The sequence below is a fragment of the Rattus norvegicus genome, chromosome 4 (assembly GCF_021556685.1).
Source record: "Rattus norvegicus strain SHRSP/BbbUtx chromosome 4, alternate assembly SHRSP_T2T, whole genome shotgun sequence".
Taxonomy (NCBI): Eukaryota; Metazoa; Chordata; class Mammalia; order Rodentia; family Muridae; genus Rattus; species Rattus norvegicus.
In genome coordinates, this window is record NC_141537.1 from 85,062,048 (window position 1) to 85,133,360 (window position 71,313).

At 47.1% G+C, this 71,313-nt stretch overlaps 2 protein-coding genes and 1 non-coding gene across 6 annotated transcripts; 1 reads left to right on the top strand and 2 right to left on the bottom strand.

Moving 5' to 3' along the window:
• Positions 1-887: 887 nt before the first annotated feature.
• Nod1 (nucleotide-binding oligomerization domain containing 1) lies at positions 888-50,555 on the bottom strand. Of its 2 annotated transcripts, none has more exon segments than NM_001109236.1 (12): positions 888-1,980; positions 4,484-4,567; positions 6,316-6,399; positions 9,156-9,239; positions 9,998-10,081; positions 11,465-11,548; positions 12,214-12,297; positions 13,554-13,637; positions 17,065-18,889; positions 21,849-22,023; positions 23,385-23,704; positions 50,183-50,291. In NM_001109236.1, coding segments are annotated over 11 exon segments (2,862 nt in total). In that variant the 5' UTR covers positions 23,586-23,704; positions 50,183-50,291; the 3' UTR covers positions 888-1,907.
• A 2,564-nt stretch (positions 50,556-53,119) lies between these two features.
• On the top strand, positions 53,120-53,246 carry LOC120102675 (small nucleolar RNA SNORA17). The gene has a single exon (XR_015687369.1). It is a non-coding gene; the product is annotated as a small nucleolar RNA SNORA17 (small nucleolar RNA).
• An 8,796-nt stretch (positions 53,247-62,042) lies between these two features.
• Ggct (gamma-glutamyl cyclotransferase) lies at positions 62,043-68,224 on the bottom strand. 3 transcript variants are annotated; one of them, NM_001108629.2, is made up of 4 exons: positions 68,011-68,224; positions 64,793-64,938; positions 63,276-63,411; positions 62,043-62,384 (listed from the first exon to the last, which is right to left on the bottom strand). In NM_001108629.2, the coding sequence occupies exons 1-4, from the start codon at positions 68,149-68,151 to the stop codon at positions 62,241-62,243; spliced, it is 567 nt and encodes a 188-aa protein (NP_001102099.1). In that variant the 5' UTR covers positions 68,152-68,224; the 3' UTR covers positions 62,043-62,240. The 3 variants fall into 3 exon arrangements, 2 of the variants coding, with proteins under 2 accessions (NP_001102099.1, XP_087514236.1); XR_015685644.1 differs by having other exon boundaries at positions 62,049-62,384; positions 64,881-64,938; positions 68,011-68,181; XM_087658110.1 differs by lacking the exon at positions 63,276-63,411 and having other exon boundaries at positions 62,049-62,384; positions 68,011-68,181.
• Between the last annotated feature and the right edge of the window lie 3,089 nt (positions 68,225-71,313).

Here is a 71,313-nt window from a genome sequence, read left to right on the forward strand (position 1 = left end):
CGATGGAATTATAATAGGATTGAAATTCAACCCTGTACAAATACCCGACTTCTCCAGGTCACATGCCCGACCTCCTAAGGTCACAGCTCTCATAGCCGGAAGGGCAATAATGAGTACATTTTTCCCTCAAGGGTTTCACTTTGGCTGTTAATAAATCTATGCTTTGCCCCAGAGAAGTTCATGTATGATGTGGTGAGGGTGCAGCCACTGCTCACCAGCCTCCGCATGCCACTGCTTGCTGTGTTTCTGGTAGATTCCTCCCAATCCAGCTAGAGAGACAATTGCCATCCCCACAGGTGATTATTAGATGAGTGCTGGGGCCTGGAGTGTGCAAGGTGGGGATCCCCACAGTAGTGCTTTTAAGGGAACTGCATTGTGGGGTTGTCAGCTCCTATGCATTTCCTCCTAACATCCTCAGCTGCCCCTTCCCCTGCAAGCTGCCACACAAAACTACACATGACCTCCGGGACCAAAAGATGCAGTTGGAGGGTTCCCTGGACTGTCTCTTGCTGTCCCTGTTGGCTCTGTGCCTCTTGCCATGGGCTTCCACCCAGGAACAAGCCTGGCCTGCAGACCCTCCTGTGCATTAGCAGCAGTGTGAAATGGGGTTTTCTGTGCCCTATACAGCCATGTGTCCTGACTTAGGAGCAGCCCATTTGGACTCAGAGACCAGGTAGAATGGCATTGGACGCCACCTCTACCTTTCTTGTCCCTTGGTGGGACCCGTGAAGGATCAAGTTGGTGACAGCTCTAGCTTCTGTTTATCTGCTCTCTGTATAGCATAACACCCCGGAATCCCCATTGCAGTGAGCCTGGCTGAGGCTTAAAGCATGCTTTCCAGGCAGAGTCCCTTCAGAAAACCCCAGACTCAGTCATTAGAAACAGTGAGCATTTTTAATATTTTATTAACAAATGAAGTGGCAAAAGAACATGTTATCTGGCAACATCCCAACCGTCCCACCCCACCGGCATCCCCAAATGCCCACCATGGGACGGAGGTGGATGTCTGGCATGCTTTGCTGGTTCTCTAGGTCTTAGCTGTGGTCAGTCACCCTCCTGCTGCTGTGGATGTGAAGGTACTTCCTGCTCACAGGCAGGGGAACGAGTTATGCTAGGATCTCAGGTCCATCGAGGCAAGCCATGCCTGCTGCTGTGAAGGGTGGGAACTGATTCTCCCTGAGAGATTTCACCCAGCAGAGATTGGTAAAAATTCTGGGTGGGACCTCAGTCCTCTCACAGCATGGAGATCCTCCGAGACTGACTTTGAGGATGTCCTCTGACTCTTGTTTGCCGCCAGTGAGAATCCAGAACCAACCAAACCAGAGTCTGTGACGAGCCTTTGACAACCTGTGGGTCCTCAGATGAGCCTCCCCATGGTGGACCTACTTCAGCAGCTACAGCTGTGGGGAGGAAACAGATCTGTACAGTGAGAGGTACTAAGCAGAGGAAGGAGGTTTCAGGATAGTCACGTGGTCACCGGGTGCCTTCTTTCCCCCAAGAAGTTGCCATTGGCTCTGCTCAAGTTCCCAGCTCTTTCCCGAAGGTGACATCATCGGTCCCATGGAGTCCCCAGGCATCTGTGGGAACTGACTTTGGCCTCCTCTGCTGTTTCGTTCCTTCAGCTTCAGACTAATCAGTATGAGGGGAGATCTTAGTACAGAAAATGCCTTGCTGTTTTGAGTGGTGACGATGGCTCATAAGACACTCTGTTTCCGCAGTCTCAGCCATGCTCCAGTGCTACCAGTCCAAGCATCTGCAGGGGAGGTCGGCTTGCACTGTGGAGGTGTGAGCTCCTGGCAGGCACCTTGCTGCAGGCCCTGCACAGCATCCCGCTTCCCTGCTGGCTGCACAGTGCTGGCTGCGACTGAGGAACAACCCAGGACAAAGATCTAGCCCAGGAATGCCCATCAGAAACAGATGATCCGCTTCTCATTTTCAAAGACTTTGGCCTCCTCAGGCTTAATTAAGTTTCCATTGAGGCTATCGAAAAGGAGAAGAAGCAAATTTTATACAAAATGTCGTGGGATATTATCTATCCACACCCTGTGCAAGTCATGCAACCCTGAAATCAAGAAGCACACACTATCCAAAGTATGCTTTGATATTAACGCCAGTCTTACCAGTTAATACCAGCTGCCCTTGCTCTATTTACTGGGTCTCACTGGGCTCACTAGCAGCCTCTAGAGGCTCCTTTGGAGCCTTCATAGGCCTTAGGCTGTCTTGACCTCTTCCCCCCATGAAGCATCGTGTCCATCTCTGATGGGCATCACAGGCTCTAGTTTTTCTCCTGTCTCTGGGCACTTGTTCTTAGCTTCCTCATGCCCTCATCCTCAGTACTGGCCTGAGGCTGGAATCTGACCGGGCCCTATGCTTCCGGCCTCTTTTCTTGCCACAGACACATCAGTTAGGCAAGCTTCCTACTGGGGGTCTTTCTCTGGATGTCTCCATATAATTCTGCCCAGGCCTCCAGCTCAGTGAACGGTCCCTCTCGTATCCAGCAGTGTCAGGTAGCATACTGGAGTCCCTGAGGCCTGCTTCCATTCTGCTAGTCCATCTGTCACGGAGCTCTGCTGTACTTCCTAAGTAGCCCTGGCTTGACACTGTGACCCTTTGCAGTCCCAGTCCCAGCATCCTTCTCTGGTGTTACTGACTGCTCCTTTAGACGCACTCTGGCCTGACCACATCCCCTTTCTGCTTCACAGCCTTCATTACCCTTCCCCTGCTTTTAGTATAAAGATTAAAATACATTGATCTGACTTCACATCCAGGCGCTGCCTCCCTCCTCAGACCCTCTTCCACAGCACCTGAGTCTATGGGCATCAACTTACTGTGGATGTCTTTGAAACAGGGTGTATTACTTTTCTTGCTGCTATGACAAAGGCAACTTAGAAAGGAAGGGTTTATTTTAACACATAGCTTGAGGGTAAAGTGTCAGGAAAGGCATGGTGACAGGGGCATGGGGTAGTTTGTCACATTGCATCTGCAGTCAGGAAGCAGTAAGATGAATACTGGTGCTTGCTTCCCCCCCACACACCTCCCCCACTCTCCCACCCTGAGTACCCTACACACTTTAGTTTTCAGTCTGAGGTCCCAGCACATGGGATACTACCGCCCGTGTTTAGGGTGGGTCTTTTACACATCAGTTAACTCGATCGAAACTTCCTTAGACACGCCCAGAGATTTCACTCATAAGTGATTCTATAACCTCTCAAATTGACAGTCAATATCAACCATTACACAAAGCCTCTTTATGGCCATGCTGCTTCTGCCTGTAAGTCAGGCTAGCCTCAAACTCCCAAGGAACTGAGTGCTAGGATTAAACACATATGCAGCCATGCCTGGCTGCTAGTCTTCTTGTTGGACATGCTCTCTCATACTGAGCCTTTGTATGTGTCCTTCTTCAACACTCGAGACCACTCCAGCCTTCTAACTCCTGATCTTCCTCGGTGGCTCAGTCTAAAGTTTCTTCCTTAGGAGGTCTGCCGTAAGCCCAGCTCCTCCCTGGCCTTGCCTGGTTCTGCAGCCTTCGTGATTGCACTTGACTATCTCCCCTAATGCGCTCCTCCCTCATCTCAGGGTGAGGCCATGAGGGTAGTTCACGTGTGTTCCCCACTAGATTCTCAGTAGTAGCCCAAGGCTGGCATTCGAGACCATGTGATTTAGTGACAGGTAGCGATACAGTGCTAGTTCCTAGGATACCAAGAGATAGGCTCCATCAGCTCACGGTCAGGACCTCCTCACAGAAAACCTGGCCTTTGGGTACCAGACAGTGGTGTTTCGTTGGAGCGGGGCTCTATTCTCTGTTAACAGCCTTTTTCATAAATGTTTTGCTGTGGCCAAAAGAGCAACAGATTCTACATCATCGTTAATTAGTCGTCAACTTGGAAGGATCTAGAAATATGTCCTAGAACCAGCATCTAAACACTCGTCCGCATGGCCACCTTAGGCAAGGTGGGTGAGACAGTTCGTACTCTACTGGGATTCTGTCCTTCCTCTTTCACTTCAAAACAATGCTGGCTGCAGCACCTGGACTAGTGTGTGACCAGTGACATTTCCAAAGCAAAACCACTAACAGCTTTCAGAAGTCAAGACCGGGGAGGACTCATCTGAGTCTCGGGTGCTGCAACTCTTCTCCCCACTTATACAAGAGACAATGGCTAGTGGTGTCCACCCTCTGAACCGCAGACTGGGTTCCTGCTGAGGCTGCTCCATAAGCCTCGCCTAGAGTTGGCTTTGTCCCTGCCAGCTTCCATGCACCACACTGAGAGGGACAGCCCAGACCCAGGTTCCAGGACACATTTCCAGAGCACTCGTGAGTATTCAGGGACACTGGGCTCCCTCTTGTCCTGCGACTTCTGCTCCTCACCACAGGGTCCTCACAGGCAAAAGGAGGTGGAATGGGATTCCATGATGGCGTAAGTGGGTTAGTGGCACCTTGTCAGGAACTATGGAGCTGGTTGGTGTGACAAGAGCATGGCCTTACCAAATCTCTGTGATGGTGGTATTCTTCTGCAGTGCCCTGGCCAGCTGGGCTGTCCCCTGGGCTGTGATATGATTCTGGATTAGCCTGAAAGAAGAGTGCACCTATGTCAACACAGAAGGCTGGGTCCAACCTGGGATCCTCAGGGTCAGGGCTGGGTGGTAACAGGATCCAGAATTATTCCTCGCTTGACTGAGAATGGTTCAGACACAGGAGAGCAATGAACAGCCCAGAAAATCCTCACTGCTCTCTCTCTCTCTCTCTCTCTCTCTCTCTCTCTCTCTCTCTCTCTCTCTCTCTCTCTCTGTGTGTGTGTGTGTGTGTGTGTGTGTGTGTGTGTGTGTGTGTGTATCCCTCATTGCAGGGAGACCATCAATCTAAGCAGTAAGAGAAGGCTGTCCGCCATTCCTTCCAAGTAGTTAGGCAAAGGCACGGCCAAATGTAAGGTTTTCAGAACTTGAATTCAGAACTTAACGTAGCTACCAACTATTCTTGTAAGATGGCGCCAGGTCCTCCTAACATAGACGAGCAGGCGAGCAGGCAAGGAAGGGTTCTGCTGTTGCTGTCACTCAGATACTGTGGTGCAGCATGGATAAACAGGGCTTCACAGTGCTGCAGACAAGACATGAGCCCAGCTAGGCATAATACAGGCAAGGCTGGGAAGGCAGACACTGCAGCCTGGAGCCCTGGCCTGCAGCCTGGAGCCCTGGCCTATACCCTGAAACCCTAACTTGCAGTCTGGAGCCCGTGCCTGCAGCCTGTAGTCTGTTCTGCAGCCTGGAACCTAGCTCTGTAGCAATGCTTTTGCCAACCACAATGTAAATTCAGACAGACGATGATAAGTCTGCATGGTATCATGGACTCTCCTCTTCACTGGGCTGCGGGTACACGAGTCTGCTGCCATCCTCAGTGATACAGCCATTGGTACCCAACTTAAATAAGAAACCCTCTGTTTATGCTCTTGTCATTGACTATGACTGATTACTACAGGACACACATGCATGCATATATACACATGCACACGCACACACACACACACACACACACACAAGTGCACATATAAAACAGGGAAGTAGGACAACTTGGGAAGAAGAGATTTGCTGGGAGGGAGAAGGAACAAGAGAAGGTAATTGGGAAGAACATTTGCTCAAAGAACATTTTTCGTATGAGTGAAGTTAAAAATAAATTACGTTTCAGAAAAGAAAACAAACCGATAAATGATCCATTTCAAAAAGGGAAAACCAGCTTTTGGTGAGAATGGGGCAAATTGGCTTTCACTATAGAAAGCTGTGTGAAATTTCCCCAGAAAGTTAAACAGGCTCTCTGTGTTACCAGCAACTCTGTGCTTAAGTATATACACAAAGAAGTGGAAAATATGCTTATGCAAAAACATGTGCATGAATGCTCATGGAGTCACCAGGAAGAGGAAACGGCCCAATATCTACCAACTGATAAAGAACAAAATGTCATATAGCTATGTCCTGAAGTCCACGTGGCTTTAAAAGACAAGGTAGGATCAATGCATTCCTGCGGTGCATGGGTAACCTTGGGAACTGTGCTGATGAACATAGATAAAAGGCCAGGTTGATGGCTCCATTTATACGAAATACCCACCACAGAGGCAGAAGTCAGAGTTGTGTCACTAGGGCAGAGATGGCCAGACAGGGCTTGGGGGAAGGGCAGTAAACTTGGTCTAGACCTAGACGGTCACAGCTGTACAGCTTTGTGACACTAATACCCTCTAACCTTTCAATGGCTGGATGCTGTGATGTGTAGATTTTATCGCAAAGACTATGTACAGAGAGCAGAGTCTGGGCCCTGGGCCCATGAGTTACCATAAATGCTTCAGCGTCTGGTTCACCCTCAGCATCTCGGCGAAGCACTCTGCGGCCTCATCATTAAGTTCATTTTTGGTCAGCCTAGAAGAAAGGAAATGTTGAGTCAGGAGTGCTGATGGACAGATGTTGTTTGTGAGTTCACAGAGGCCGTTTAGAGCCTTCCCTCCAGCCAGGCATCACATGCTGAGGGCCAGGCTCCCAGTCTACACTGAGACCCAGCAGACAAACGCGTACAAGGGCTCTAACCTCCAGGCAGTCCTTCCCAGAACTCTTGTTTCCTGCCCTCCCTCCACAGCGGAGTTCCCCACCTGGACAGAGCCCTTGGATTTAGCCGTTGATATAAGGGGCTGGTGCTTGCTGATCAGCCTCCAGATCAGCTTCCGGCCCTAGATCTCTGAGTGCCATCAGCAGTGCACTATCCAGGTCAGGATGGAGGATGGAGACCTGGGAAAGCCTGCATGCTGAACCATGCTCAGCTGTGCTCTGAGGTCACCGTGAAGGACAAGAACTCATGACAAAGCTCAGGGAGCCTCTCAGACGCCCTAAACACAGCAGCTGATGGGACAAATGCACAGAAACTCCCGATGTCAACAGGGGAGGATCCTCTTGCTCCACTGGGTGAAGGAGTAAGAAGACTGCAGGAATCAGCCCTGTTTAGAAGATGATTCTCTTCAGGGTAGTTGGGTCACATCTTTCCCAATCTTAAATGTATTTTACTGAGACAAAAATCATCAGACTAGAAATTCACCCTGATGTGTATAAGATGTGTGTCAAAGCTAAGAAAAGTGGTGTCTGTAATCTCAGCTCCTCAGAGGTGGAGGTAGAGGATGGTGGGTTTGAGGCCAGCCTCAGTATATTTCAAATTTTAAAAAAGAAGTTAAGGGCTGGGAGAGAGAACAGTGCCAGAGTCGTTACCCAGCGTGCCCAAAGCCCTGAGCTTGAACCTCAGTGCTGAAAAGGAAGAAGATGTGTGACAAAGGTTCAGACTTTGCAACACACACTGGGGTTTTGTGCTCAGGATGCAAAAGATGAACAGTTTTAGGTACCTGTCAACAGAAAGACAGGTGAAATAGCAGGCGTCCATTCAAAGCCGCGTTGTGCCTTAGGGATGGTAAGATGGCCTAAGGAGGAGGCAGTGTTAGAGTGCTCTGGACACCAGCTTCCTGGCCTTGCATCGCTGACGGGAAGTGGATGAATGTGTCTGGTCGCAGCATCTCATGGGCAGGTGAAGAGCAACAGTGCTACAGACAGAAAGCGTGGGAGGAGTCTGCCCGTGTGACAGCACAGAAGGACCCATGGCCTGCGTTAAGCCATTGGCATTCTAGTTCATTCAGAGCAGCGGGCCCCAAACCAGTGTAGTTTCACTGTCCCTGGACACTTGTCTGAGGGGGACCTTTTTGACCACCACAAGGTGAGGTGCTCCTTGCACCTTACAGGTAGATGCCATGGAGGCGTCTACACCCTCCAGTACTGGCCAGACCCAGGCAACAGCAAAACATCAGCACTGTGGAGGTGGGACTTCCTGACAGGAATGGACTCGTCAAATACGCAACGCAGAGTGGACTGCTGTGCTAGCACATAGCCAGCAGCCAAGTGCACCTCCGTTTTGCGTACGTTTATATACACAGAAAGACTCGAGGAAAGCAATATTATCTGGAAACCATGAGAAGCACTTTCTAGTTCTACTTTTCAGACTTTCATCTGCATGCCTTTTTCTTACAAAGCCTATGTTATTTAAAAATACTAACTTTTTGGAAGGGAAATAATTTTTAAAAAGTGTGACAGATCCGATCAGAGCTGTCAAACAAAAACCCTATTCCAAGTTGTTTTTGTTTGAGTAAGGCTTATGCTATGAAGGGCAGGATGGTGTTAAACTTGCAATCCCCCAGCCTCAGCCTTCTGAATGTTGGGGCCACAGATGTTCTCCACTCCACTGGGCAGAACATGGATTTTCAGTAACTACGTGTAATGGTTTATACTGATGGACAACTTGCCCGGATCTATACTCCCCTGGGAGACAAACCTCTGGGCATGATCTGGGGAGTTTCTAGATCAAGGCCCGTGCTGGATGTGGATGGCCCCATCCCATGGGCCGGAGCACCATACTAACTCAAAAGGAGAGCGCGGGCTGAGGATCAGTGTTCGTCTCTCTGCTTCCTGACGGTATGAACAGCTCTCACACTTCTGCTTCATGCCTTCCTTATCGGCATGGACGGTAGTTTCAAACCGTGAGCCATGATCAATACTTTTCTCCTTAAGTTATTTTTCTCAGGTATTTTGCCTCAGCCACAAGATAAGTAACTAACACTGTGTTGGCAAGATCTAACGAGGGGAAGAGTACTGGAAGGCAAGAGGATAACACAGCAGAGGATAACAATGTAACCTGCTCACAAATAAAGATAATGGAAAATGAAAGGCAAAATGGCCTACCAGAAAGATGGGGTTGCCCAAAAGCCCCATCAGTAACATCCACTTTCTAAGTGTGAGGATTCCAGGTTTCTAGAGATAGGCCATCTGGGGCATGGACGCCAAATCCTGATGTGTATGCATGGTTAGGGGCAGCTGCAGGAAGGGTAGTGCCAGGGGGTGGGTGGTGCTTTGAGCCAGGTGGATAGAAGAAGCTGGGCCTGAGAGAGATTGTTTGGAGGGGACTTCCAGCTCCTTTAACTAAATTGAGATTGAGTAACAAGCCTGCTTCACCCTTGTAGTCCTGGGCTTGTGGAGATAACTGGGGAAATTTAACTTACTTCTTAAATGAGGAAGTTTAGAGTTCATATCCTGTGGAACCTCCAGAATAATGACCAGACCCAACCCTCAGAAATGATTCAAAAAGTTACCAGATTATTGTCAGAGTGGTGTTCTGCTTCAGGGCCTGTGCAAGGCTCTTCCCTCCCTCCGGGGAGATGCCATTGAATGCAAGACTAGAAAGCAAGACACGGGGGATGGATTACTACACACATGTCCACTGTGGGCCTTGCCGTCAACGCTCAGTCACCTGGGAAGTTTCTATCTAGACACAGCCCCAGGCAGGAAGTGGGAGAGTGTGAGGGCAGGCTTGTGGCTATTCCTGAAAAGACCAGGTAGAAACAAAGGCAGAACTCAGCGGTTTGCATTTGAGCTGAAGGCCAAGGAATCCTGGTGCTCCAAAAGTGGACTGTGCTGGTCTTGAATGCCTGAGGGATTCACAGGACTGCTCAGATCATCTAAGAGTTTCAGAAACCCATGGCAAGACCCGGGAAAGTCTCTTTGACTGGAATCTTGGACTCCTTTTCATGGTAGAGCCTACAAAACTCCAAGACTCCAAGGTTCTGGTGTCAGGCCAGGACGCTAATGGAAGGGTGTTCACAGGAAGGGAGGGTCCCCTCTGTCCTAGAGTCGTTTGAAAAAGAGGAAGGAACAGGAACCTGCTGGCAGTATCCCTTCCATTTTATCTGGGTTTGAACACCGCTCCTGGCCTCTGCCCCTACAAAGGGTGCACATGGAGAAAACTGAGCGGCTGCAAGTGTCCCGTGTCATCCTGTTGGTCACTGGGTACTTGAGAGTAATGGACTTGACCACAAGCCTCACCCCCACTGAGGAAAACTTTAGCAAGAGAAGCCAATCCAGTAGAAAAGCCAGGCACCCCCTCCCACAGCTTCTCTCTGGGCCCCTGGAGCCCACATCTCAGAAGGTATGTTACCTAAGAGTGGTCAGGCTGGGGTGGTCCCTCAGCGCCTCTGCGAAGGCTTTTGCTCCCTCGTCTCCAATCTGATTGCCCCACATCCTGAAAGCAGAGGTAACAAAAAGACTGTTAACTGGCCACACCTCCAATTGGTGACAGCTGCCCTCTTGGTTCATTCGCAACAGGCAACTCCCAGAGCAGTTACCTCAGCCCAGCCTGCAGCTGCATAAAAAGCCTGCCCCGGGCTACCAGTAACAGAGCTGTGAATGCAGCAACAGCCTCAAGCCCAGAGAGGCAGGTCAGCAGGTTGCGCAGCTTGAGACCAGCCTCTCTGAACTTCGCCAGAAGGCTCCGGTCTGAGACACTCAGCCAGCAACTGCCATAGAAAGAAAAACACGGGCCACTCTAAAAGGCTATGCACAGGAGTTAGAGTCCTACCCTGGGTCAACAGAGGCAGCAAAGGGATGTAAATGATTTTGGCCTCCCAGGAAGCCAAGGCCTAGAGCTGTGGCTGAAACCACACCAGTAATCTACCTTATATGTGGCAAGGATGGTGCCAACCAGGCCCTGCATGCCACTTCAGTCTTGGTGGAGAGTTAGAACACCAAAGCTGACCCCCCCAACACACACACACACACACACACACACACACACACACACACACACACACACACTCACGCGCACACAAGGCCAGCCTTGAACCTGATATAGAGCTGAGGCTGGCACTGAATTGTAACACTCTTGCCTTCACACTCCAGAGTCTGAGACTGACTAACTAACTAACTAACTAACTAACTAACTAACTAACTAACTGTGATGAACTTCAGATTTGGATGTCTAGAAATGGATAGCATGCTAGCTTCAGAGCCAAGAAGCACTTTAGAGAGGATGGTCTTCTGGCTGTCTTACATGTATGAATTAATACCACAGAACTGCACAATTAAACATGGTGAAAGTGGTTGACTTTATATCATGCACATTTTACCATCCTTTTTAATATAAAAAACTACCCAGAGGATAATAAATTTTTTTTTAGATTTATTCATTTATTATATATAAGTACACTCGCTGTCTTCAGACACACCAGAAGAAGGCATCGGATCCCATTACAGATGTTGTGAGCCACCATGTGGTTGCTGGGAATTGAACTGAGGACCTCTGGAAGAGCAGTCGGGTGCTCTTAGCCGCTGAGCCATCTCTCCAGCCCATAATAAATTCTTAAAACCAAGACCAACGACTGGCAGCTAGGATGCCTCTTTCCAATTCCAGTCACAAAGACGCTGACTTCTAAATGAGTAACTAAAAGTTTGTGAAGCTCTGAGTGTCACTGTCTCTGGGACTTCCCACCCATTTTTCATGCAGAAGTCACCACCAGGGCGTCTGTGCTGCATCCTTCTGGCTCACTGATGTCCGAAGGCACAGCCAGTGCCCACACAGCTGTCAGGCTATGTGCACCCGTGTGTGTGGGAGGTCCCTTTTACTCACCCAACATCAACAATGGAGGTGCTGTTCTTCACAGCCTGGGCCACACACTTGCCGCCCTCACTTGTTATTCTGTTTTTCCCCAGTCTGTCGAGAGAAGCAGGCACAGTTAGTCTCCATATAGGCACTCCACCCGAGCCATCCTTCTTCCCAGCACCGAGCCCAGCAGGCTGTCTTGCCAGTGTGATCTTGCCCCCAGTACACATATATCTAAGTCTGGGACCAGCCGCCCAAGGAGATCGCTCCTGATCTCTGCTGGTGGTCAACGCCTGGGGCCTTTCCTGGGGTTCTGTAAGTGACCCCAGGACCATCACTCACTTCAGTAGGCTGGAGAATGCTCACACTTACTGACAATGGCCAAGGGGCATGTCAGGAGGACTGGATGGTCAGCAGCCTGAAAGGGTTTATCTGTGACAGTGCCAAGGATCAAGCTCCTTGGGAGAGGAGGATCTTTTCTGGCATTCCAGAGAGGGCAATAGATACAACCCTTCTTCCTAGCCAATAGTTAGGGAGATTAAAGTGCTAACTCCCCACCTACAGGTGGCCCTTTTGCAATCCAGGCCCCACACTGGGTTCCTCCACAGGATGAACACACTTGGCCAATTGGACCACTATGGCCATGGGGCTGGCAAAGGCTTTAGGGTGAAACCTCTTTATGACAACACTGGTTCATGTAGTAAGGAAAAGGTGAGCCTGGTATTCGTAGAGAAAAACAATGTCTAAGGAGTCCCCGCCCCTCCCCACTTACTTACTTAAGGTGCGTGAGGCCTCTGCATTCATCCAGGATTTGGGCCACATACCTGGCTCCGATATCAGTGATCTGGTTGTTGTATAAACTTGGAGAGAGAGCACAGCCAGGGGCCTTTGTAAGTCTCACTGTCACTTGAGCACCCCTTCCCACCTTGAGTACATGCTGCCTACTGATTCCCAGAGTTTGGGCTCTGCATCAGCCTGCTCTAAAGTCAGACTTCCTTCTTATACCTCTCCACCCCACGGTCAAAGGGAGAATATGCCATCGTGCACCCTGGCACACAACGCAGTAAACGCTGGTGATGGAGATTTAGGTTGTCTGAAGAGTAAAGTCCTGTGTCTGCTCATACAGAACAGAGAGGAGTATGGGGCTTTTAGACTATATGTTCTTACACTCCAGGGCCACTGAGGTCCAGGGATTCTCAGTGACAGAAACAGCAGCAGCCATGGGGCCACATGCCCTCACCTCAACTCCAAAACTCAAAATTCTTTGTAACTGATTGTGATGGTTTACATATGCTTGGCCCAGGGAGTGGCCCTATTAGAAGGTATGGCCTTGTTGGAGGAAGTGTGTCACTGTGAGGTGGGCTTGGAGACCCTCCTCCTAGCTGCCTGGGGGTGCTCAGTCTTCTCCTGGCTTCCTTCAGATGAAGTGTAGAACTCTCAGCTCCTCCTGCCCCATGCCTGCCTGGATGCTGCCATGCTCCTGCCTTAATGATAATGGACTGACCTCTGAACCTGTAAGCCAGCCCCAATTAAATGTCATCCTTTATAAAACTTACACTGACCATGGTGTCTGTTCACAGCAATAAAGCCCTAAGACACTGACTTAGCAACTGACGTGGATTCATGTGTGGTCTTTAGCCCTACTTGGTTTTGGGTACTCAGTCCCTTTTCTGAGGTATTTGAAGACGATACTAGGTAGGACCCCTCTGCTGTGTTACTGATTTTCAGCATATATGCCCCTTGCTTTTGACCAGGGAACAGACCCAAAGTAATCAAGTCTAATGTATAAGCAGGTATTTTAACATCTACGAAACTTATTTGGACATACTTTATATCCTCAAAGTAGTTTTCCCAGATTGGGTCTCAGTTTTTTAAGGAAGGAAGCTGGGCTCCACACGATTAGCTCAAATCCTATCTAGATACTGGTTAAGCCTAGAACAGACCAAAGAGCACATGTGGTGGTACATGCCTGTAAGCCCAGCATGTGGGAGGCTGAGGCTGGAGGATGCCAGCACTGGCCATGATTCCTGTCTCCAGTGGACCACATGGCTGTTAACTTTCTGCTGCTTAGAACTATGACAAGGTAGCAGGCCCAGGATCCTCAAGCAAGACTCACCCCAGGAATGTCACGATTTTGTATTTGGTCAGTTCCTCACACAGCACCTTCACCCCGGTGTCGGTGATCTGGTTGACGCTGAGTCTAAAACACGACAGTGAAGACAGCTGCGGGTCAGGGCAGTGGAGCATCCAAGGCCTTACACAGTCCAAGAATGGCTATAGACAGGGCCAGCAACAAGGCTGTAGCACGGCCCTGAAACAAAAGGGCCGCAAGAGACAAGAAGGGCATGTGCGGACAGCTACCTCCAACATCCTGCATTTTGGGTGTGGTTTCTCCATCCTCTCTTCATGAAGTCTGAAATGTGAGGGGCTTCCTTTAGAGATCACTGCCACTGAGGAGTGGGGTCAGGACACGAGATAACTTGCAAAACAGAGGACAGGACAATCCCCACTAGAACTGACCCAGCTCCAAGGCCCTGCCCAGGGAAATTGCTCATTTTGAAGCAGCCCTCGATGGGAAATCTCAAGGGAAACCAATAGCTTTCTGGGAAAGGGCGTATCTTGGCAGCAATCCTCCAGCTAACCTCTAAGGCATACGTTGCCTGTGCCGGCCAGACTGGGCACTAGCCACAGGACAAACAGGAAAACAGGGCCTCAGGGGCTGCTTCCCTGTAGGTCAAGAGCCAGCCACAGGCTGCAATTTCTCTAGAACCAACAGAATAGCTTCTCATGACAAAACTGTACATGTATTTATTGGTAGTCCAGGGGTAGAACCCAGAGCTTGCAGCAAGCTAGGCAAGTATGCCCCTGAGCTATCAATAGTCTTCCCTTTCGTCCCCTTTCCCTTTTCTTTCTCTTCCCACCCCACCCCCACCCACCAAGCAATCTCTATAACAAGCTACCCTGACCTTAAAGAAGGAAAACAGCTGAGAGACAAGGTGAGAGCAGGACCCCCCACCCCAACCCCTCATGAGGGACAGGATGGGGGCAGCAGGCTTTCTACACTAAAACTGCTGAAGGCTTTGCTGGTCCAACCAGAACTGCTGAACCCTACTGGGTGGAACAACCAGAGAAGCAAACAAAGGGCGTGGCTATGCTCCAATAAAACTTTACTTACTAGCACAGGCTGTGGCTGAGCTGGACCACAAACTTATCCACAACAAATAAAAAGTGATCAGGAAAAGCTTTATTATCAAGCCACATCAAAAGATAAGGTCAGCCTCTCAGTGCCTGTCCCCCACAGTATTGGTCTCAGCACAAGCACAGGGTACTCACAGCACAGTCATCCTCTTAGGTCTTAAACCAGAGACAAAGGGCTGAGAAGCCTATTAATATATCAGAGCAGACCCTGGCCACCAGGCTCTCCCAGCATCCCTCAGTCCACACCTGCTCCTTGCCAGCATTTCCTGCCCTCTACCCTGAACTGTCTGGCCCAGGGATTGGGCTGTCCTTCCCCAGCAGCTCTACCCTACATAATCCAGACATGACAATGTTGGTTCTTTTTCACTCTTTCTGCCCTTTTAGACTCTTGGTCTCCTGTCTCTCCCCTCCCCCCACTTCCCCATATGGCCCAGCTCAGTCTGGTCCTGTTTGCCCCAGATTCTCTCAGATGTCTCTGCCTCTGGCTGTGCTCTCTTCATATCTACCATAAACCTTCTCCTCCTCCACACCTGTAGAAACAGCATCAGCTCGGGACCCCAAGACCAAGTCCTAAGCATAAAGGAGATGTATTTGTCCCAGAGGGACAGAGGGCAGGGAGTAAGAGACAGACAGGAGATGGAGGGTGAGGGAGAAAGGTAAGGGAACAAGAGAGTGCTTGTCCCTGTGGGGACAAATGACTGCCTCTGGATAGAGAGAAGACTGATGTAGTACAAAGGAAAATGGCAGTTTGTAAAGGTAGAAGCCCTGCATTAGGATGAGGTGTTTAGTTTTAATTGGGCATGTTAATTGGGTGAGCCAAGATGGCGGGACTTCAACACTTTGAGAGCTGGACTTTGGTGGTCAGCCTCCCCAGAGAGAAGTAAGATATATGTAAGCCACTAAGATGATGTTTTCTCAAATTCTTTATGGTAATTAATCCTACCTGATGTCCTCAAGTGTTTCTGTAAGGTTGCCCATAAGCCCTGCTGTCCTATAAGCTGCTCTTTCCTGTGTTGGTGTGGAGAACAACCAGACAGGACAGGGTCCCACTCTGCTACTGAGCTCCTCCTTACAGAAGAGGCACTAGGTGGTTAAGTGCCTACTGAGTGGAGGTTGCCCAGGCTAGTGGCTGACTCATGCACCCAGGACTGGTGCTGGCTTTTGGTTCTAGGCTGCTCTCTGTCTTCAGCTTCATATACCCCGAGTCCCCACATAGTTTTCACCTAGTTCCCGGGCCTAAGAATGAACTCCAAATCCCCTCTGTTCTACAGAATGGCATGAGCCAAGCTGTGGCAGACTGAAGTCCTTGTAGAGACTAACAAGGTTTGCTTCATACAGGAAATGCTAACAGGAGAGGCAGAGTGGCCTCTCACATCTACTCTCAAGTAGAGAAAACACCCCAAGGCAGCACATGTATGCAACTGTGAGGCAAGAAGCAAGAGAAGCAAGGCCGGATTAGTTCATAGTCTGCCTTCCCTGGAGCCACACCAGAGACCGGGAGCCAAAGGCAAGAATCTCTGCTCTTTCTGAGCCTCAAGCTAATCTTCAAGGGCAGCTCTTCCCCTTCTAGCACCACCACAACTCAGCTGTGGGGCCTGGAGCAATTCTTTAACTTCTCTGTCTCTGCTTCCTATTCCCCTGAACGGGCGCTATTGTTCCAAGGCCATAGCAGCCTCTGCCTCTACAGGGAATGTTGGTGGTCTTTGCTACTTTGTGGGTTCTTCTTCTTCCCATCCTTTATCCCCAACCTGTTCCACCCCCTATCACTAGAAAGGAAAGAAAGGAGAGGGGATCTGATTCTAATTTCTTTTTCTTCTTTAAGCATGACAGACCACAACCAACCCCACCTGAATGACCAGAAACCACCAGTCCTTTTGGGGCTTTAGCATTTATGTACCCTCTGAAAAGTTCCTAGAGTTTCAAATGTCATACAATCGCAGAAACTATCTGCAGCTGGCAAAGCCATGCCTCTGATGGAGCACGAGGCAAATCATAGTCAGCTGCTATAGACAGTCTAACACAGCCCCACATCCCTACACCTGAGGTTAAAATGAAAGCACAATCATATTTCTGTGGGATGTTTTTTAAAGAACCCAAATTCTAGACGATTCCAGAATTGTCACTACAGGGGAAAGAACATTAAGCTGGTTATAACCCAAATGCATTTCACCCACTTTCCGTGTACACTGGCCGTTGGGCTGGCCATATTAAGACAATAGCAACTCTCTCCCTTGAGATTAGTTAGTTACAGGATGCTCATCTGGAGCTGAACTGGTCACCTGACTCCTCCTTGCCTCCCCCACCCATTCCCAGAGAGAAGGGCTGAGGCCCTGTGTAATGGACAGACCAAAAGAATCCTGAACCAGGTTACTAGTCATGTGGCCTCAAGCCTGTCTGTCTCTCCAGTTTCAGGTGCCCTTCAGCCTCACCTGATAACGGTGAGACGGCTAAAGCAAGGCTGCAACTCCTGCACTCCATAGTCATTGAGGTTGTTGTTGTCCAGGTCTAGGGCCAGCTGTCTGTGGAAGTGATGCAGGACGAAGGACAACGCACTACAGTCGGCAGAACAAGCATTGCAGAAGGCTAGCTTGAGGTAGTCCGCACTGATGCCCCTGGCGGCTAGGCGCCCCACCTTCTGACTCTGTGTCTCATAGATGCAGCGCAGCATCCACAGGAATGTGGGCATGGCATGTACCTGGTTAAAGCCTCCAGACTGGACCCGGGGTAGGCTCTTCAAGTAGGAGCGCAGGCTGGCAAACAGGTGAGCCCACAGGGCCTTGCGCTTCTTCCTTAGGATAGTCTTGGGCACCAGCTGCTGAAGGAGTTTCTGTCGGGCTTTGGCCAGCAGCCCGCACAAAAAGAGGTTGGTGAACTGGAAGTGGTCTTTGTTCTTGAAAGGATCAGGGCCCAACCGGCTACCGCTACCCAGACACTGGAAGGAGAAGAAGGAAGGATAGCAGGACCTGCTCGTTGCTTCCCCGGGAGACGTCCATTCTCGAAAGAACCTCAGCAACTCCCGGGTGCTCACTTTGTCATCTGCTACCAGGAAGAAGGCAGTGAAGAAAGCCTGGAGCGTAAGGTGGAAAAATTCATAAGACTGCTGGCCTTGCTCAGGGCCCACATCGGGCAAAGCCCGCAGGAAACCCAGCTGCAGATCCCCTTCCTGCAGTTTCGACGCCTGCACCTCCTCCTGGCCAAACACAAAGAGACTCCTGTCCGTGCCTCGGTGAGCCACCTCTCCCAGCGCCTGCAGTGTGCGCCAGCCTGCACGTAGGGTTTCCGCCGGGCTGCGCGTGTTTCGCTGCATCAGGCTGATGGGCTGCGTCCTGTTCAGATGCACCTCGGTGACCAGCAGAAAGACATCGGTCAGGGTCACAGCGCAGTCCGGCAGCTGCGAGGAGCCCTCGAAGGCCGTGTGGAAATGCTGGAAACAGCGGAAGATGATCCAGCAGAAGAGCGGCACCCCGCACAGGCTGCAGAGGTTGGGGTTGGCATCCAGTTGCTGCAGCAGATGTTCCTGCGCGGTGCGCTCGGGGAACATCCGGCGGGCATAGGCTCGCAGGTGGCTGGGGGAAAAACCCCGGAGCAGCACCTTTTTGCGCAGGAGCTGGCGGGGGACCTCCACGCCTGTGCGAGCAGTGAGCAGTTTGCCCGCACCCTTGAGCAACCTACCGCTTAGGAGGTTAGCTAGCAGGACCAGAGGGTGCGCCGGCTCCCAGGGGCAGCAGCTGTCCGGCACGCGGCTCATGTCGAAGTCTGAGTGCAGCTCATCCAGGCCGTCGAAAGTGAAGAGCGCTGTGTGGGGAAAGCGCAGCAAGAAGGAGAACACCTCCTCGGGGTCCTGCTCCGGGTAGCAGAAATGCTTGAAGAGCAGGTCCTGCAGAGTCAATGTGTCGCTCTCCTTGAAGCAGCTGAACATACGGCAGCGAAAGTGGAAGAAGAATTTGGCTTTTGAGGCCAGCCTGCCAGACGCCCAGAGGCTCTGCAACCTCTGTAGCAACATGGACTTGCCAACTCCCGCGTCCCCGAACACGAAGACAGTCTCGCCATGCTCGTTGAGGACACCTGTGCTGTGGTCCAGCAGGCAATCCAGGCCTCCTAGGCTGCCCAGGTTTTCATTGTTGAAGCCTACCAGCTCCATGAGTGTGTCCATATAGGTCTCCTCCAGCAGCAGGTCCTCCTTCTGAGCGTAGCACAGCATGAACTTGGAATCGCGGCCCAGTTGGTGTCGCAGCTGCTGGGTATACCTGCTTACTGGAGCGGGGAGGAGTGTTTCCCGGCAACCAGGTGAGGGGATAGGGAGGGAGTAGATGCATTAACAGAGCGGCTAGAAACGGGCAAGCACGCAAGCAAACGAACAGCCCAGGTTCTGAGCCAAATCATTTACTCCTTTAACAGGAGTCCCCAGGACCTCAAAGAGCCAGTGTCCTTGAGGGTCAGGCCTTCCCTCCCTCTGCTTGACTTTAGGTTTAGCCAACTGGAGGGCTGCAAGGCCATCCAGTCAAGTATCTGAGACAGGCCTCCCTTGTCTCTCTACACAATGTTGTCATTGAACTAGAGACAGAAGCCACTCACACTTGAGGGCCAGGCTCTGCTGCCCCGTCCCAGTCCACAGTCCTGTTTGAACAGTGAGTCTGCACTGAGAGTCTTGTATGGGGAGAAATTACCCCAGCCTTTCTTTGCTTTGCAATACCGTTCTTGAATAGGGTCTGACAAAACTGGATGTCAAAACGTTTGGCTCTAACATACAAGGCTGGGCGTTCATCTGATTTACAAAGTTGCTGTGCCTAGCCTCAAACGTCACATCAAATATGCTGGGCTAACACAGTGCAACCGCTGGCTCCCAGGGTGAGCACCTTGGGGCACAGATGCTCCGTGTAAGCCCTAAGGGTGAACCCCAATCTGCCACAAGGAGCAGAGACACCATAATGTGCTGCATGATTTCCATGTTCCCATCACACACGAATGACAAAAAATGTTTTGTTATGCCAAACAAAAGAGTGTTCTACACACTCCTTTAAAATGACTCTTGAATTTAAATTATTCAATTAGCAAAAATCAGACACCCATATTAGTCCCACTGATTGATCAAAATTTATAAAGAGGGATGGTATGGTGACACACATTTGGAATCTCTGTACTTGGGAGCCTGAGACAGGAAGATCAAGAGTTCAAGGCCAACCTGGGCTCATATTGGTATTCTGCCCCCAAACACAAATCCTCACTGAAATGAGGAACCTTAAAGCTAATTTAGGTCATTTATAGCTTACTTGGGCCTAACTCATAATAATTTACATTGCAGAAATTTTACTAATCACATTATATCCTAGTCATGTAAGTTTTGGTAAATTTCTGGAGTTCAGTAAGTACGACTATAGTTCATTCTAGAAATCTCTATTACCCTCCTAAAGCTTTTGGAGCTGATTTGTAGCCAGCCTCTGTTCTGTCCCAACTCCAGACACTGACGCCTGCCGGTGGGCTTCCTCTCTTTATAAATGTGCCTTTTCTGGACATTCATAGATATAAGATCTTGCCATATGATTCCATTGTGGAGAACGAATTACTGTCTACATCTGGTCATGGCTGAAGGAAGCAAAAGAGAAGTCCTTTGAGGGAACTACTCAGCATGGGAATAAATGTCAGCACACATACTCACGCGCGCAAACACACACACACACACACACACACACACACACACACACACACGCATGCGCGCCAGCATGCACGCACACATGGGAAGGGAATCAGGCGGGCAGGCAGGAAGGAAAAGAACAGCATGAGTAAGAGGCTACCTAAAGGCAGCTGGCACCTTAGGGTCTAGGAGCAAACTCAGCCTTGGCACTGCTGCTTGGCCTTGTTCTCTGTAAACATTCACTCTCTGGGAAGGTGACTTTTGTTTCCAAGTGTAACATCTTAAATCTGATATGTCCCATGAAGGCCGATAACACGGCCAGTCATCCGGCTTAGGGTAGCTGATGGACCTTTCAGACTCTGATGAATCCACTGACAGTTTCGTAATCTGATGGAAATTTTGGGAAGCAGCAGAAACTAGGAGGTGGGGCCTAGTGGGAGGAGGCGGGTATCTTGTCCCTGGCTTCTTGCTGTCTGTCACTTTGGTGGGGAACAGCAGTTCTCTGCCATGTCCTTCTACCATAATGCTTCAGCCCCACTTAGGCACATGGCAACCATGGGCTGGGGCACTAAAACAAAGCTTTGCTTCTTTAAGTTGCTTTTCTAGACATTCTGACATGGGGTTGTAAAGTGACTAGAATCCCTGGCCAAACTGGAGTCTGAAATTGGAGTGTGGGGCCCTTGTTCCTGGTAGCTGTCAATAGCTGTCACAATGCAGAGTTAGAACAGATCACCCTCTCCCAGAGCAGACTCTGCCCTGATCGGTTACACCTTACGCTGCTGCCGCTGCCCTGGTCACCTTGCCATAGACTCTGAACTCCTGGAAGACAGCACTGTATGCCAGGGCATCACTTCAGCCTCAGTATCCAGCACAGTGCCTCAGCGTGTGTTGGGTGTCACAAAAACTACAGAGCTAAGTGGTCAATGAATGAAATCTGCAGCACTTTACAAACATGGACTGGCTCCTGAGTGAGCAAAGAACTTTACCTAGAATCAAACCTGGCAATTTTGTTGTTTTCTGGAAAGGTATTTTTCTTTATTATTATTTGTGTATTGGAGTTTGAGCTCAGAGCTATGCATGCTCGGAAACTACATTACCACTGAGTGGCATCTTAGCCCTCCTAGAACAAACTTAAAAAACAAACAAAACCCACCGTGTCAAAACTGCAGTTATGAGCAAGCAGTCAGAACAAAGGCCATTCCCATAATTCATGGGGGCCCAAAGTAAGCCACACAGGAGGGCTGTGGATGTAAATCAATGGTAAGGCACCGGCCTAGCATGCCTAAAGCCCAGCTTCCTGAGGGTGCATCCCTAGAACCAAGGTAAGCAAAAGGAAACCGACAAGCTCCATACGTTTGGTTCAGTTGCAATCCCCTAGTCTGCACTCTGATGCCAGGGAATCTCTTCTTTCCAAAATGGAAGGAACACTGGGGGTTGCTCAGTGTGGTAGAGCCTAAAGCCACCAGACTGCCTATGCTGGCTACACTTTTATACCCATGTGGGCCACAGTATTACACCATTTCCAGCCCCCAGTGCCTTGCTCCATACTCCAGCTTGTAGTCCCACTGTGCTGACTCCTACCTGGGTCAGTATTGACGATAGTTTTGGTCCGGATGAGCTGGGAAGGGGAGAAGCCAATCTCTGATAGCCACAGCCTGAGGTCCACGTAAGCATCCTCCAGCTGCTGTAGCACGTAGAGGAAGAACTCAGACACCTCCTCACCTTTGCTCTGCACCAGGTCAAGGATCTTTCGGACCTACAGACAGCGCACACGTTAAGAATATGAGCTGTTGTGTGAAGGGCATCTTCCCGTCAAAAGATCTGGTGCACCCAGGTGCTAGTACAGCAGCACTAGTCTGGCCACCTCCATACCCAGTATGAGTCAACATGGAATCTGCAAAATGGGCCTCTTTAGCAAGACCTCATCCCCATGGCAATAAGAAGCCTGGGAGGATCTGTGAACCTAAATACAGATTAGACAAGGCAGAGCCCTCCGGCTTTGGTCTTTTTCTCCGCCTTTCCCTGCTAATCCTGTGTCACTGGCATCCAGGTACAAGCGTGCTAAGGAGGTAGTCACTTCCAAGACATAAGGAAGTAGCATCGCTGGCCTACCTTTCAGGAGGGTAATACAACTCCCATCAAATCACATGCTCAAAATAGCCTTTTTACTTAAAATACAGGCAAAACAACCAGGAGCTATACATAGTGGCACACAGCTATAATCCTGTCACTTGGGGGAATGAGACAGGAGGATCCTAGTCTTAAGTCAACCTAGACTACAGACGGGACCCTGTCTCAAAAAGCAAAAAGGAGGGGGAATCAAAAGGGAAGCCCACAGCATACTGGCAGTTTCCTTTCTGCCTCTTTTCAGATAAACTCTTCATTTCTCTATCCAGGGACTTCCAGGCCTCTGTTACATTTTTCAGAAGATCCCCGAGCTTGGGGAACTAAGAGTTGCTCTGCTTCCTACTTCATGGCGTGGGAAAGTCTTCAATGGGGCCCCGCCTTGGGAGGCAGTCACTTCTAAATCTGGTTTTGTGGGTAACTAGCCTGAGTCTTTGCCTCTGTGCCCTTGGGGTGTCGAGGCACTGAGTATGGTGCTCTGTATTTCCTACTCACTTAGGGCACATTTAGAAAGTTACCTAGGGGTCAAGACCCACAGCAGGGAGAGCTGAAACAGAAGGGCTTCCTCCAGCCTCCTACAGAAGTTAACTGTTTGATCCAGAAGCTAAGTCTTTGGGCATTTATGATTCTACCGAGACCCCAGTGTGAATGGACATATGTCACCAGTCTCTTCTGTCATGCGTAAGAATGCTCAAGAATGAAAATAACCCAAAGACCACAGTGTGAGTCCACATATGTCATCAATGCTCCCTGTGTTACAGAGCTGCATGGGACTAACAGCAAGAACAACAAGAACAAGAACAGCAAGAACAACAAGAACAACAACAACAAGAATAAGAACAAGAACAAGAACAACAACAACAACAAAAGAGCCCAGTGTGGAATTTGACCCAATATACCAAATTCCCCCAACACGTTTGCAGGGGTCAGCAAGGGGAGCCACTGCTAGAAACGCAGGTCAGTGACTGGCGGCACCAGTGTCCCCCACTGCACCTTGTCAGGCTGGGTAGGACAAGCACACACGATCTCTGCATCCTCGGCTGAGAAGTAACCGTTCTCCAGCAAGTTGTCCACCAGGCACTGAGTGTTCCGAATGTTGGTGACCAGGTGTTCCCTGTTGATCCTCAACAGTTTAATGTGGGAGTGACAACCGGCTGGGACGCCTTCCATCTCATGTTGGCCGCGCTTCTCCATTGTTCGAGTAGCCAGCCGCTACTTTCCTCAAATTCATCTTTGACCACATGGGTCTCGCTGGCAGACAGGCGGTCAGGATTCAGGGCCACCACCCAGGATCCCGCCTTTCATTGCTGACCCTGCAGAGGTAAAGGACGATGTTAGCAAACCAGACCTCACTGGTGGATTCTCCCTCTCCCATCTCCCGTCTTTCCTTGCATCTTTCTACCTCTGACAGGAGGGAGTCCTGCCTAAGAATTTTATCAGGGAGGCTGAACAGCAATGACAACCATAATTCTCTTGTAATATATATTTAATCTCAGTCGGGGGGTTGATCATTCAGTTCCCAGATAGAAGACACAGCATTTTTATATTTATAATAATCTTTAATCATCATTAGGGCTGGGCAGATATCGACCCTCTATGCCATTATAGCTTCTCTGCCAACAACCCCAAGATACGAATTGCCGTATTCTGTCTAGCTTGCTCTTACTCAGGCTGGCCAGCCCTCAGGGCCAGTTCTCCCTATCTTCAGCCCATGGTGTCTTCTCTTCCCTCCACTTTCTCTCTTCCTCTTGGTCTTCCTTGGACCCCAAGCCTGGGAACCAAAACCCCACCTACCTCTCCTCTGCCCAGCTATAGGCTGTCGGCATCTTTATTCAACCAATAGTTTTAAATTAAGGAGCAGGGTTATTCTTGGTGTGCTTGAAGATTTCCTCCCCCCTGAGGTAACCAGACCTTGGGGGCCAGTATTTAACATTACAACACATAGCAACAGCCACACCTCAACATAATTCATTGCTGTCCGTGGTGTTCTGCCCCACTAAAGGTGTCCGTCAGTGTTACTGTCGCTTTGGCAAAAGACCAATGTCAGGGAAGAAAGATTTATTCTGCCTCCCTGTTTTCGTCCTTCTGATGGGAAAGGCATGGCAGGGCAGAACAGCTGTCTCCACATGGAGACTGAGGAGAAGAGAGAGGGAGAGAGGGAGGAAATGCGGTCACTAGGACCCACATCAGAACCCATGGCTTCTTCAGTAAGTGACGCCCAAAGGTCATCAAGCTGACAACATTGAATTCAAGTGGTTGGTCACACTGAGTCTCTGGCATCATCCTTTGAAGGAAGACAAAATATTCTAACATGGTCTTCACTATCTTTCTGGAATCTGCAAAGCCAACAAGGATGTAGAGGGAAAAAGCATTTGTGTACACAGGCATGGGAGAAGCCAGACAAGTTAAACTCACAGATATCCTTCAAAGGAAAGAGATGTTTAACCCATCCCCCCGGAATGCTGGGAGAGGATGCAGTTTACAACCTGGTGATTGTCTGCTGTCTGGTAAGCCAGCTCTGCCCATATCTCCCAGAATTGGATTTCCTTCTCCCAGGCCCTTTCCCTCTAGACCCTTGAGCATGACTTTAGGCCACAAAACCCATCCTTGTGAGAGATGCTATTTCTACTTTACAACAGCCTAAATCCCGTCTATGCCTTGGGCTATGCACTATGTTGTTGTCAGTCATTTTCCCTGGACAGTTATCTTGAGCATTGTTTCTAAGTCAACAAGAACCCATCTTACAAATGGAGCCATGTGTCCTCTGCAAGGAGCTTCAGTGTGAGCATGTCTGGGCTTTGCTATACTCGCAGGACTGAGTTCATTGTTGCCACAAAACCTTTCCTCAGAATTTTGTTGTGCTTAAATATGGCCAAAGTCAACGATCCGGGGTCAGACTCAAGAAGTCCTGGCCCAGCACCTGTGCCAAAACCTGACTGAACCACGTTTGAGTCTTGTCTTTTGGGGATCATTTCCCTGCCAGCTATAAAGCCTGCAGGGACCCCAGGAGGGGTTCTTTTTAAACTTAAACGTTATGGGGTTGGGGATTTAGCTCAGTGGTAGAGCGCTTGCCTAGGAAGCGCAAGGCCCTGGGTTCGGTCCCCAGCTCCGAAAAAAAGAAGCAAAAAAAAAAAAAAAAAAAAAAAAAAAAAACTTAAACGTTATTATAAGAAGTTGCAAAACAAAAGTCACACACTGAAATCACCCAGATCCAAAGACTATCCGCCTTCATGAGCTTCTAAGCAATTAAAATGGCCATTTGGAAAGGAAGCGGCAGAGCTTCACATTGAGTTTTGTTCTAGAATCAAATACTTATCTCCTACCCCAAACAAAAATTCTAAGAGAGAATTAAAATTAGAAAAACAGGGGGATAGAGAGATGGCTCAGCGGTTAAGAACACTGACTGCTCTTCCAGAGGTCCTGAATTTAATTCCCAGCAACCACACTATGGCTCACAACCATCTGTAATGCGATCTGATGCCCTCTTCTGGTGTGTCTGAAGACAGCTACAGTGTACTCATATACATAAAATAAATAAAATGAATACTTTTTGAAAAGTAGAAAACCAACTAGCTTTATATCCCTTTCATAACTCATGTCCGTAGCTTGCATTCAGTTCTTGTCGTACATTGCTCTGACTGCCAGGATTAAAGGTGCCCAGCCTGGTTTGGGTTTTTGGATGGTATTTGGGCAGCTCAGATGGTAAAATGATTGCTGTACAAGCATGAAGGCTCTCTCAGGACCCAGTGCCAGCGACAAAGGATGGAGGCGCATGCCTGGAACGAAGGAGGCAACCAATAATCTTTCCCAGCTGAGATGTCCAAGACCCCATCAATGACCATCGTGGCACAGTAAACCTGAGGGTGCAGTAGTGGCACACACACCTTGGTGGTGACCAACAGCCCTCTAGTTGGACTTAAGACCTGCTCAGAATTGGGAACAATGCCTGGTACTGGAAGCCTAGATAATTACTCGGTGCTAGTGAAATCATGGTTATTGGGAGAGAATCTACAGCTACTGATGTATTAAACCATCTCAACCAACAATGTATACACATCTGTCCTTATACCCCCAGATCAGGGTAAATCTCACCCTTCATCAGGGAAACTTTGCAACAGATGGAGACTACTGTAGAAAATCACAACGAATCAAAACACCAAGCGATGGAGCCCAGTCCCAGTGGGTGCATCTATAAAGCAGTCCCATATCTAAGGCTCGGGAAGCATTTTGGAAGAAAGGGCAGAAAGACTGGAAGGGCCAGAAGATTGGGAAGCTTTCTATGTGGTTGTGTCTCCTAGTGATATCAGAAGCTACGTCCATAAAGTCTCACCAACATGGCGGCCCAAATAAGGATGACACCAATGAAGATGCCAAACTGGACAGAGAAAAGACCATGAGGCCCCAACCCTACACAAGGAATTATAGACAACTGATGAAAGCTGGGATCAGGAAAGGGGAGCCCTGAAAGCATACATTCAAGTGAAGGTTATGGCCTGAAAACGTTGTATGTAGGAATATATATGTATACACACACACACACACACACACACACACACACACACACACACGCATGCAATTTATTTAGTGGAAAAAAAAGTCATGACTTTGAAGGAGAGTGGGAAAGGAGTATATGAAAAGGGTTGGAAGAGGAAAAAAAAGGAATGGAGAATACTGTAATTAAATTATAATCTCAAAAACATTTTCTAATGCTTTAAAAATATATGTTGTGACATCAAAAAATAAATAAAATAAAACATTTATAACCGTGGCTGACTAGCTCAATAAATAAATCATATTCAGAGAAACGGAGGGCAAGAGCTGTAGCAGCACTATGTCAGTTCCAAGCGTATGAGGCAGGTCTCTGGGAGTCTGTGAGAGAAGCTGAAGCCCAGGGTGGAAACTTTCTCCTGAAAACGATCACAAGTCTGAGAGAACAGGGAAAGGCCGTGTTTCTCCCTGGGTGAGTCAGCATGTTTTAGAAGGCTGGGGAAAAAGGAGGTTGAGCAACTTCCTTCGTTCCTCTTGACCCAACTCTTATCACCAGGGAGTGGTCTGCTAACTGGCTTCTCTTTCCTGTGCCTGCAATTTCCACAAATTCTCCCTCTGCTTCCCAGGCTGTTACTATAATATCCACCACAGGCATGTCACAGCTTACCCACAAAAGGGGACGCTTTCCCCTGATTTGTGACCACCTGGACAAAGCCATGGGTCACATGACCCCTCGCTGGCAAAGAGGCTGCTTTTTGTGTAGTTTTCAGAGGGCAGTTAGCTCTCTTTGGCAGGAAGTTAAGGAGGGATGGGCATCAAAGAGGAAACAAAGAAACACAGTGCTTAATAAACAGAAGCCAGAGACAGAGCAAACTGTCCTGAGACACCTCAGAGAGTGACCAATCGTGAGCAGGTGCCACCAGAAACAGAGAGATGAAGGTCCTTGAGATCTTACCTGCCAAAGGGCGGGCCCTGTGGTGCAAGTGGAAGCAAGGGGGCTGGGAGAGATAGTAGTAGGGACAGAGAGGGGAAGAGGAGGTGGAGAAGAGGAAGGAGGAATCGCAAGGGTTGGATAGCACTGGGTTTACAGAGCTAGGCCATTCCGCAGGGGGAGGTTTCCCCAGCTCTGGATATGGAGTCTCGAGGATGGTTGTTGAAGGGAGATCCTGTCAAGACAGTCCAAGAAAAAACAACTCAAGGCCGTGGGTGTGGTCTGAAAACAAGTCCTCGGGCTGCAGAATGCAAGGCAGAAAAACGCCACATAGAAAAATTAGGATAAAATATGCAGGTCGTAAGCAAGAGGCAGGTAGAGTATGTTGGTGGGAGGAAACCCCTGAGTGTGTGTGTGTGTGTGTGTGTGTGTGTGTGTGTGTGTGTGGTATGTTTCTGGCTTTTTTTATTTTTTTAAGATGGATATCTTGCTGTGTTACTTCGATTGTCCTGGGACTCCTACATACTCCAGGCTGACAATCCTCCTGACTCAGCCTCCAGAGTCCTGGGACTTATAGGCCGGTGCCATCATGCATGGCTCTTTCTGGCTGTCTCCAGGTCAGAATCCCCAGGTGTGAGCTGCCACATGGATCCTGGGAATTGGACCTAGGTCCTCTGGAAGAGAGCCAGTGCTCTTTAACCACTGCGCCTCTCTCCAGTCCCTATTTTTTTTTATGACATTTTACATTTATTCATTCAGCATGTGTACAAGCACCAAGGTGCATGTGTGGTAGGCAGAAGACAGTGTTCCAGAATCAGTTATCATATGGGGCTCGGTACTAAAATCCAGTCATGAGGCATGCACATTTATCCCTTGAGCCATCTCACCAATCCTGGTAGTTTATTTTTTTTAGTAGTCACATTAATGAAAGTAAAAATAAGCAGGTGACTTAATGAGATATTTCAATTAATCAAATATGTGCAACACAATGATCTAATATGTCCTCAGTAAAGCATGCTGTTTCCTCTAAGATTAAAACCTTCCATTTTGGAGGGAAGCTTTTTAAGACACAGGCTGTTAGAATGAGGTAAACAAGAAGATAGTCTAAGGGGAGGTGAAATGGTCCATTATGCAAGGAAGCTCAATAGGTAAACAATTCAAGCTTCAGGAAGTCCCTGAAACTGACAAGATACACGAGACCCAAGCCGAGTGGAGTGATACTATCAGACAAGCTGAGCTGCCCAGAAGAGGCTGGAACTAATCAGCCCCCTGCAAGAAGTAGAGACCAGCCAAGATGCTTGGAAAGGATGCTCTCCAACCTGTTGAGCTTCCTGCAGGTGGTGCAGTATGCTCCGGGTTTCCGGCTTTGGCAATCTCCACCCACACTGGAGTGGGCTTTGGTGATAAAGGTCTCTGAGTCATTTCTGCTCCTATAAATAATCCTTTACCCATATTCCCCTAAGTAACCCCAGTAAAACTACTCATTTGTTCACCAAGTTGGACTTTGATGTATTTATACTTTGGTCCATCACTGGTTCTTTATCTGGAGTAAGTAAACATTTGCCTGTGTCTCCCCAGAATAGTGTCACACAGCACACGTTTATGAAGGAATGTCTGTGTACTTATTTCTCATACGGAGTCTTTGAAGTCTGGTGTGTCTCACACTTACAGATCATCTAGATTCTGACCTGAACACTGCAAGTGTTCAAGGGCCACACGACAGATGCGATTTTGCAACTCTGTACTCTTGAAATAGAAACCTACTACCCTTTGTCAGGACATAGCCTAATCACAGCTCTGTTTCCTGTCAGCTCCTTCTGCCCATGAGCTACTGTTTTAATAACGGAACCTTTCTGGCCTTGTATATAGCACAGGACTTGATCCAATGTCTACAGTGCTAGTACCATAACATCCTACCATTGGGTGTCACTGTCAACATGATGGATTTCCCCATCACAGTCCTAAGTTCTTGCCAGAGATGTCTGAGAGTTCCTGTAAGGTGTACTAGAGAGAGAGTGTTCCCAGTTTTCTAGACTTTGCACTCCAAGTTAAGAGTCAATAGTGCAAAGCAATTAGGCAACAGTACTCTCAGAATTCACACATGAGAGGTGTTACCCACAGTCAAGGGAAGCCGGTAATGGTTTCCTGCTGTGTGACCTCCAGTGTTGGTAGGCTTTAAGTCAATTGAGAGCCGGTGCTATGGTGTTGCCCCCACATAATTGTGGGGGCTTTCCAAGGACATTTTATAGGCCCAGGTTTTAGCTTAGTAACAGCTAGTTTTGAGGGGCTTGGGATATATCAGAAGACATTTGTGTGGCCATATTGAACTGCACTAGTTTTAGCTGATGGGGTAGAAGGATGCTGTCGGGCACTCTGGACTTGTGGCCTGATCTGATGTCTTAACAAAGCTGTTGAGAATCCACCGACAAAAGTGGGCCCAGGATTTGTTTGCTTTTCTCCTCCCCTTCCTTGTGGTGAGCTGTAACTATCTCAACACTAGGCATGAACAGCCTTGAGAAATGTCTTTAGCAACTTCCCTTTCTAATAAATCTGCCCTGTGATGAGAATCAGAAGCTCTGACGGGGTTTTGGTTTTGTTTCATTCCAACAAGGCCCCTGCTGTTGACTGTGAGAAAGGAGTTGGTGGTTCCCAGAGGAATTGAGTGACTGAGTCAGCACAGCGACTACAGCCACATAACACAGCCCCAGGCAGGGACACATGTGAGTGTAATAAAATAGACCATGGGTGTCACAGATACAAGGCTGAGGCAAGTCAGGCTCAATAAAAGAGAATAATAATAATAAATAATAAAATAGAAGCCAGGAGATGGTAGCTAGGGAGACACAGACTGCAAAGCAAGAGCCATGCAAACTCCTGGGGACATAGAATCACGCTGTATCTTGAGTGAGTGTTTGTGTGTGTATGTGTGTGTGTGTGTGTGTGTGTGTGTGTGTGTGTGAGAGAGAGAGAGAGAGTGTGTGTGTGTGTGTGTACACATTTGTGAATTCCACATTCTTAGATTCAAACAACCATGGATCAAGAATAGTCAGAAAAATATCACACCTCACTAAACATGGAAAAATCTGTAGATGTTTTCATTGTTGTTTCTTAAATTGAATGCTATGACAACATTTATAGGACTTACAATGCGTTAGGCATCATAATAATGTAAAGATGATTGGAATGTTCAGGAGGGTGTGTAGGAATATAAAGATAATCACTCTGTCCTGTATCAGGGATTTGAGCACTGGTGGATTTTGTTTTCCTGGGAGTATCCTGACACTGACTGATCTCTGCAGACACTGAGAGAAGAGTGTATACATAAACACACACACACACACACACACACACACACACACACACACACGATTTGCCAAGTGTCAGCCTACATTTTTAAAATCTGAAATGTTATGTGAGCATTGTGTTTGTTTTAGCTTCATTTTGAGAGTCTTACTGTGTACTCCAACGGGGCCTCGAGCTCTCGAGATTCTTCTGCCTCGGCCTCCCACACGTCAGGGTTAAAAGGACCACCATGCCTCCCTGAAAGCACTGCTTTGTATTATATAGCAATAATTTATAGATTTCCATTTAAAAGTAGCAAAAGAACACAAGACAGTTGAAAGGGTAAATGGACGGTAAACATGCTTATTTAAAACAATAAGGCAGAGAAACAGGGAAATATGCAAGGGGTAAGGCATGGGCTGTAGAGACCGCTGACCTTTATAGGCATACACTCAGGTATACATGTCCCCCCCCCCCACAGAGATAACCAAAAACAAAAATGAATCTTTAAGCCTTGTTGTGGTGGCATATGCTTTTGATCCCAGCACTTGGAAGGCAGAGGCAGGGAAATCTCTGAGTTCCAGGGCAGCCGGGACTACACTGAGAAACCCTGTCTCAAAAACAATGATGACGATGACGACGACGACGATGATGATGATGATGATGATTTTAAAAAGAGGTAAAGAAACAAAATTAATTAATATATCCCAAATACAAGTATTAAATCAAGTATAAATAATCTAAATACACTGATTATAAGACATAATCTGGCAGATGTGATAGAAAAAACTATGTGCTACTTAAAGTGGTCTATCTTAAATAAAACGGCAGAGTTTAGTCAATCGAGGAGAAAGGATGCACTGTGACTGATACAGCTATATTAGAATTAAATTAGAATTAAGAATGGGATGGTAGAAGACTTTTCACTTGTATGCATCTAGGAATATATTTTGAAAATACATTAAAGGAAAAATTTACAAATGGCGACACATCCAAAAGCATGATCACAGGCAGGGCTATCCGATATTTCATATAATATCTGAAAGAACAGACAGGCCATTAAACCAGTAAGAGTCATGGGAGAGCTAAATAAGTAATACGTTTATCTTACTGTGTGTGTATCACACAGTACCTAACAGCAGCACAGGACCTGTGCATGTGGAGTGTTTCAAGGTTGGCCGCATTCTGACCCCATTGTAAACCCCTAACATGTGACAAAGGATTGGAATCACTCGTTCTACATTTGTGACTACAGTAGAATTCAGTTGGAAGTCAACAAAGACATCTAGAAAATCTCCAAATCCACAGGTCAAAGGAAAAATAATAGAAATTAGAAAGATTTTGAACTATGCGACTATAAATTGATAGTCTTATCAAGTTTGTAGAAATCAAAGGATACCCAGTCTCACACTCGTGTGTTAGATAAGAGAAAACAAGAATAAAACCCTTCTGCCTTGAACAGTTCCAATTCACTGTCGATTTACCCTTGTTGTTGGTTGACTGGCTGGTTTTCTGAGACAGGGTTGACTGTAGCTGAGGCTGGCCTCTATATGTTGACCTTCAACTCCTGATCTTCTTTCCTGTACCTGGGATTACAGGTGTGTGTCTCCACAAACAGCTTAAAAAGTCTTTTAGGGACATTTCCTCCTGTGGATGGCACTGATGTGTGTGAACATTGTTATAAGAATTCAGTAAGAAAACATGAAAAAGAAGTCCTCTTTCGCCGTGATTACTTTTGAGTGAGGAATTATGAATGATTTGTATTTCAAATTGTTTAAAGGAAAATTTTTTTGAAGGAGATCAGCCCTGGGATGGAGGGAGATCTGGGCTAGGCAAGGAGTTCTTGGGGTTTCATGGAACTCTGCTGATGACCCACAGTCATAAGACTATCTAGAATCTAAGACCAGTGAGTGGTTCTCAACCCATGGGTTGCAATACCTATGAGGTGGGGGTGATGGCATTTCTGATATCTTGTATATCAAATACTTTTAATTCATAACAGTATCAAAATTACAGCCATGAGGTAGCAATGGAATAATTTTATGGCTGGGAGTTACCACAACATGGGGAATCGTATTATGCATCACAGCACTAGGAAGTTTGGGAACCACTGTCCTAGATAGTCAGAGAGATATAATACTAATTTGGAAAGCAAGCTATGGGAGAGGACTGACATCCTGCTTTCTCCAGAGGAAAACTTGCAGAAGGTGTTTCTCTCCTGTCACGTGGGTCCTAGAGATTGAACTCAGATGATCAGGCTTGGCAGCAAGGCCTTTGCTCACTTGACTATCTCGTGGGCCCATCCTTTCTATGGCTTTACAACTTATCCACTAAGCATAAACATAATACCTGGTCACTGGAAAGGAAGAAAGAAAAAAGAAAGAAAGAAAGAAAGAAAGAAAGAAAGAAAGAAAGAGAAACAAAAAACAAAGAAAAGGATGGGAAAGGAAGGAAGAAAGAAGGAAGGAAGAAACAAAGAAAGAAACAAAGAAAGAAACAACGAAAGAGGACAGGAAAGGAAGGAAGGAAGGAAGGAAGAGAGAGGGGGAAGGAGGGAGGGAGAAAAGAAAGAAAGAAGGAAGGAAGGAAAGAAAGAAGAAGAGAAAGCAAGCCAACAGGCTTGTGAACAGAGATGAACAACAACAAAAGACCTAACGGGGAATAAAAACAAGCCCTTTGTCCGCTCCTAAGACGACATATTGGAGTATTCCCTCCATCCTCCACCTTCAGCATCTGTAGGACTGCCTGACTGGAACCACACTGTCTCCTTTGCCCTCACAGTTACCTCATACTTCTTTGTGACTGCCAGGACCCTCTTTTGAGCTGCAGAAACCACTTTGTAAACAGTCTGGCTTTCCAGCAGCAGCGGAGGGTTTTGCCTGGCATGGCTTTCCCTTTACGAAGAGCAGAAGAACTGGAGGGCCAGGACGGCAGCTCCAGAGCTCTGTGCCCGAGCAATCTCCACAAGTCTCCAAGACTGTGCCAAGTGGAGCATCTTTCTCTGCCTGACCCTGTTACCCAAACAGCTGCTAGAAGAGTAGATCTCAGTGTCATCCCTGACAGGGCTTTGCGCTCACCGTGAGCAGCAATGGCTGCCAGGGGTGGCCAGTGTGGAGGGAGGCAGGAGAGTCTACTGGTGTTACTACCTTGCTCACTGCCTGCCTCCTTAGATATGCTGTATGGAGGCCCAGCTGGGCACTGATGATAAGAGCTCACACAGTCAACCCTTTCCTGGGACCCCAGTTTCACCAACTACTTTACAGTGCTGTGAGAGACAGGACAACCTGGGGTCAAATGCACGACTTCCACAGGCCCTACCCCCTCCCTCAGTCTCAGCCTGCCCACCCATGTTCACACCTCTGCAAACAGATCAGCTGAATGGGCTGCTGGCCAGAGTTCTTCAGGCTGAAGGGGACAAGGCACACAGAGGTGACAGCTGTTCCTAAGCCGTTGTAGAAGGATCCCTCACTGTGAGAACAACTGGTTTTGGGCAAGTTAGTTGTTTGGGGCCTTGATTTCCCCAAAGTTATATTTCCTGTCTTAGGGTGTTGCTGGAAAATGTGAGCTAATTGCTGGAAGTGCCTAAACAAGGCTGTCACGGAGCAGGTCCCCTCCAGGATGACACAGAGCAGGTCCCCTCCAGGATGACAGGTCCCCAGTAATTACCTATTCAGTTCACCTTTCTTATTATCCTCATCCTTATGCCAACTTCAAGTGACAGTCACTGTTAGGAACTGTGTCACTGTTAGGGGCACAGTGAAGCTAAGCGGATCTCTATTCTCAGTATTTGTAACCTGACCGTTCAGACAGATTCAAAATGAGGTGTTACAAGTGCAGTAAGTGTGAATAGAAATGCATTTGCCAAGAAAATGCATAGAAATGCATTACTACCTGCATTTGGAAGTTACTACATTAAGTGAAATAAGCCAGACTCAGAGAGACAAATACTCTATTTTCTTCTCTCTCTCTCTCTCTCTCTCTCTCTCTCTCTCTCTCTCTCTCTCTCTCTCTCTCTCTCTCTCTCCCTCTGCATTGAGAGGAAGAAGATTATTAGGTAGGGAACAGAGAGGGGAAAGGGGACACAGGGAGGTTTAATGACCCACATGTATGAAACACTGTGATGTCACCCATTACTTTTCTTAAGGGGGGAGGTTCCAGCAAGTCTGCCACTTTCCTAAGAGCATCCTTGGACTTGTCACTGTGGTGGCTTGAATATGCTTGACCCAGGGAGTGGCACTATTAAGAGGTGTGGCCTTGTTGGAGGAAGTATGTCATGGTGGGGGTAGGCTTTGGAGATCTCCTCCTATGCTGAGACTCCACCAGTGTGGGAGAAATTCTCTTTCTAACTGTTTACAGAGAGAGTTCCTTCCTAGCTGCCCTCAGATCAAGATGTAGAATTCTTAGCTCCTCCAGCACCATGTCTGCCTGCATGCTGCCATGCTTCCTGCCATGATGATAATGGACTTAATCTCTGAAACTGTAAGCCAGCCCAAATCAATTTGCCTTTGTAAGAGTTGCCTTGGTCATGGTGTCTCTTCACAGCAATAAAACCCAAACTAAGAGAATCACAATGGTGCAGGACCCATGAGTGCCTCTGTATTGGGAGGTTACAGGAAGATGAATGTAAACCGCCACTCTCTCTGAGGGAATCTGAACTTGAGAGACCCAGGGGAACATGGAGCACATGAGTAACTGCCAAACGTTCCACATACACACCCTGACCTGTCACCATTGTCTTAAGTGTCCATGACCAGAGGCCATCCACTCAGTCCCCTGCAGCAGGAAGATACTAGCAAAGCAAACCCCCCATCTCCAGGTGGCAGAAGCTTTGATCTGTACAAAACTACTTGGTGGTATCACCCCACAGAGGCTACTCTATCTAGAAAGTGACCATAAGTGTAGACTTCTTGAAAGGACAGCTAAAATTCAGATCCCATCCCCACGATGGGGATTGAATCAAGAAGAGAACGCTCAAAAAAGCATTTCCCATCAGCCACTTTGGCCTTATGATCCTGCCCTTTCCTCACATGCCCTGTTGTTGGGAGCCTTCATTCATTCTTTTGAAAAAAAAAAAGCATATATATATCTCCAAATAAACAACCCAGCTTTCTCCAAGTTGCTGTTGCAATACCAGCAGAGAAGATTCCAGATTGATATGAGCCTTTCCCAGAAAACTATTCTGCAACAACAGAGCAGATGCTAATTAGAGTTACACCCCAAGCTGTTGTTCAGTGGCCAGGCCATCTTGCAAGTATTTCTGTATAGAAGTTGGCCATAAACACTAACGTAAGCAAAAGCAAGTCTAGTGTTAAGAGTCTGGCCGCCCACTCTACTTCTTCCCCAGTCCTGGTTCCTCCTCCTCAAGCTCCTTTCCTGGAATGAGAGCTCACAAGAAGCCTGTGGCTGTCCCAGAAAAGGGACAATACTTTTGTAGACACAGAAAGGCCTGGTTTGAGAAGCAATGACTTTACTGTTCATGCAGCAGTTTATACAGCCCTGCCCTCTCCTTCCCTGAAGACCGGCACAGGTAGAAGTCTGCAGCTCTCAGTCCACTCAGCAGCTCTGCTGTCCCCACTGGGGCCTGGTTCACTCTCTCAGCCCCTTGTTGTGACCTAGGAACTAAGAGTAGAAGTGTTTTGTTGGCTTACAGTGGTAAAGGTGGTTACATGGCTGTCACTATTCCAGCCTTTCATTTCTAGAACAATGACTAGCCTCCCTGCAAACAGGTGACTGTTCCCTCCACACATCAGCTACCCCCCATTCTAGGCTCACAAATCCCTATAGTGAGTGGAATGTGTGTGTGTGTGTGTGTGTGTGTGTGTGTGTACAATGTGTGTGTGTGTATGTATGTATGTATGTATGTATGTATGTATGTATGTATGTATGTATGTATGCAGTGTTTGTTGTTGTTGAAACAGAGTTTCTCTGTTTAGCCCTGGGTACCATGGAAGTTGCTGTAGACCAGGCTGGCCTTGAACGCACAGAGATGCCTCCCTTGCGCTAGAATTAAAGGCGTGCACCACCGCTGCCCAACTTAAAACTTGTTTTTCATTTATTTTTTATGTGTATGTGTGAGTCCCTTTATTTTATGTTTGTGCATGCACCATGCATATGCCTAATGCTAGAGGAGGCCAGGAGAGCATCAGATCCTCTGGAATAGGGGGTTGTGAGCGTCCCTGTGTGGGCTGGAAGGCAGCAAATGCTGAGCCATCTCTCCAGCCTGAGTAGAGCACCTTGCCAACTTGCTAAGGACCTTGGCATGCTATCAAGAAAAGAGCTTCGACTATTTGATTTGACTTGTTCAATTTCCTAATTACCCACTAATGTGGCAAACCCTTCCTAATCACTTAATGGATATAATAATTGTAGACAAGAAAAGCAGTGGTCCCGTGAGGAAGCTGGATTCAGACAGGTTGTCAAAGCAGCATGCAGGTATCTAATATACCTGCTGGGGAAGCTCGTACCCACACAAGACCACGATTTCTACGGGAAGGAAGCCAATTTAAGAATGCACTCAGGAGCCTTGATGTCATCTTAGCCGTTCTGTCTCCTAGAAAGAGCCACATAAGGAATAGTGTCCTCCTAGGGAAACAGCGTCTGCCTAAGGAAACAGCGTCTGTTCAAGGAAGCACAGTCCATTAAAGCCTCCGACTCTGGTGGCATGTACACCTGTGCTCCTGGGAATAGTGAGAGCTCTGTCTGGATTGGGGACATATGTCAGTAAACAGGGTAGATATGTTTCTGGGTGGGACAGATTTACTTTATCTTCAGTTGAGCAGGGGCTAAACTGAACCTAAAAGGAGGGAAGAGCTCCCCATAGAAATAGCTTTCTTGGCAAAAGCTCTTACTTCCTTCTTGTGTGTGGGGCTGGGGGTTGGGCGTGTTTGTATGGATAAGCACGCACCACAGGGATCAAGCTGTTGGGTTGTGCATCTTGGGTTCCTTTCCTTTTCTGAGGGCGTTTCTCATTAGGCTGGGCTCGCTGATCAGACCAAGATGGCTGACCAATGAGCTCGAGGGATCTGCTTGTCTCTTCTCCCAGCATGGGGATGACCAGTGCACACCAGCATGCCTAGCTCTTTAATAACACGGTTCCTGGCCTTTTCAGTTGCACGGCACTTTACAGAGTGATCTTTCTCCCCAGCATCCACCTTCTCCCCACCCCCACCCTCAGCGTCCCCTTCTTTTCAAGAATGTTGTAGAACACTGTCTGTACTGTCTCCATTTGGGTAACTGCGGTGACCTGAAAGCAAGCTTTAGCCTGGGCTTACTGTAAATGACCAAAAGTGTGGGTTTATCGACCTCACAGAAGAAACTAGGAGAACCGTCATTATCCCCTCACCCAAGAGTCCAGCCATGCTTCTCTCCCTCCCAGACATGAGTAGTTCTGCCCAAGCTGCGCGTGGTTGTCTGGTGTTCAGAAGTGCTATCGTGTAGAGTGTGGAAGATGAACTGAACTCAGAAGAGACTCCATCGATGCAGCTATGGGAAAGCCACGATGCAGGGAAGGATGAGACTCTGTGATATGGCTGCCTTGAGTCCCCCGTGCTCCTATAAGTAAACTCTCACCCGTGTTGTGTAAGTTAGCCTGATAAACTCCAAGTTAGACGATGGTGGAGCTCTTACTGTGATCTGTTATTGGTGCCCTATCTGCGTCTCTTGTTTTTGTTTTGTTTTCAATGCTGGGATTAAACCAAGACCCTTGTGCATGCAAATCACACTTTACCACTGAGACATGCCCCTGGCCCCTAAACCCTATCCCAGAAATGCTTTAGTTTGATTTCTCTGAAGTAGATGGATGATGCTGTGGCCTCTCTCTTATTACCACCCATTATCTGCTTCCGTTCTAGCAGCTACCAACGAAACATTTCAGTCTTGCTCGCTTTTTTGATAAAGGCGCATCTTAGAGCAGGGTGCTTGAAATCCTAGCACTTGGGAGGCTGAGGTAGGAGGATCATGAATTCTACAATAACCTGGGCTCTGTAGTAAAACACACACAGACACACACACACACACACACAGACAGATACACATACACACACAAACACACACACACACCACACACACACAGACAGATACACACAAACACACACACAAACACACACACACAGACACACACACCACACACACACACAGACAGATACACACAAACACACACACACAAACACACACACAGACAGACACACACACAAACACACACACACAGACACACACACCACACACACACACAGACAGATACACACAAACACACACACAAACACACACACACACAGACACACACACACAAACACACACACAAACACACACACAGAGACAGATACACACACAAACACACACACAAACACACACACAGAGACAGATACACACACACACACCACACACACATACCCACACACACAGAACACACACAGACACACACACACACACACACACACACACACACACACCACACCACACATACACACACACAATGGAAGCAGCAGATAATATCCTCTGCAAGGTCAAATTTTGCTGTGCACAACATGGGCTTGCAAAAATAGTGTCCACATAATCTTGGGCACTAGAAATATGAGTGGAATTTATTTATTTATTGAGTTGAAATAAGTTAAAACCACCATTCTTGCCTTCTTTAAGTAATCTCAGACTTAAAATTATCAAACATGTCATTCAGAACATATCAGGTTCAGACAGCAGTGTGACCAAAACCCTGGCCTTAACTTGTATCAGACATCCATGAAGGCTGAGGGTCAAATCTCCATTCTCCTTTATGGAATGGCTTCTGTCTTATGCAAGAGTCATTCTGGGAACTTGACCCACAGCCTCCTTGCTGAGGAGTTTTCGGTGATGAAGATTATTGCACTGTATTCACACATAAGTAACTTGGATGGATTTTCAGAATTAAAGTGATGAGAAGTTGAGCCTCCGTGGCTCTCCACTCCCCAGGCTGCCAGGCAGTGACTGGGTGGGCTGACTCATCCTAGGATCTGGCTAATAGATACCAATGCCAAGCCTGCTCTTTTGCCGGGCTCATACAACCACGTAGAGCATACACGCCCAGCCACTCTAGTGGGTCCCGCCATCTCTGCCGCATGCCCCACCAAAATCCATCTTCTCTCTGTTTCCTATTTGGTTGCCGCTCTCTTAATGAACTTAACCTGGAAAAACAGCCCACTTGGATATTGTTTCTGCCGCCTCAGGAAGTGACTGACAAGCCATCTGGAGCGCTCTCGGTAGGTAGATGAAGCTGCCGTCATTACAGAATGCTTTCAAGCTCCATTAGTCCTTGTTCACTTTTGAGTATCTAAAAGTGTTCAATCCCTCCTAATTTCAAAGCAGAGAGAGAAAAGTTATCCCCCACCCAAGGCATCTTGCTCCTTTTCTTTCTCTTTCTCTTTCTCCACATAACTTGAACCCCAGGCACACGGGCACTGCCATCCTGCCCACGAATAGAGGAATGCAGACACATCTGAGATAAGCATTCCTTAGAATTCAGTGCTGACGCACATCCTTCCACAACTGCTCAGCTTCTGGAAAGCCCCCACATCTTCAGAGCCAAGTCTCCTTCCCCTGTCCCTAAAACCCCACGAAGAGGGTCCAAGAGCCAACCGCTCTGCTGGGATCCTGGCCTTCTAGAGTAGAGAGTACCATCCCACACACCCATTTGATCATGGAAAGTGAGACCCTTGGCTGGATAAAGACTTTTATAGGCCCACTAAAACTGGAACCTAGGGCTCCTGCAGTTAGAGTAGTCCCTTTAACCCCCATCTTTCCAAAGGGACTGAACGAGAGAAGGTCCAGATCCTTTCTCAATCTGTTCCTCCTCTAGACCCATTTCTCCCCACTTGGAATTGATATTTTATCCTTACTGCTTCGGGGGGAGGTAGTAGGTGGTACTTTCCTTTCTTTTATAATTTACTTATCCTCTCACCGATCAAGAGATACTGGCCATGAGGGACATCCGTGTGTCTGCATAGTTCTCAGAACCACTTCAGAAGCAGCACCTATTAAGTTTATCAGTAGACATTGGAAGTTTGCATCTAGGCACTTCCTGCTGCTCTAGGTCCCTCATACATCTTCCACCTTTAAAAAGATAACTGGAGAGTCAGGGATGGCGGCACAGACCTGTAAACCTAGCACTTTTGAGGCAGGAAGATTGCCAGCCTGAGCTAGAAATGAGAGAAAGTAAGACAGAAGGTAGGAAGGAAGAGGGAAAACATAACTAGAGGCCAGATCTCACTTTCCAAAGCATCATAAGTGCAATGACTAGAAACCGATTCACTTGCCGCTTAGTGGCGGTTTGAATATGCTTGGCCCAGGGAGTGGCACTCGGAGGAAGTGCGTCCCTGTGAGGGCGGGCCTTGAGAACTTCTTCCTAGCTGCCTGAGAATGCCAGTCTTCTCCTAGTTGTCTTCAGAATAAGATGTAGAACCCTCAGCTCCTCCTGCATCTGCCTGGATGCTGTCATGCTCCTGCCTTGATGATAATGTACTGAACCTCTGAACCTGCAAGCCAGCCCCAATTAAATGTCCTTTATAAGAGTTGCCTGGTCATGGTATCTCTTCACAGCAATGAAAGCCCAACTAAGACAGTGACCATGCCCTGCCCCTTATTAAGACTGATGCTCAACTGATAAGATACTGTTTCTGTTTAAATCCAGGCTTTGAAAAAGATCCTGCCTGAAGCTCAGCGCTGAGGGGCCAGCGAATAAAACATCCTAATAAGAAGAGCCATAGAGAAGAGCAATACAATGAACGGCTTTAGCCATCCCTAGAATTCCTCAAAGGGGACAAAGAAGTGTTTCCCATGTTCCCATGACTCGTTCAGAAAAGGAGCTTGCTGCCAAGCTGATGGCCTGAGTTCAATCCCTGGGTCATACACAGGAGAAGGAGAGAGTTGATTCCCACTAATTATCCTCTTGAAAGGTCCAAAAACCTTGGGGATAAAAATTTCAATTCGCAGGGAAGCATACTAGGCTCCTCAGAAGGATCCATAGACAATGACCCTTTAGTCAATGAAGGCCCTGACTTAGGGAGGTAAGTGTGGAGTGAGCTCCTGGGACAGCTGGCTGGAGGAGATGACAAAGGTCTCTGAAACTCATCAAGGCCTCACCAACCAACAGAGCAGCCAATCAAACTGTACTAATGTCACTGCTTTGGACCTACTAATCATATTAAAGCTTACCTAACCCTTCTGGAAAATTCCCCTAGACCTGCATAAAAGGGGCCTACTCAAGTCACCGCCATTTTGATGAATGGTTGACCCCTATGTGCTGGTAATTTCTGCAGAATAAATGCTCTTGCCTTTGCATACTGTTTGAGGCTGGGGTGGGGTCTTCCTTCAACAATTCTTAGACCCTAACCTTCTGACCTCCACAAATTCCCCCTCTCAAATAAATAAATACTCGTAATTTAAATTTTAATTTGGAGAGGGGGGGGAGAGAGATGCTATGCACAGGGCAGATCTGTGCCCAGAAAGTGTCTGAGGCTTCTCAGAAGAAAGGCATTTCTTAAGAACAGCATGTATTACTCACCTCAGAAGCCTAAGGTGGAGCTTGGCTGCGAACAAATAAACACACTGCTGACTGCTGGCCAAGGGCGCCATGAAATCTGTCTTGCCCCACCTGAACATAGGTGCACAGTCAGCAGAATCAGGGCCACAAAACTGTCATGGCTTCCAAATGGAGAGGACCAGTGTGCATGGACCCTGGGGGTCAATGAGACATTGAGATGACAGAACCGCCATCCCAAACTGTCCTCTTCAGAGCCTGCACAGCCTGCAGGCCTTGATGAGTGAGCTCCTATCACAGGGAGACCAGTTTAACCAGCCACAGTGCATGCAACGGAGAAGGGCAGGATGGTGCAGCCACCTAGCTGTAGGACAGCAGGCCAAGGTGGGGCTCTCCCCTTCAGTAGAGCATATCTTTGTGACCTAAAAGTGTCAAACCAAAACAATTTTTTTTTCTTTGCAAACCCTGGATTCTGGGTCTGTGGCTCAGGAGTGCAGCTCATACTTTACACCTAGGAGATCCTGGGTTCAAACCCCATCACTAAAAACAAAAAGGCAAAACAAAACCAACCAGGTGCCTCCCAACCACATGCAAATTCCCTAGTAGATGAATTTGGATTTTCAAAGATAATAGAGGTGGGGAAAGCACTTCTTTCAGCCAGAGACGGCAGAACTGATGCTTGAAATATTGTCCTAGAGCCATGGGGACCTAGCATTTTGTGCCTGCAACCTCTAACCCCGCCTCGTCCCAACCTCATTTCACTTTGGAAAATCTTTTGTCCTTGCTTCCAGGAGCTAAGATGGACTAGAATCTGGCGCTCCGGATGAAGGATGTTCAAGTGCCTAGAAGAGTCCACACACACTTATCTGTGTCAGAAACTCCAGAGCAGAGACTCCAGGCGGGGCACCCTTAGCTCTCGGCCCACTTTTCACTGCGTTCTGAGTTTAAGATTCGTTATCCCCAAGTTGAAAACTCTGCCTACATTCAGAGCTCTGTCACTCTCTAACAGAGGTTTGCTCCCTCAACCCCTTTCAAGACTGTTCCCCGCTTTAACCCAGGCCTGCTCCTCCCACCCCCCACCCCTTCCTGCTTTTCTTCAGTACCGGAGTGGAACAGCACAAGGTTTCTAACTTCAGTGTGCAATAGTTGATATCCTTTAACCATTTGACTCCCAAAAGGTTTGTGTTGGAAACTGATCTTCAAGCTCATCGTTAGTGGCATGTGGAGGTGGGACCTTTGAAAGAGACTGGGTCATGTGGATCCCATCCTCACAATGGACCACAACTAAATGTCCCCAAGAAGCCCACATATTGAAGTTGATAGTCACCAACCTGTGTGTTACTGAGAAATGGTGGAACCTTTAGTAGGTGGAAGGGTGTTATGCCACAGTATCAGGTCACTGAGAGAACTAGTAGGACCTTTAGTAGGTGGAAGGGTGTTATGCCACAGTATCAGATCACCGAGAGAACTAGTAGGACCTCAGTCGACCCTTCTCTCTTTTATGCCAGCCACCGTGACTCCAGCACCTTGTCATGATATTTTGCCTCATCACAGGCACAAAGACAACAGGACCAAGCAGTCATGGCTGAAACCTCTGAAGCCATGAACCAAGCCAACCCCTTTTTCCTTTTAAGTTGATTATCTCTGGTATTTCGTCACAGCAATGAAAACTGACTGTCGCAATGGGGGTTTCAAGGGAGTGGACTGGTTATCCAGAGAGCAGGTCTGCTTTAGAAGTAAGTGTTGGCCTTCTCACACGAGGCCTTCCTGTTCTCTTCCTGCTGAGACTTTCCCGTAGTCTTTTGCTTGCAGACTGACAATATGGAACAGTTACAGGAGGACTCTTCAGTAGTCCTCTACTGCATGTTAGAATAAAAGTCTCTGACCTTTCTCAGCCCAGGAGCCTGCTCAGCCTGAGGTAGCTCATTCTCTAGCTCCTCTCATTCTCTTCTGCCTCAGGCCTCACCACGAGGGCCACCACTCACTACTCATACCCACACTAACTACTCATCCTCACCACGTAGCTCCTTCCCACATTGAGCTTCAGGCTTGCTGTTCCCCAGTTCCCAAATGCTCTTCCCCTCCTGTGTACATCCCTAACCCTTTGTTGAAGGACTCCCTAGAGAGAAACCTCCAGGCCTCTAGCTCTAGGAATGTTCTTTCTCAGGAAGAGGTGTCATTTCCCCTTTCAGCAGCACATTTTATAATTATGTATTTTCTTGTGCGTTCACATCCTGCCTATCTAACGACTGAGTGTCCATGTTTCCATTTATGAGTCTAACCTCAGCATGATAGCTTTGGGGAGGACCCTGAGTAATGTTTAGGTTTAAATGATACCATGGGGACTTATAAGAAGTGACAGAGAATGCTATCTTGTTCTCTCTGTCCCACTAGGACACAGGTGCCCACCTGTAAGCAAGTTAGAGAACTTCCATTGTTCCTGACCACACTAGAGACCTAATCTCATACTCCTTGCCTCCAGGGCTAAAAGAAATAAATAGCTGTTGTTTAGAACACACAACCTAAGATAGTTTTCCATACAGGTGACCATCCTAGCTTGTACATGCCATTAGTCCACACACTTTGTTTAGCCCAGACTTCTCTCCACACCGCTCTCTTCCAGGCCTAGCCCCAGACTGCTGGCCTTGCAAGCATGCACTACAGACTCAGTCAAAACAACGTCTGGGACTTATGCTTTCAGTTTGAGTTTTGTAATGCTGGGGCTTGAACCCAGCACCTTGTGAATGCCGGACACACATTCTATCACTGTGTTATTACCACCACCACTCCCTCCAGTTCCCAAGTATTAATACATCCTTGCTCCCAGTGATAGGTGAATTAACATGTTGAAGAACTGAAACTCCACGGAGCAAGGAGGAACCAGGAGGTACAGTTCTACGTCAGTCTTCCAACCAGACTGAGGAGCCAACCAAGTGTTTCACAGCCCTAGAAATACCCACTTCATTCTAAGATATGCTAAAGCACCTACCACTTATTCTTGACATTTACTCTCCTGCCTCCCACCCCCACCCTACCCCACACAGACCTCTAGGAAGGCTGTGAGATCTCAAGAAGAGAAACAAACCATTGGGATGCAGGAGAGGGAGAGATGAGTAAAAAATTCAAAAACTGGGGTGTACTTAGAACGACTTAAACTCTGCCGCTGTCTCACCCAGGTAGGGTTCTGTGCTCCTCACCCACGCACACACCTGCCCACCATAAAGGCATACTTTACTGCATCCAGGGGACATTATTACAAAGCAAACATTATAATCCGCCCTAATAAAATTAGGTCTATAATGGTAACAAGGCTTTTGAGTTTTCTATATTTTTGTTTCACTTCATTTTTCCTTTCAGTTACATCCAAGCAATGGTTGGGGTTTAAGTCATCTGAGGGGCACAAGAGGAAGCCCCCACTTCACTCCTTAAACAGGCAGGAACACCACTCTGAAGGAAACGTGCGCACACCTGCCCTTAATTACAGGTAGGAGGCTGGAGAGGTGGGTCGGGCCAGCAGAGGGCGGGGCTCCGCTGAACATCCAGCGGAGATTAAGAAACCAGGCTTGCTGGGCTGGCTTCAAATCCTGAGTCAAACACTGTGGACTTGGGGTTAGTTCATTAACCTCATGGGACTTCAGCTGTCCCGCCTGGAAGATGGGAGGCGCAACTAAGGGTTACTGGGTGTTGAGAAGACTAAGTGTGTACAGTGTTGGATGCAACAAACCGATAGACAGCTCATCGTGAATTCTTCAGCCCAGTGTGGCACACAGCAAATCTGTGGGGGAGTTCATCTTTACTATCTGCAGTCTGCCACATCTTCATCACTCCGTCTCACCAACCCTAGCATCATGATGAGCTTTGACCCCTATTTTACAGATGCCAGTCCAAGGTCACACACACGAGGAGATGGCAAAACTAGCCCTGGAGCCACAGCACCCATGGTTATTACTGTCACCACAGTAATCACTACTTACTGGAAGCTAGGCAAGGGGGAGAGTGCTTCACAGATTAGCTCATCACTGGCTCAAAACAACCCGTTTGGAAAGGATGTCCTATTTTATGAATGGAGGAGAGACACCACCTTTAGTTAAGGGAGAAAACAGTGGTGTGACCCCCACTCTGAGTGTGAAGCCTGAGGCCTCTTCCACATCCTTCTGCTTTACAGAGATCAGGAGCCGGCACTTGAAGCCTCAGAGAGCAAGCCTGACTGCATGGTTTTAAAATCTCCATTGTAGCAGGCACGATGATGTCTGCTTTCAAACCCAGCATGCTGGAGGCAGAACCAAGAGGATCAGTATGAGTTAGAGGTCAGTCTGGTCTACAGAGAGAGTTCCAGGCCAGTCATGGCTACTAGTAAGACCCTGCCTCAGAAATACAATAACACTAAAATAAAATTTAAAACCGCATTGTTAAACAGAGCCAGGAATATCCTCTCAAGGAAGGATCTGTTGTCCCGTAGTATACAGAGACTACCTATCCGCAAGGGCAAGCCTAGCTTCCTATCTAGTTCCTTCCAGAGAGTTTGCTCCATGGGTCACTGAGAAAAGTTAAGATTGTATTAAGGTGAAGCACAGCACAGAAGTTCTTGGCGACTGCCATTTTTAATCTTCTGGGAATTGGAATGACACCCATAGTCTCCCAAGTAAAATGCCACCTTCTCACAACTGTCTACCAAAGAGGTTTCTTCAGTAATGCGTGACTGTCTTAGCTAGCAGCACACGGCTGCTAAAGCATCCACCGAGTCACTAACTACCACCCTTACTTCTTCCAACCCTAATCTCTGTGGTGGTGACAATACAACAGAACCGCAAGGGACATCTCCATTCTAAACTACATAGCAACATACAGAAATATATGTTGATATGTCTACTATATCTACATATCTATATAGAGATACAGATCTCTATAGAGAGAGTAATCTCTATATATAAATAGCTAGACATAGACATACAGACATAACCATATAGGGATAGACATAGTATAGATATATTCCAGCTACTCAGGAGGTGAAAGTGCTAGGACCCCAAACCTGCGTAATTTAGTGAGACTCTGATTCAAAGTTTTAGACGTAAGAAGAGGGTGATGGCAGAGCCCTTGCCTTGTATCTATAAAGTCTTAGGTTCAGTGTCCAACTCAGTCTCCATCATGTAGAAGTAAGGTACCAAGACCTGGCGCTAATCAGGCGCTCACTGGATTATTCCCTGTGCATTTGTCCTCAGCCATGTCCTTACTCCTTTAAAATACAGCTCTCTGTTGTTTAGAGGGAAATCCCTTGACAGCAAAACAAACTCTAAAGTGAGTTTGACCAGTAGCCTGTTGGTTTTAAGGAAAGATAGTACTTCGCTCCCCTGTTGGCTATAAAGAAGTGAATCTCTTTTAGGGGCTCTGTTCCATCAAAGGCCGGGACAGCGCCCCATCCGTTTGCAGCCCACACCCCATTGGTTGGCAGTAGGACAAATAGGGAGGGTGGTGGCAAGTCTGCTGTGGCTGACTCTGCCCACAGTTTGGTGCCTGCCAATTCTAGATGAAATCCTAGTTTAAGGAAGCATCCAAGCCAGGAAGTCTCGTGCTAGCCAGTATTCCAGCACTGGCTGAATCCATGTGTTAATTGAAAAGACAGCAACTATTCGTCTTATAACAGAGCCAAGTTTAGATGAAACGCCTGCCCTCTCTGAGCCTCCACAGAGACAGTCACAACCTGTAGGTGGCTAAGAGCAGACTGCCACAGGGCATGCAACTAGCTTTCTGCAGAACCTCAAAGACAACAAGACACTGGAAATTTGCAAAACACCTATAGCTCACTGTGGCAGCAGTTCAGAACAAGTACGTATTTGGTTTCCTAACTTCATCTTGCCTAAAACCTTCCAAAGGAGAGGGGTAGAAGAAACTGTCATTCCAATCCTAGGAATCAAATGCCTTTCGTTTCAGCAGCGAACCCTTCTTATTTTTGTTGAAGCAAATATCAATGACCACAAATACTCTTATGGACACTTGATCTCCATGCCTCTGTGGCTTTACAGTTTACATTTTTGAACATCTTATCTAAACAATGCTACAGCCGTTGCTCTGGTAGTGACAGTCCTCCCAACAGAACGGGCAGCTGGGAAACAGTTTCAGCTGGGAGGTAGGTATCAGTAAGGGTAGGATTTGGAATTCTCTTCTACAGATTCCTGACTGTCTTTGATGAAAGAGGCCCCTGGACAAGAGTCAAGAGCAGAACAGGGACGCTGGGTGCAATCTCTCAGGCGACTGCCAGCAAGAAAGCCATGTGTGCTGCATCAACCTTGACTCTCGCTGACAGCCCAGCTGTCTTAAAAATATATTTGGTATAGAATAGCAGGAGAGTGAGGCTTTAAGGAAGACAGTTTCTGGACAAACACACTCCGTCATAGGGGCTAGACCAAATAGATAATTGTCTTCCAGTAACAGAGCCCCTGCTGTGGACCATAGTGTGTGAGATGGACTTTACCTTAGCCTATGTTAAGCTTCTCTTTGTCTAGGCTTTACCAGTAAGAAAAGAGAGGCTCACACGGGTCATTTTTAACATGCAGCCAATCACATCACTCAAGCGACAGATTCAAAGATTGGAACCAGGTTTACTGGGTCTACGTTCTACGAAAACAAAACTCTTGTGGCCTTTGCAAGGGCCCTCCCTCTTCTACCCCTGCCCTGGGTTTTAAGTCTGCCTCTTCTCTGGCCAGCATTACATGAGGATGCATGTCTGTTTGTCAGTGGCTCCAGGATCACAACTGCCACACTGGTCTCTGCTCCCAGATACAACATTGAAACCTCTCCTCTCCGACAGACATCCTGGAAGTGACGCTCCAGGTATTCTCAACCTCTAAAGCAGAAAGGCTGCTTTTGAGTAGGCAATCAGACTCCATTCTATACCTTTGGCTTCACCCGTAAAGGATGGAGGGCGGTTGTCAAGGGTTCTCTGGCTTCCCGAGGCAATTTCGAATACCAGTAACTCAGGCGATCCACAACCAAAGGTCCTCGGCAATCTATCTATCCATTTTTGTGCTTTTTACAACCTATGAAAACACTGCATACTCTAGGACCTTTTCAGTTTGAAATTCGGGCAACTCTGCCAAACAAGCATTGTCTTGCTTCCTTCTTTTGTATCCCACGAAACTCAAGGGAAGTCCTCCCTTGTCCCCAGGACCACTGGAGGTTCCTGGAAGAGACAGCTTGTTTGCAGGCTGCACTCAGGAAGGTCCAGGTCAGCAGGCACTTTCTTTTGGAGGCTACCCATCGGTCTCTGGCTCCTAATCCTACGTGCACATCGGAATCACCCAGGGAGCTCTGAAGCAATAGTTTATAGAGTTTCCGACAGAACTCTGTCGAATAGTCTGGGCGTCTGGATTTGCTAAGTCCACACTTTATTCTAAGTTGCAGGCAGGCGGTCTGAAAACGCGGGCCTTAGATTCCATTGCTGTCTGAACTAGGGCTGATTCTGAAACTTGGGTGAGGGATGGGGCACGGGGTCTCTCCCCATCGGGTTTCAGCCATAGCTCTTCCACAGATAGCCTTACATTTCCTCAGCTGGTTACAGAGCTGACCGCGCCAAACCCCATGACTTACCAAGTTGGCAGGACTTTGGCTCAGGTGGCCCTGGAGTACGGCGGCTCTCAGCACAGGGATCCTGGACTAGGGTCGCAGATCTGGCGGCACAGCAGCACTGCCGCTCGCGGTTTGGGATCAGGAACTGGCGGGGACTAGGACCGGCCGCGCCCAGGCTCGGGTGGGCTCAGGGGAGGGAACAGGGCGGAGAGGGCGGAGGAGGCGGGGACCGGCCATAAGCGCTGCCCCCTGTCCCATTTCCCTGGCGGGAGCCTCCGCACACTGCACCAGGACGAGCGGCCACTGCGCAGGGGGAGTGGGCAGGCCTCGGAGTTAGCCCAGGGGTGACACCCTGGGAACTCGTCAGGCCAGCTCTGCTCCGGCGCCGAGAGCCAAGGCCCGCCCCCCTGAGAGTGCCACCCAGCGCCTGTAACCACAACCAATGCCAGGACCCGGGCAGAAAGGCTTGTTATACACTAAACAAATTTCAGTTTGATCTACTTCAGAGACAGAGGCTTTCTCCCGGTCTGTGGTTAAGTCTTCTCTTGACCACGAATATTCTAGAGCCTCTTTATTTACTGTAAGGAATTACATGCGAATAAACCTTCTGAATAAATATTTTTAAACATTATTGCCAATTAAACAAAAGTGCTTTCAGATTTGTGGCCACATACAGTCATGGCTATGAAAACTCGCATGAAGTTGACCCTCTGAGAAAAGCAAAACCGAAAGTTTGCAAGCACCTTGGGGCGGTGTGTAATGGTGTTCTTGCGAGAAAGGAGAACCCCCCCCCCCCCTGCAGTGTGCTGCAGTGTGCTGCAGTGCTGTGGCTAAGTGACTGAAAGGAAAGTTTTTCTTCTAAGTCTGATCTGTTTGCAATGCTGGAGACGGATCCAGGGCCAATCGCACTGTGCACCGCCTGCCCACTGCTCATTCTTAGTCTTCTTTTTGCTAACACTATCATCTACATTTTTTGAGACAGCTGTTCCCTTACTTGTTATTTGGGACTTTTTTTTTTGGTTCTTTTTTTCGGAGCTGGGGACCGAACCCAGGGCCTTGTGCTTCCTAGGCAAGCGCTCTACCACTGAGCTAAATCCCCAACCCCGGGACTTTTTTTTTAATATTGTGATAACTGTAAATTAATAAAGAACTGGAAGAAATAATGCAGATTCACATTTTTGTCATTCAATTTGGCCCAGTGTTGTAGAGCTACGGCACAAAAACTACGGAAAGCAGAAAACAGACTATTAACCGAGTCAAGATACAGAACAGGTCCACCACGAGCATCCTTTTACAGCATCCTACACCGTACTCAGCCTCTGGAAACCATAAACTTGTTCCCATTTCTAGGAAGTTATCAAGACTTTTAAACAGATGGAATCAGGCTGCACTTAGAGATAACGTTTTGAAAGCCTGTGTTACATTTGTGTGTGTGTTTGCACATGCACCCGCGCGTGTATGCGTGCATGTGTGTGTGTGCGTGTGCGTGTGTGTGTATGCGTGCATATATGTGTGTGTGCATGTGTGTGTGTGTGTAAGTGTATGAGTACATACATGTCATGATGCACATGTGGAGGTCACAGAACAATGGCAGGACTTGTTTTTCTCCTTCTACCATGCAGATTTGGGGCCAACTGAACTCCGACTTGGTAGCAGGTACCTCTACCCACTGAGCAGCCTCGCCAGCTCTATTATTTTGCGATTGTTTTGTTTTCATTTTGTATAATCCTAAGAGGACTCACCTAGACCATTGCTTGTATCCATGGTGACTTCCCTTTTATTATTGTCATTGGGCAGTCTTCTGAGGCATGAGTTCCTATAGCACTTTAAAAACACTCTTTACCTTTTGGGGGCTATTTTCACCTTTGTCATCAATTTCTCAAAAGCCTGCTGAGCTGTCTTCTGAAATAGCCAGAACATTTAACATTTCCATTACTGACCAGCCAAGTGACTGCTTCCTAGCGGATCTCCAGCGTCTGGTGCTGTCCCATTTCATATTGGCCATTTGGGTAGTTGTATGGTCCTGGTGAGACATCGTTGTGGTTTTAGCTTGCTGATGATGCTGGACTTCGTGCATGTGCCTACATGCCACCTGTGTCTTCTCTTGAGGAAAACACGTCTCTGTGTCTCTTGTTCATTTCCTAAATGTTGTGTGTTGAGAGTGTCTATGTGTGGCTTGTAAATATTTTTCCCAATTCTTTCTTCCTTTTCTTTTCCTCCTCCTTCTTCTTCTTCCTCTTCTTCTTCCTCTTCTTCTTCTTCTTCTTCTTCTTCTTCTTCTTCTTCTTCTTCTTCTTCTTCTTCTTCTTCTTCTTCTTCTTCTTCTTCTTCTTCTTCTTCTTCTCTCTCTCTCTCTCTCTCTGTCTCTGTGACAGGGTTTCAGCTGTCCTAAAACTATTGCCAAAAATGATCGTCTTAGCAGACACCATGACCAAGGTAACTCTTATAAAGACAACATTTAATTGGGGCTGGTTTATAGGTTCAGAGGTTCAGTCCATTATCACCAAGGTGGGAGCATGGCAGCATTCAGGCAGGCCTGGTGCAGGAGGAGCTGAGAGATCTATATCTTCATCTTAAGGCTGTTAGCAGAATACTGACTCCCAGACAGCTAGGATGGGGGTCTTAAGCCCATGCCCACAGTGACACACCTACTCCAAGAAGGCCATACCTCTAATAGTGCCACTCTCTGAGCCAAGCATATACAAACCATCATAATGACTTTGAGCATCTCCTTCCAAGAGCTGGGATTGAAAACAAATGCCACCATGGACAGACACCATGGACCAAGTCCAGGGCATGCCAGGCAAGGACTGTTAGCAACTGAGCTATATGCCTAAGCCCTGTGCCTGCCCTTTCACTTTATGCAGTCCAGTTTACTGGTTTTCCTTTCAATGGGTCATACTTTTGGAGTCAAGTCTGAACTCTGCCAATTCCTAGATTCTAAAAATTGGCAGCTCCCCTGCCCCTAGAGGCACTGCTGGTGTGTCTGCTGTGTGACATAAATGTCAGTGGGTGGCAGAGAAGAGAGACTATGTCTATGCTCAGTGTTCTGATCTATGAACTGAAAGATTACTAGCCTAACACGAGAGCCTGAGAAGACCACCACTCTGGTGCTGCAAAGGCCCAGGTGAGCTCCCAGGTTGAGGAGTGAGCCAAAGACTAGATGGACTCTGCATGGGACCCTGGAACTGTGGGCCCTAGGTGGAAGTGAGCCCCAACTAGACAACCCCCATGTGGAGCCATGTGGGCCAGCCTAGGCAAGGAGCAAGCTCAAGACAATCACCAGTCTGGCACCAAGCAGGCCTGGGGGTGGGGGTGGGGGATTGGGGAAACCATGCCAGAAATGACAATACACAAGCAGGACATAGCACTTCTGAGACCACTCCTGAGACAACCCCAGACACTGAGAGACCCTGGGCACCACCAGAAGAGCAAGCAAGTGGTGGAGAAATGGAGGAGAAAGGGAAGCAGAAGGATGTGAGCACAATGAAGAGAGGCAGAACTGGAGACTCGAGGGTAGTGAGAAAGAGCCTGACGTGAGTAGCCGGGACCTGGGACCATGGTGTGGTCCTGGCCTGTGCTGCCACTGGAGGTCATGTCTGGTCCATGGCTTTGCAGCTGCAGGGTCTGTTACCATCAAAGGCCAGACAGATCTGGCCCCACCACTCGCTTGAGCATAATGGGAGAGCTGTCCCTGGGGGTGTGTGAGACTAGGAGAGTTGTCCCCTCCCCTAGCCAGCTGCAGTACTTAGAAGAGCTTCGTTGTTGTCCGCAACCACCCTGCACATCACCCAAGAAGCACAGTGGGGTTGGCCCTGGACTAGGGAATTGTGAGTGGGTGAGTGAGCCCAGAGGGTGTGAACGTAGGAGAGCTGGCCCGTAACTTGTCTGCCACATGGTGACAAGGACCAGGGAGAGAGGCCCTCCCCCACCCTGGCCCCTTGCCTCCTATGACAAGCAGGAGTGTTGGCCCTGGGTTATGAGAGTAGGAGAATTGGCCCAATCCCTCGCCGGCTGCAACACTTAGGAAAGTGGGCCCTGCACCTTGCCTAGGCAGCACATGAGAGCTGGCCCTGATGGTGTGGGTGTGGATGAGCCAGCCAAGAGAGCATGAGAGTGGGAGAGCTGGCTCTGCCCTTACTGATGACAGCTTCAGATGGCCTATCCAAAGCAAGGCAGAGGAGCTCACTCCGGTGGTGTGGGTGCAGAATAACTGGCGGGCAACCAGTTCAGATGCCTCTCAGGCCCAGATTCACAGCTTTGAATTGGCCCTCCCCAATATCTAACTCCATGAAGGAGTTCGTCCCACAGACCCAAAGCTACAGGATCTCCATGACACAGGGCAACAACAAAACAGCCAAGAAGAATCTCAGTGAGGTTCCATTATTGATAGTGTAGCAGAAGTCAGAGGCCTTGAACCAGAGAAGGATTCAACCTAATGAGTCCATTTGAAAGCAAAAAACGTGTGGACAAAAGAGTTTAAATATGACACACTGTGACACACTATAGCTTCCACAATGAGATTTTATTTTTCTTCTTTGGGGGAAAGTTGCAAGGGTGGAGGGCAGGTATTAGGAGAGAGGGAGGTAAGTGGGATTGGGGTGCATGATGTGAAATTCACAAACAATAAAAAAGTTTAAAAATTGGCAGTTACATCTTTTTTCTAATAGTGTCTGTCTGTCTGTCCGTCTGTCTTCCTGAACAGGGTCTTGTTATGTAGTCCAGACTGGCCTCACACTTGTGGTCCTCCCTAAGTTCTGGGGTTATAGTCTATGCCACCATGACTGGTCAGTTTATAAAGATTTATTTATTATATATAAGTATACCATAGCTACCCTCAGACACACCAGAAGAGGGCATCAGATCCCATTACAGATGGTTGTGAGCCACCATGTGGTTGCTGGGATTTGAACTCAGGACCTCTGGAAGAGCAGTCAGTGCTCTTAACCACTGAGCCATCTCTCCAGCCCCAACTGGTCAGTTTATAACAGTTACTCTTAGAATCTAAAATCCTCCCTTTCCTAATAAAGTGTTCCATTGCTGATTCGGGATCGTTTGCTATAAAGGTTCTCCCATTAAATTACCTTGGCCAAAAGTTAACTTTGGTGTATTCTTGGTTCTTCTCTGGGTTCTCTATTCTCCTCCATCGCTCTATGTACTCATCCTGCTCCATCGCTCTGTGTACTCATCCTGCTCCATCGCTCTGTGTACTCATCCTGCTTCATCACTCTGTGTACTTATCCTGCTCCATCGCTCTATGTACTCATCCTGCTCCATCGCTCTGTGTACCCATCCTGCTCCATCACTCTGTATACTCATCCTGCTCAGCTCTGTGTACCCATCCTGCTCCATTGCTCTGTGCTCTGTGTACTCATCCTGCTTCATCACTCTGTGTACTTATCCTGCTCCATCGCTCTATGTATTCATCCTGCTCCATCATCCTATGTACTCATCCCTTCATCAGCAATTATGAGTGCTCATTTTATTGCCATTTAAAAAAATCCCCTTACCTATTCCACTTTGACAGTTCTATAAAAATGAATCATGTTACAATTTTGACAACAGATTCGCTAAGTCTGTTCTGGGTTTGGGGAACAATTTTACCATGGATCTTCCCCACGAATAATATCTTTGGCTCATTCAACACATGACTGTTACCATTCTCCATCCACCTATCTCTGCCTTGATTTCTTTCCCCAGTATTTTGTAGCTTTCACTACACACCCTGCTCATAGCTTTGTAAGATCTACACTTCACCATTTTCATGTTCTTCATTTCTTTTTTGCTATTATTTTGAGACAGAATCTCATTGTGTGGTCCATGGAGACTTTGAGCACACAATCTTCCCTCTTCCACCTCCCAAGAGCAATGAATATAGGCACACACCACTGTGTGTAGCTAATAATTCTTCCTTTTTTTAAAAAAAATCAGTTGTGTAATTGTGTACATGACTGGTCAGAATTACAATATTCCAGTCCAAGTGGGAAATTGTAGTGGTTATGTAAGTTAAATATATAGAATTACCATATGATCCATCATCCTCCCCCTAGGTATAAATCCAAAATAGTTGAAAAGTAGGATTCAAAAAATGTGTACATAAATGTTTTCGGAAGAAGTATCCGTAGTAGTTGGAAACGAGAACAATCCAAGTGCCCATGATGGGAGGAAGGTTAAACAAGTGTGGCATATGCACATAACTCATGCTAGTCACTACAGTAGATGTGAGGTTTAGGTGTCTACAGGGAGGCTGAAGCTCAGGACATGGCACTGGAGGGACAATAGAAACAGGCACCTGTATGATCCCACTTCCACGAAATATACACGACCATTAAATCCACATACATGGGGAACAGTCTGGAGTTTCACAAGGGCAGGAGAATGGGCAAGACTTTTGTACCTGGTTTCACTTGGGAGGTGACATGTTTTGGAACTGGAGATGGTTATAACACTGTACAAAATGCTAATCATGCTTTTAAATGCTTTTAAAATGGCTATTTCATAAAAATAGAGCAAAAAGCCTGCAAGTGGTATTCTTAGTTGTTGTTAGTGTATGTGTATGAGTGTTTTACCTGCATGTATGTATGTGTACTGTGTGCATATCTGATACCTGTGCAGGCCAGTAGAGAGCCTCCAGGTGGGTACTGGGGACAGACCCCAAGTCCCCTGGAAGAGCAGCTAGTGCTTTTAACTACTTGAACTTTTGCTCACACTATTGCTTTTTTAACTTCTGCTGTGCTGGGACTGAAGTGCAGGGCCGCACACAGCCTGGGCGAGCGAGCTGCCTCCTGAGCCCCAGCTCCAGGTGGTGCAGCCGGTTTTACCTCCTCTGCCCATGTGTTCCTCTCCCGTGTACAGGCACATGGTGGGGTTTTTGTATATCACCTTGTATCCCATGGCCCTGTTAGACTTAATTGATTATAGAGCTTTAAAAAACTTTCTGGTATCCTCTATGAGGACAATTTTGTCAACCATGTATAAATGGGGGTGGTTTAGCTTACTGGTTTTTTTTTTTTTTAATTATTACATTGAGAGAGACAGAGATATTGAGGGAGCAAAAGTAAGGGTGGGGAGCTGTCAGCAAAAAGAAGTCAGAAGACAACCTGAAGGGGTCAGATCTCTCCTTCCGCCATGTGAGTCTCGGTCTCAAACACAGGTCTCCAGGCTTGGCAGCACGTGCTTTACCTGCAGCACCTTCTCCCCGCCCACTTTAGTCTTTGGGCTCCTTTCCTCTCTTCTAGTTACAGCGCAGGCTGTAACATCTCACTGTGTTGAACGGGAGAGCATGGATCCTTTTGTTTTAGAGGTAAAACATTTGGTATTTTGAGTGTAATGTTACCAACTGCAATTTTTATAGACTCTGTTAAATTATTAGTCCCCTTTTCTAATTTTTAAAATACTTTAATTGTGAGTGGGTGTGTGGCTGCCTTTTCATTTTCTTTTCTCCCTGAAGTGGTTTGACAGATTTGTAAATACCACACTGTGGAATGACATCTGTGGAATAAACCCCACTTTGTTATGACTCCCAACCCTTAGGTATGGCTGAATTCTATTAACTTTTTCCTTAAGCATTTTTTTTTAAAAACCCATGCTCATCAAGAACACTCACCTGTGGGTTAGTTTTCTTTGTATTGTCAGTTCGGGTACCAAGCTAATGTTAACTTCATAAAAATGAACAAGGTAAGATTAGCAACTGTTCTGTTTCCTTTGCTCTGAAACTTACCTTATCTGAAACTAACACGGGAACGAGTTTGCTTTGGCTTACGCCTGCATCCAGATCTTGGTCCACCACTCCCTTTCAAACTGCTTGTCATTAGTTTCCTGTAGACACCACAAGGCTGGGCTGTTTTAAATCACTTTGCCAGTTTCTATGTTTTAATTATATTTATGTTTGGGGTTTTTTTTACATGCATAAGTGTTTGCCCACATGTTTGTAGGTGTACCACCTGTATGCTTGGTGTCTGAGGCCAGGACAGGGTTATGGAGCCTCTGGAACTGGAGTTATAGGTGGCTGTTAGCTATCTTGTGGGTGCTGGGAACCAAATCCATGTCTTCTCCAAGAGCAGTGAGTACTCTTACCAGAGCCTTTTTGGCAACTCCAGTCATACACTTAGAAACTTACATTTAATATGATAATTGATATACTGAAATATAACACCGCCATCTTATTTTTGCTTTTTAGTTGAACCTTGTCATGTTTATGATCTCCTGCCTCAGCTTTCCAAGTGCTGGGATTATAGGCACAAGCACACACGCGCGCACACACGCACACACACACACTGGCTTTCTTCTTGTCCTCTCATAATGAGTTTCTCTTTAATTTTTTGAGTAAATCTCTTCTGTACTTGCTTTATTGGGTGCCTACTGGGTGTTGCACATTCAAATACAGGACGCTTATCTTCTTGGCTTTCCTCTTCTAATCAGGCTCTGTATTTTATGAGCTTGGCAGTTAGGATTACAACTTGTGTGCTGTTGTTAGGTATGAATCAGGAGCTTGAGAAGGGATCCTAGTGTACTTATCCTAATTTTTCTCACTGTGACCTTTTTATCTTTCTGATGTGCAAAGCTTCCTCCTTTTATTATTTTTCTGTTTATTTTCTTCGTTGTTTTGGGCAGGATGACTAATAATATTTTAAAAACGTGTCTATGTCTTAGTTTGCCCTCATTGTTAATGGTTCTGGGGGTTTTCCAGCTCTCCACGAAGTGTGCAGCTTCTGGGCTCCACCATTTCTGATGGGAAACATCATATCACCGAAACTGCTTTTTCTCTAAAGCATTAATCCTCACTAATTTCAAGAATTTTTGATTTTCCCAAACGGACTATGGAGTGCTTTGGTGTGCATTTCTTTGGGCTTGCATGGGGCCCACTCAGCTACTTTGTCCTTGGCAAACCTCAGGATGTTTTTTGGCTTCTCGGCAGTCTGACCTCTCCCAACATGTCGGCTCTTCTGTTAGGAGTCAAATGGGCTCCGGAATCTCTTAGCTTTTTGGTTTTGCCTCCAACCTGCTGCTCGTTTCCCCTCACCCTGGCAGCTCTTGCTCCATCACCCGGCTCACTCCTTTCCGTTGTCCTCACTGTTCTGCCGCTGAGCCCACACTGAACTTTACATTTCGTTTCTTAGTTTTCGATACCAGGGTCATCACTTGGGGCTTTCTCATCTGTGCTTATTGAGGCTCCAGGTGATCACTGGCATCCAGCGGATCCCATTGCTTGCTGCAGCATTTCAAAGGTGGTCATTTACTCCACCACTACGGGAAGTGACAGCGTTCTCATAAACAAGGCACTTTGGCTTGCTGATCTACACTTTGTTGTTGGGTGTTGCAAACTGTCACAACTACAGTGCAACCTGTGGTAGTGTCAAACCCATGACCTGGCCCTTGTGAGCACTGCACACTAACCAAACTAGCTCCCCACCACCGATGGCTGTCTGAAAAGCTTTAACAGATAATCCTACACATGTCACCCTACCCTGGCATCAATAGTTACTGTTTACCATCTAGTCTGGAAGTTTCCTTGTTCTTGGGTTATGATCATTAATTAAGATCAGAATATACCAGAATTTCATAAGGCTCCAGATCTATTTAAGTCCTGTTTTAGCTGGTTCAGTTGTTTCAGCTCTGAAACTGTCCTAGAGTGGAGGGCAAGGGGAACCATCGGCAATGGATGGGAGTCTACAGCCCCATGGGTCCGATGACTCACTGAGAGAGGGTGTTGCTGTTAGGCCCTTCTCAATCTTTTGATATTACATTTATGCTGGTGAAGTGGTTACTGGATTTCTTGTCTTATTATGTATGTGTATGTGTAAAGCCAGGCTCTCTTCTGGGCCTCTGATGGCATGGTGGAAACAAGTCTTCAGCGCTTTTCTAGGGCCAGCCTGGAGTGTTTGATCTCTGAGTGTTTTTGCCAAGCTGTTCCTTCCCTGGTACGGTCAGTAGGACAGGCTGTGTTTTGTGTGTGTGTGGGGGGGGGGGGGGGGTGTACAAGCATTCAGGCATACCCTCTTTGCTGTTTCCAGGGCATGACTCCTTTTTCTCATGCCTGGGCTGTATGAGGCAAAAGAAAACTCATTGCATTTAGCTCTCTGGCCCTTGGGTCTTAAGGCACAACCATCTCTCCAAACTTTGTCTTGCCCTGTCTGCTGCATAAATAATACAGAGTTCTAGTTGTACTTAACTGGAGAAATAGGGAAAAGCACATCTACTCCCGAGACCAAAGTCTCCATACCCCCCATTTTAAATTGTTGTGGGGTTTCTGTCTGTTGTTCTTTGAGAGGAGGCTTTACCATACAGACGGGTGGGACTCAAGCAATCCTTCCACCTCAGCCTGAGTGCACACAGTTAGTTCCATGCCTACTGAAGCTGCTGTTAGTGTAGGAGAGGGCGTGCAGAGGCCAGAGGCCAGCCTTGGTGGCTTCCTTGGGAGCCAGCTACTTTTCCTTGAGACAGGTCCTTCCCACCAGTCTGGGAGCTCTTGGTGCAGGCAAGGCTGGCTAGCCAGCAAGTCCTAGAAATCTGTGTCTGTTCTTCCAGCACTAGGACTGCGAGCTTGTAAGACCAGAGTTTTCGGACATGGGATCTAAGGGCTGACCCTGGGTCCTTATGCCGTGTCTTAGGCACTTCACCAGTTGAGCTATTTACACAGCTCCAAGCTTCTATTTTTGCTGCTTTCACATGGGAACTGGGGCCAGCAAGTAGAAGCCATGCTGAGTCTTCCTAAGGGTGCGGGTTTCTTACCCTACTCTGAACAGAAATGCCCCAGGGCTAACGCTGCATGTGCACCCAGCACCCATGGCTGCTTCTTCCCAGCCATGCTCTCAGCTCACAATCCACCTCTTTTTTCTGGGACAGGGGCTGGCACACTTTGACAATTTCTGTTATTTTCCTGCAATCTAGAACCTAATTATAATTTTGTTTTGTTTTTTAAGAGTTGTATTGTTTGTTTCTTTGTTTGTTTTCTTCTTTTTTTCAGAGCTGGGGACCAAACCCAGGGCCTTGCACTTGCTAGGCAAGCGCTCTACCACTGAGCTAAATCCCCAACCCCTAAATGTGTAGCCCAGGCTAGCCTCAAACTCATGATCCTCCTGCCTCTGCCTCCTTCAGCAAATCCTACCGGCGTGCGCCACCACAACCGGCAGTATTGTTTGTTAAAGGGTCCAAATCACTGCTTAAACAACAAGGACTCCCCTGCCCCACAGGGTGACATACATCTGTAACTAGATGCAGGAAGGCTGGGAGGCAAGACAATCCTAAGTGCAAGGTCACCCTGGACTACGGAATAGACTTATGATTGTAAGAGTCACGCTGTGTCCTAAGCTTGCCACATGTGTATTCACGAAATCTTCAAATTCAGGTTTTTGATTTTCCCTATTTATACAGGTGAAGCAACTAAGGTCTAGTGAACCAGAGAAGCTCAAGTCTCACAAATGGATAGTGGGAGGCTCAGCTAGGTCCAGTGGCACAGGATTATAATCCCAGCTACATGAGAAGCTGAGGCAAGATGGTCACAGGTTCAAGGCCAGCTTGACTTGAGTCCACAACACCACTTAATATAGACTCTATGAGGTGAGGCCTTAATACAGACTCTGTACAGCCTGAGCTGAGCACAGTGAGGTAGAGCTCTTGATGGGAAGGAAACCCCTTAGAGCCATGAACGCAGTCACCCCTCAAAGGACCATGTATCGTCTTTGTACTTCTCAAAGCCTACACCTACTCTGTATATTTTGCTTGCTTCTTACAAGCCAACTGCATACAAACAGAAAGCAGACCAAGCGCAGCAATGCACCACTGGGCTACAAACCTACCTTCTGCTGCCGAGGTCTTCCACACAGCGTGGGGCTATATCGGTGCCCACAGGAGAACCCGCAGCCATCACCACTTGCACACATCAGGATCTCCTGGCCCCTTTTAATTTCTAATCCCTACCCCCATTTCAGTTCTCTGTTACAGTTGAAAATAAAGAGTCACCTAAGTGAGAAGCCCTTCACAGCACTGTTGAAAATCAAAAGGTTAAAAACAACAGAGTTCAGACTCCTGCTCGCAAACATTAAGCACTTCATCCTAGCACGCGCATCTCCAGAGTCTGTTATAACAGTTTTGCCTCTCCCTTCTTGATGATGTCTTCCATCTCGTCTGAGATCTTTCCTTTATAGTCATTTGGTTCTATCACGTTTAACTTCTCTTGATATTCCAGCGGTAAACCGTTTTCTTTCGCACCCATGCAGATAACCTAGAAGTGGGTAGAATAGGGAAACCCTGTTAGTTAGGAGTGTGATTTCGTGTGGCACCATGGCTTTGTCTGTACTGTCAAGACCCACGACACTGGCTTTAGATGACTGAAGAACCCACACATTTTAAAACAAGACCCAGGCAAAGCCGCCGTTCCTCATTCTGAGTGTGGCTACAAAAGGGATTTTCTGAGGAGTCTGAAACACTGCCAGAGTATCAGTTCTATGCGCAGCAGCCTGACTTAAGATGTTTTAATATTAAAAAAAAAAAAGCAGTTATGGCATGAAATTCACATGATGTTTTAAGAAAAACCACGCTCTTAAAAAAATAAAATTATCTTAGTTTAAAACAAGACAAAGCTTACGGGGACAGGCTGTATCAGTGGCACTGACTATCTCTGCTTGGATGAGACACAGAGGACAAGGGACAACTGATTCCCAAGACCCTAACTGGTCAGACACTCAGCACCTGTGTCACCTTGCACATCAGCCTAGTCCCCACAGGCCACACAAGGCACCATGGGGCGTCTGGCCTCACATCTTCTTGGGTCTTGGGTGTTGGAGGATGGATTCCCTGACTCCAAAGGGCCTTAGTGATTTTTCCATTCAGGGAAAAAATACTTCAACAGCAGAAAATATTTCCCCCTCCTCCACAAAAAAATAGATCTGTTCTATGAGAAACTGTTTGTTGAAGAAAAAAGAATTAGGAAAGTATATGATAGACTACTATATATAATCGATATCATAAATCTATTAAAACACTTTTCTTATTTAAAACATTTTGATTAAAATGTTCATGTCAAAATTTAAACTCTTAAAAGCTTTCTAAAAACGAAATGGTCTATTTTAGCTCAATGAAATGAAAAAGGTTTAGTACAGTCCAAGCAGTTCACCTTCTTATACTGTGGTGATGGGGGCGCTCTCTCATAATTCGTCATCAGGTAACTCCTGCAGGTGATGTCCTTCCCTTGTTGAGTTGTAACTTTAATCTCTATTACAACATACACTCCACTTTTAACTCCTTCTTGTCTGAAACCAAACAAACCATATTTTAGCTACACAGGACGTAGGAGAATGGTTCTGAGGTAAAAAAGATATTTTATTCAGTTGAAGTGTAAGATTAACCATTTCTCTAATACGCATGTTTGCTCGCTGTGTGCTGGGGAATGCACAGTGTCACCATGTCAAAAGTACACTTAGCATGTTTTACAACTTTCTTTTTTTTTTTTTTTTTTTTTTTGGTTCTTTTTTTCGGAGCTGGGGACCGAACCCAGGGCCTTGCGCTTCCTAGGCAAGCGCTCTACCACTGAGCTAAATCCCCAACCCCACAACTTTCTTTTTCTTTGAAATAGAGTTTCACTCTGCAGGCCTGTCTGGCCTGGAACTCACTATGTAGAGCAGTTGGGCTTGCACACACAGAATCTACCTGCGTCTATCTCCTGAGTGCTGAGAGTAAAGTTATGTCCCGCCATGTTTCCACCATGCCTAGCGTGCTTAGCATTTTAATATTACAGTTGTCATCTGGACCCACCTATTCAACCCAATTTGGATTGAGAGTATTTCCTTAGGTCTGAAGTAAATATATACGGATTGTTTTTACTGGTCAGTACTCCCTTGAAAGGGAAGTTTTACAGTCGAACCCACTGATATTGTATTAGATAGTGAAGTACCCAAGGGACAGTAAAGCAGTACAGGTCGGTACAGGTAGGCCACAAGCAAGGGTCATGTCAAGTTGTAAAAGGGACTCAACATCTATAGATGTCGGTGCGCTCCGAGGTTGAAGCGATACTCTGAACACAGAGGAATTTTATTTGGTACACTTCCAGCAGACCTCTGTCTATTTTTACTGTCTGAAAACATGCTTCAATGGGTTCATTTTTACCTTCGTGCCCCTGAAGCTGAACAAGAATACCGAACAAGACGCCGTGATCTGAGAGCAAGAGAATGTGGCAGTCTGCACTGTATCAGGCACCCGGTCACACAACTCTGAGAATTTTAGCTCTGCTGTGCTATTTAACACCTTCGCAAATTATTATGACTTATTCAACTGCAACCTCAAAGAATTTTAACCAACTCGCTTTCAAAATCGTTTTTGGACGATTCATAAATGCATAACCTTTTGCAATATGGAACCAGAAAGAAAATTTTTAACGAGATAAGCAGAACTAAAACTTAAGGGCTTTCATTTTTTTTTTTTTTTTTTTTTTTTTACCTCAGAGAGACAAGCATCGCCCCCGTCTAATGAGTGAGTGTGACCGTCCCCTTCTAGGTTGGTTAGCAGACTGCTGGTTTCTAACTACTGAACCGACTCTGAAGAATGGAGTGTCTCTACAGTGTGGTCACCAACGCGCATTCCGACAGCCCGCTTTGGATTACTTATTATTGTAACTGGTAATTAGAAGTCACCTACTCATCCAGAGAACTTAAATTGCTTTTGTTCATTTTCCATACTACTCCCCACACTTCATCGCCAGGACTTTGAAAAATGGTAGCTATACCTCCGTGCCACCTCTCACTCATTTTGCCTTGGAAATTGCCGAAGTCGAGCTTAAAGTCCTGCAAGGGAAACCAAAGCAATGGGGTCAATTATCTGTTTGAGCACGAGCCTCTTTCCTCAAAATGCAAGTGAGCTGCGCTGGCCGCCATGTGAGGAAAACAGTCAGCGACAGACAAAGATCCTTAAATCCCAATGTACTGGATAATAGCTTTAGCTTTCATTGTTTCTTGCAAATGACATTTTGGACTTCTTAAATGCATGTGTATTTTTACTTAGACTTTCTGGGTGATGGCTGCACAGCAGTTATGATACACTTTTATGTCTGTAGAGAAGCTTACCTGCAAATCACTGCATTTGCCCTGAGGGAGCTTGGCATGTGTGTGAGCATTGATCTTCATGAACTGTACCGATTTATTCCCCGTAACCTAAGACCAGCTCATACTTACCGAATATTTATTGCATGCTACACATGCTAGCTATTACTTTACATAGATCAATGTTTTGCTCGATTTACAACAGAAAAATCTCTAGTTTAGAAAGGTTCAGCCTTTCCCTAAGCTCTCCTAACTAAGAAGCCTCAGAGATATCTTTCTAATTAAGCTTCTGCTATCACTGACGGGCAGTCAGGGCTGAGGGAACTTGCCTTGTGAGGGCTAGGGAAATGCCCTTCCTTCTTTCCAGGGCTTAGTTTCCTTAGCAAAGTACAAAAGGATGGGCTAAATGACAGTGTTGTCAGTCCCTTCTGGTTTATATGATCCCTGTCTCCTATGTATGCTCAGAAACCTGGTTTGACACTTCAGGGAAAACACTGGTCCACATGACAAGGCCCTTCAGGAAGACTACTGGGTATTCCAGCATCAGTAGATCTGATCAAAGCTGCAGTCCACACCGGGACTGGCAGCCTACGCTCAACACAGCAGGCAACAGCATCCCGTCTGGTTCCATGACTCGATGCTTGTGTGGGACACAGGCAGCTACCTCTCCAGATCAGCTCTTTCTTCTGATTTAGGGTTGACCTGATTGTCTCACCTCTTTGCCAACTCCCCCTCTACTCCCCATCTTGAAATGTCAGGGTTTCTTGGGGTTCTGCTTAGGCCCTTTTCCAACGTGCCCAGGACAGCCCCACTACCTCCAGCAACTTCTAATACCATTGAATGCTTCAGCCACCTTTAAAATCACCCTACATTTCTATTCTGAGGCTCAAAAGCACTTAGATCTGGGACCAGTACACAGTAAAGGCCTAATAAATATTTACTGTTGATGTGGTTGGTTGTCTAAAGAGCACCTTAAACTGGATTGTGTACAAAGTTAGTTTATACTTTTTACCTCCAAACCTGATTCTCCTCTGTGAACATTATCACCATCATCTACTTGGCTGTTCAAAAACTTGAGTCATATTTGATATCCCTTCCCTACACACACACACACACACACACACCCACACACACACACACACACACACCACCACCACCACCACCACCACCACCACCACCACCACCACCACCACCACCATCATCAAGTCTTAATGATGTTATCTTCTGGGTATTACTCTGAGTCATCTACCTTCCCTGACACCACCCTAATAGATCATGGTGGCATTATCTCTGACATGAATGTCGCAAAATCTTAACTGGGCTTCCAATACCCTCACTTGCCCTGTTTTGCACAGTAACTTTTGAGCTTTCAAACGCCTAAATCTCATCATTTGCCTTCATCCTGTAAGCTGCTCCACTCACAGCCTGTAAGAGACTGCCCAAAGTTCTCTATGGTTATGTTTGGATGTGACGAGTTCTTATCTTTCCCACTCGCATGCCACATCTCCCTGCAGGCACCAGGCATTTCCTTTTTCTCGGGTCATTTGAACAAGCTATCACCGCTGACATTTTTTGGTTTTTTGTTTGTTTTTCCCTCTCTCTCTCTTCATCTCCATTCATGTCTCAGCTTAAAAGTTATATTCAGGAGGGCTTTCCTGAGCACCTAGGTCAGGTCCTCTGGTCATACATTCTGTTGTATCTTACATGTCCTCTTTTAAGGCTAACCACATCTATAATTTATCGTTTATGTGGTATTTCTTTCCATGCTCTAAGTACTTGAACTCCCTTCCTACACTCTTATATATAGAGTACAGAGAGTACATAGAGTACAGAGCATGACTCCCATTTTTAAGATTTCAAAGGCTAGGACCTGGTTATCAGATCACGTTGCTTGCTAGATATGGACATGAATACTTGGTGAAATTTAGCCAATCAGGGCACCCCACAGGGGCTCTCAATTAGAGCTAGTGTTTAAGATTATCACTCTGGGTTTAAGGAATTGCAGGGCTGTGGCAAAGCATCAGACAGGAGCCAATTCCATATTGTGTTTACTAGTTCAGGAAAGGTGCAGCCCAGCTTCCAGGGCTGGGCTGGTCCTCTCTGTAATGCTAGTTGTGTACGTGTACACACACACACACACACACACACACACACACACACACACACACACACAAGGTCTACCTGTTTACTCCATTCTTTCAAGTGAACCCATGAGCTCTCTAACAACCTTCCAACATCCACCCACTCCCCAATCTCTTTTCTTAAATCAGCTGGTTTCTGTTGCCTGAAACCAAGACTTGACAAGATTAGAAAAGTCAGCTAAAGTTGTCAAAAGCCCTGAACACAAACAGATTGTTCTGAGGAAAGATCCTCCAGGTAGCAAAGCTACTCATGTAACCCCAGCACTGCGTGCCAGAAGATTACGTACTAAAGAGGAAATGAACTACAGTCAAGAGCAACACTTTACCAGAGTTAAAAGTTCATCGGGCTATTGTACTAACTGAGGGAACATTGTTGTCACTATTAAAGACACGGTTCCAGGTCCTGATCCAGGTCTCAAGGCCAGGACCGCTCAGATCCGAAAGAAAAGACAGATATGCAGAATTTCACAGAACTGTAGGATAGATAAGGTATGCACAGGACGGAGAGCAGCTAGTTCTTGACTCATTAGCACCTATTAAAGGTACCTTACAGGATGCTCGAAGTCTGTGGAAAGGGGCAGCCAGTGGAGGGCTGCGAACTCCGATGGTGGCCAGCGGTTCCGGGCAGGGGTCGCAGCTAGCCTGCTCTCCGGGTATCGGGCACAACGGCACTGACCTGCAGGCGCGCCACGCAGCAGAACACGGCGGAAGGGTTTCGCAGGTGGATCCTCTCGGTCAGCAGATTGCTGCCGTAGGCGAAGTACAGGAACGTCTCCCCCTCCTGACCCGCATGGTCCTCACAGTCGGAGCTCGCCATGTCCACTTGTCCACGCCAGCAGCTTCAAGCACAGAAGAGCGGGGATACCGCTGCTAAAAAGAGCAGCGCCCCGCCACCCACGCCGGAGCGCAGAGTGGCGGGCGGAGCTGCAGAGAGAGAGCGCTGTGGATTGGCCGCTGGCTTGCTGGCGTGGGCCAATTACCAGGATTGGCCAGTATGCATCTTCTCCCTCCCACTGATGCTGCTTTTCTATTGGATAGATCCCTCAGCTGTCCGGCCCCCTTGCCTGAGGCGTCGCTGATTGGCGGATCTAACGGACAGCCCGAGAGCGGCTACGTGCAACTGTGTTGGTGGCGACAGTCCTAGTCACCAGTGGTGCGGCAGGCTCCGTGCCAGGTACAGGTGACACAAGGCCTCTTCCTGCTGCCGGCCTAGCCTGGAACTTGCGGCAGTCCTCCTGCCTCAACCTTCCTAGAATGGGAAGGCTAATCCTACAAGTTTTCTTAGGATCATTACCTTAAATTGCCTTTCTGAATGCCTGGGTACCCCTTACCCTACATTCAAATCCCGGCGTGGTATTTGCTAACCAGTTGACTCTATTCATCATTGCGATTTGTTTCCTCTTTTAAAAATAGAGCGAGGACAAAAGTTGTTAATCTTGAAATGAAGATAGGAGTGCAAACGGAAGATCTAGAACAATGACTACCGTTGGCCCTCAGATATTAATCTAAATACACTTCCACACTGAGAGGTGCCAGGATTCCTGGAGAAATGACTGAATCCAGGTCAAAGCTGGGAATGAAAAATATCTCTTGGAAGAACAATGATCCAAAAAGGGAGAATCCCAAGACAAACAAGGTCCTTCCTAAAAGACCAGTCACTAGACAAAGTGAGAACAACTTGAACATCAGGACAACTGGGAACTATAAAATGATCGCGAGCACTAAATGCCCCATTCTAGAAGTAAATCAAATTAAAACAGAAAAGAGAAACATATGGCCACACTATCTGCGGTGAATACCTCATCACTTTTAAAAAGTGATGATTTAAGAAAATGAGGGTTGTTCAGCCTTAGCAATCATCTTCCTTGAAACTCCCGCACCAGGAAAGCGAAGTGGCTGAAGAAGCAAATACGCAGACTGAAACGCAAGAGAAGAAAGATGAGGCAGAGGTCCAAGTAAACCAAGCTTGTGCACCCACGAAGCCTGCAGGAGCGGAAGTAGGAGGTGCTGAAGGCCGAGACACTGTCCAAGTTGTTGGACTGTATGCTGTTATGGCTAATAAATCTCAGTGGATCTGGGACACCATCTTGCTGAGATCACCTGGGAAACTGACTGCCATTTTTACATCCAAACTGCTGGCCCTCTGCTCTGGACCTTTGGCATTCTGGACTAGTTCTGTTCTCACTTGTGGCCAAGTGTAATGTAACTCGTGTACAATAAATAGATCCTCTTGTCAGCGGATAAATAAAAAAACAAAGAAAGAAAAGAGAGAAAATGAGCATTTATTTTTCTACCTTTCTAGTACCAGCTGTATTTTTTGAAAACCAAATAGCATTAGCTGATGAGGAATCAATTCTTTGTATAAAAAAAAAAGTAGTATACTGGTTAAAGGGATAGGGATACTGGGGTTAGAACATATGTCTCTGATCAACAAACGTTCCTGTCAGCAGTATCAGGCCACAGGGATGTTCCTAGGGTATTAGTTATCCCCTGGGGATCACTGCTAGTAATTGGACAGGGAGACCAGAACTATTTGGGAAACCTGATCTCTCTTTCCTGATAGCCAGTCTATCTGGTTACCAGTAAAAGTAGCTTGACACAGTCTTCTGATAGGAAGCAACATGAAGCCAGGCATTGTGGACTGCATCTTTAATACCAGCACTGAGAAGGCAGAGGCAGGCAGATCTCTGTGAGTTCAAGGCCCACCTGGCCTATAAAGCGAGTTCCAAAATAGCCAGGGCTATTATACAGAGAAACCCTGTTTTGAAAAACAACAGCAACAATAATCAACATGAAACCCCTGCACCTGTGAACTACAATTTACAAAGGTCTTTAAACTCAAAATAAGCCTTTTATATCACCCTGTTCCAGAAACCATTCACATAGAAGAACAAATGTCAATAGAAGGAATCAATGAAGAACACCTGGAACATCTCTCTTACATTGTTGTGATTAAAAGTAAAAGGTAAGGCTGGGCCAGCTAGATGGGTCAGTAGGTAAAGAAAGCACCTGTCACCAAACCTGAAGACCATTTCATTTCTTGTACCCATATGGTAGGAGATGTAGGTTTCCTCTGACCTGTACGTGTACCTTCATATGCACACACGAAATAGGTAAGCATATAAATGTAGTAAAAAGTATTTTTAGACAGACAAGACTGAGGGAGGACTGTCCTAGTTTAAGAGAAAAAAGATGTGAACACTAAATGTGATGGCTTGTCCTTGATTGATTCTGATATGGTGCCTCAAATAGAAATATATTTTAGGGATAACATGTGTGTGTGTGTGTGTGTGTGTGTGTGTGTGTGTGTGTGTGTGTGTGTGTGTTCATTATACTGTTCTATTCTATTCTTTATATTTGAACATAGTCATCTTAAGAGGTGAGAGAAAAAACAGAAAAAGAAAAGATACCAGGGAAACGCCTGGCACCGGTGTGCCTCAGCGGACACTTGCTCTACAGTCTGCAGTAGAAGACTGCTGTCCTCTCACTCCTCTCAGAGCATGAGTTGCTCCTCAGCACACATTCTCTATAGCAGCCTGGTCTTTTCCGGCCTCCCATTAAGAGCACTGCCAAAGGCTCTGCTTTAAAAGTTGCTTGTAACTATGTAAGCTGTGTTATTTGGGGTTTTGTTATAAAATGTGGTATTTAGGACTGGGGCGTATTTTTTGAGACAGAGTTTTGCAATGTTGTCTAGACTGAACTTGAACTCCCCATCCTGCCTCAGTTCCCTGAACGCTGGGATTACAATCCCGTCCAGGAGGACATCGATTTAGTAATCTTTAAAGTTAGCCCTCTTCCTACTCATCTTTCAGACGGCTTAATGTTACCGCAGTTAATAATTCTCCACAATATTTTTGGGAAAAAAATTCTAGTCTCCTTTAACTGTGAAAGTCTTGCTTTTACCAAATATTCATTTAGCTATCCCATGGAGAATGTGATGCGCAAAGCACTATTGGCCAGTAAGGGGCAGTAGGTAGCA

What these genes read in the sequence shown, in the direction of transcription:
- Ggct (NM_001108629.2), bottom strand. Translation starts at nt 68,151, where the DNA reads ATGGCGAGCTCCGACTGTGAGGACCATGCGGGTCAGGAGGGGGAGACG. An exon ending in GCTGCGTGGCGCGCCTGCAG is followed by an intron (nt 64,939 to 68,010) that starts GTCAGTGCCGTT and finishes TTTCCCTTGCAG; the next exon opens with GACTTTAAGCTCGACTTCGG. An exon ending in CATCACCACAGTATAAGAAG is followed by an intron (nt 62,385 to 63,275) that starts GTGAACTGCTTG and finishes ACCCACTTCTAG; the next exon opens with GTTATCTGCATGGGTGCGAA.